The sequence below is a fragment of the Sciurus carolinensis genome, chromosome 18 (assembly GCF_902686445.1).
Source record: "Sciurus carolinensis chromosome 18, mSciCar1.2, whole genome shotgun sequence".
NCBI classification, from domain to species: domain Eukaryota; kingdom Metazoa; phylum Chordata; class Mammalia; order Rodentia; family Sciuridae; genus Sciurus; species Sciurus carolinensis.
In genome coordinates this window covers 16,121,086-16,193,174 of record NC_062230.1, presented here as the reverse complement: position 1 = coordinate 16,193,174, position 72,089 = coordinate 16,121,086, and the positions used below count along the sequence as shown (strand labels likewise).

The 72,089-nt window shown below is 36.9% G+C and overlaps 1 protein-coding gene and 1 pseudogene across 1 annotated transcript; one reads left to right on the top strand and one right to left on the bottom strand.

Annotated features, from left to right (window-relative positions):
- The first annotated feature begins 12,722 nt into the window (after positions 1 to 12,722).
- Positions 12,723 to 66,324, top strand: LOC124970681 (zinc finger protein 665-like). Its single transcript, XM_047534179.1, is given in 5 exon segments — positions 12,723 to 12,839; positions 59,781 to 59,907; positions 62,742 to 62,953; positions 63,422 to 65,978; positions 65,981 to 66,324. Coding segments are annotated over 5 exon segments (3,282 nt in total). The 5' UTR covers positions 12,723 to 12,797.
- LOC124970263 (spindle and kinetochore-associated protein 1-like) lies at positions 25,451 to 26,221 on the bottom strand (annotated as a pseudogene).
- Positions 66,325 to 72,089: the final 5,765 nt, after the last annotated feature.

Genomic DNA, 72,089 nt, shown 5'->3' with positions numbered 1-72,089 from the left:
CCCACTCTGTTCCCAATATTTGGTGATTCTAACTCCATGTGTGCTATGCATGCACACTATGTGTGCATGTCGCAGAACCATAACATACTTGTTGAAAATTAGCTACCTTTTTAAAGAAAGTTTCATGAATGAATTTCATTGGAACTTTGGGGTGTTTTCTCTTCTCCTCATAACCACTTTGCTCCCAAGATTTGGTGTTCCCAACACTCGGATCCTCTTGCTAACACAAAGTTTAAAATGTCCTTTAACAGAGCTTTCCATTTCCAGGCAGACAATAGCTGCATTCTAAGTGAAAGGCAATTTTTTTTCCTGAGAAATTTTCACTAATGGATTTCAATGAAACTTTGGATATTTTCTTTCTTCATCATCCCAAGCTTACTCCCAAGATTTGGTGTTCCTATTTCGCACGGTTCATTTGCTAGCACTATAACAACAAATTCTGATCTGTGCTTTCCATATGCAGCCAAAAAATAGCTGCACTCTAAGTGACTGTTGTGAAAAAGCTATTTGGGCGGATTTCAATGGAATGTTAAGTATTTTCTCTTCTCATCTTTCTCCCTCTGCTCCCAATGATTGGTGATTCTATCTCCAAGTGTGCAATTCACACACACCCTGTTTATGTGTTGCGGACCCATAACATGCATTTTGAAAATAGCTGTAATTTAAGTACCTTTACTGAGAAAGTTTCACCAATGGATCTCAAAGACTTTGGGTATTTTCTCTTCTCCTCATACCCTCTTTTTCCTAATATTTGGTGATCCAAACAGGTACTGTGCTCCTCCCATAAGATTAAGATTACAATTTCCTGAACTGAGCTTTCTATATGCAGGTGAAAAATAGCTGCACACCAAGTGACAGTTCTGAAAAAGTTTCACCGATTGATTTCAATGAAACTTTGGGGGTTTTAACTGCTTCTCATTCCCACCTGGCTTCCCATGTTTAGTGTTCCTATTATGCAGAGTTCATGTGCTAGCACCATAGCTTAAAAAATGTCTGACCTGTGATTTCCATATTCAAGCAGAGAATGGCTTCATACTAAATGACTGTTCTGAAAAAGTTTCACTAATGGATTTCAATGAAACTTTGGGGATTTTCTTTTCTCATGATTCCCACTCTGCTCTCAACATTTGGTGATTCTACCTGCAAGTGGACTATGCAAGGACATTATGTTTACGTATTGCAGAACTGTCAGGTGCATGATGAACATAGCTGCAATTGAAGGACATTTTCTGAGAAAGTTTCACGAATGGATTTCAATGAAACTTTGGGTATTTTCACTACTCATCATGCCCACTCTGCCCCCAAGATTTGGTTATCCATACACGCAGCAGGGTGCTCTCACTACCACTACAAGATTACCATTGCCTGAACAGAGTTTTCCATTTGCAGGCAGACAATAACTGCATTCTAAGTGATGTTTATGGGAAAGTTTCACAAATGGATTCAATGAAACTTTGGGTATTTTCACTGCTCTTCATACCCACTTTTCTCCCAAAGTTTGGTGTTCCTCCTATGCAGGGTTCATGTGCTAGCTTCATAGTTTAAAAAATGCCTGAACCGTGCTTTCCAGAGGCCAGCTGAGTATATGTGCACACTAAGCGACTATTTGGAAAAAGTTTCACTAATGGATTTCAATATAACTTTGTGGATTTTCTCTCCTCATTATTCCCACTCTGCTCGCCTTTGGTGATTCTACCTCCACTTGTGGTATGGAAGCACACTATGTATGTGTTACAGAACCATAACATGTTTGTTGAATATAGCTGCAATTTAAGTACCTTTTCTGAGAAAGTTTTATGAATGGATTTCAATGAAACTGTGAATATTTTCTCTTCTCCTCCTACCCTCTTCCCTCCCAAGATTTGGTGATCCAAACAGGTACTGTACTCCTTCCATAAGCATAAGATTACAATTTCCTGAACTGAGCTTTCTATATACGGGTGAAAAATAGCTGCACACCAAGTGACTGTTCTGAAAAAGTTTTACCAATGGATTTCAGTGAAACTTTGGGGATTTTCTGTTCTCATCATTCCCACTCTGCTCCCAACATTTGGTGATTCCATGTCCATTTGTGCTATGCAAGCACACTATGTTTATGCATTGCAGAACCATGATGTCCATGTTGAAAATAGCTGCAACCTAAGTACCTTTTCTGAGAATAAATTTCAATGAAACTTTGAGGATTTTCTCTACTCCTCACAACCACTTTACCCCCAATATTTGGTGATCCAAACAATCTGGGTCTCCTCCTACAACAACAAGTTTACAATTCCTGAACTGTGTTTTCCATATGCAGACAAAAAATAGCTGTATTCTATGTGACTTTTCTGAGAAAGTTGCACTAATGGTTTTCAATGAAATGTTGAGTATTTTCACTGCTAATCATACCCACTTTGTCCCCAAGGTTTGGTGTTCCTATCATGCAGGGTTCATGTGCTAGCACTATAACTTAACAAATCCCTGAACTGTGCTTTCCATATGCAGACAAAGAATAGGTGCACTCTAAGTGTCTGTTCTGAAAAAATTTCACTAATGGATTTCAATAAAACTTTGAGTATTTTCACTGCTCATCATTCCCACTTTGCTCCTAAGGTCTGGAGTTCCTTACATGCAGCACTATAACTTCACAAATTCCTGAATTGTGCTTTCCGTATGCAGGCGGAGAATAGCTGCGCTTTACATGAGTTTTCTGAGTAAGTTTAACTGATAGATTTCAATGGAACTTTAAGTATTTTCTCACCTCATTACTCCCACTCTGGTCCCAACGTTTGGTAATTCTATCTCCAAGAGTGCTAAGCAATCACACTATGTTTGTCTGTTGGAGAACTATGACGTGCATGTTGAAAATAGCTGCAATTTAAGTACCTTTTCTGAGAAAGTTTCATGAATGGATTTCAATGAAACTTTGGGTGTTTTATCTTGTCCTCATACCCACTTTGCTCACAAAATTTGATGATCCAAATATGCAGGGTGCTCTTGCTACTACTATAAGATTGCCATTCCCTGAACAGAGCTTTCCTTTTGCATGCAGACAATAGCTGCGTTCTAAGTGAAATGCAGCTATTTTTTTTTTTTCTGAGACAGTTTCACTAATGGATTTCAATGAAACTTTGGGTATTTTCTTTACTCATCATCCCAACTTTGCTCCCAAGTTTTTATGTTCTTATCGTGCAGGTTCCATGTGCTAGCACTGTAACAACAAATCCTAAACTGCACTTTCCATATGCAGCTGAAAAATAGCTGTACTCTACATGACTGTTGTGAAAGGTTTTTGGATGGATTTCAATGGAACTTTAAGTACTTTCTCTTCTCATCATTCTCACTGTGCTCCTAACGATTTGTGATTCTATCTCCAAGTGTGCAAAGCACACACACTATATTTATGTGTTGCAGACCTATGACCTGGATGTTGAAAATAGCTGCAATTTAAGTACCTTTTATGAGAAAGTTTCACCAATGGATCTCAATGAAACTTTGGGAATTTTCTCTTCTCCTCATTCCCAATTTACTCCCAAGATTTGGTGATCCAAAAAGGCAGTGCACTCCTCCTACAAGAATAAGATTACAATTTCCTGAACTGAACTTTCCACATGCAGACAGACAATAGCTGTATTCTGAGTGACTTTATGAGAAAGTTTCACTAAGGGATTTCAATGAAACTTTGCATATTTTCACTACTTGTCATACTCAGTTTGCCTCTGAAGTTTGGTATTCCTCTCTTGCAGGGTTCATGTTCTAGCATCAGATGTTTGCAAATACCTGAACTGTGCTTTCCATAGGCAGGCAGAGAATACATGCGCTCTAAGTGACTGTTCTGAAACAGTTTCACTACTGGATTTTAATGAAATTTTGGATGGTTTTAGTTCTCATCATTCCTATTCTACTCCCAAAATTTCGGTGATTGTACCTCCAAGTGTGCAATGCAAGTACACTATGTTTGCGTGTTGCAGAACCATAAAGTGCATGTTGAAAATAGCTGCAATTTAAGTATGTTTTATGATAAACTGTCAAGAATGGATTTCAATGAAACTTTGGGTATTTTCTCTACACCTCATACACACTTTCCTCCCGAGGTTTGGCGTTCCTATCATGCAGCACACATGTTCTAGCACTATAACTTAACAAATTCATGAACTGTGCTTTCTATATGCAGGAGAATAGTTGCACTCTAAGTGACCATTGTGAACAAGTTTCACATTTGGATTTCAATGAAGGTTGGGGATTTTCTCTTCTCATCATTCCCACTCTGCTCCCAGAGTTTGGTGATCCTACCATTCAGGGTAGTCTTGCTAGGAGATTGAGTTTATGAATTCCTGAACTGTACTTTCAATATGCAGGTGAAGAATAGCTGCTCATTCAGTGACTTTTCTGAAAAAGTTTCACAAATGGATTTCAATGAACCTTGGTGTATTTACTCTACTCATTATTCACAATTTGATCCCAATGTTTGGTGATCTTACCTTCAGGCTGCTCTTGCTACCACACTATATTTATGGGTTGTAGTATGGTAATATTCGTAGTAAAGAACTTTTTCATAGTCATTTATGTTTAATGTTTTCACTAGTGCATTATATTCATACATAATGGAGGATTCATTTTTATATAATCACACATGCATGGAACATAATTTGCTCCATTTTGGTCCCCAGTATTTTTTTCTCCCCTTCCTCACCCTGTTCCCCTGCATGAGACACTTTATCCTTTAAGTTACTTTCATTCGATAAGACACATTCTTTCACATTTTATAACTTAACACTAAAACTCAATAGGCTTATGGTGTCCCAAAAATGTCTGGAAGAATAACCAAACATTAATCTTTTTATATTGTAATATTATAAAGAAATTGCATAGGCTGCATTATTTTTAATAATCCATAAACATTTTCATTCTTCCAGCCACTGTAACAAAAATACTAAAAATGGAAATTGTAAAAATAACATAAAATGAATTATACTAGTTTTTAACAATCTCATGCCCTCTTTGGCTCCAGTCAGAAGATATATAAAAGGAGATGGTCTGTTGGAAACTGGGACTATTGGTGTGGTTCTTACACTAATCTGGGGAAATTGCCCATATTGCCAACACCTTCTAAACCAGGACTGCTCTTTGAATTGTATTTATAAGATATTTGTGAGAATGACAACTGCCAAAACCTGTCTTGGTAAGTACTTCTTTTTTGTCCTCCTTGAAGAGTAACTTTTGAGGAACTTCATACTGCACATTTTCAAAGAGTGTCACATAAGAATACAAAAATATTTTCCTCCCCTCATCCTAGAAATAAGGGCATGAGATTTCCTTTGAAATCATCACATTTGGGAGTTTACCACCAGCATCCAAAATGAACAAAAAAGGGGAAACAAAAGCATTTACTATATATTTCAGAGTTCTTTGGTTAGGGTTCTCCCTATGTGGTATTAATATTTCTTCTTTTTCAATTCATATTACCAAAATAGTAAAATTTTTTAAAAAGGAAGGAAAAAGAATAACACAGGAAAAATATATAAACTTAGTGGTTGCTGAAACTGGGGAGGTTGCACTGTGGTACACTGTGCAGGCATTTCTGGAATTGCAGCTTGCTGGAAATGCGGGGAAAATATTCTGACATTTTCATTTTGCAATTGTTAGTTTCTCTAATAATAACAGTAAACATTCTAATGTCCAAATCTTGGTTAGTCTTCCCTTTATTGCTTGGATGTTTCTTTGGTATTGGTAAAATTGTGGGTGTGCTTTTGTTTTACTTTTGAATGATCATTAATTCTTTAGGTCACCCTGCAGGTAGTGCAGGTGCCTGGGGAGCCGGATGTCAGTCAGTACTGCTCTGCTCAGTGGCTGGAGCAGGATTCTCCTTTGGTGTTTCACCTGCCTCTGTCTCTCTCCCATCTTGTGAAGGAACATTTGGAGGACGGGGACGACACCTATAGTTCCAGGGACGCCGGTATCCATGGCGAGCAGATGACTGGTTTGGAGCATTGGATGCTTGTTGATTCTCTTTATCTTCAGCCTCTCCAACAGCTGGGGCAGGTCGTGGGCGAGGAGGTCCCCTAATGTACTTTGGGCGATAAGGTGGATTTCTACGAACTGGTCCCTGAAGCTGTGTTCCCTTTGGGACTCCATCCTTCCTCTCTCCAATCTCACCAGTCTGCATTCTTTTGGGGTGAGGAAAGACCCATGAGCGACGGTCAAAGGTCTGTCCCGTGTGGTAAGGCGGGAACCACCGCTGCCTCCAGAACTGAGGGTGACACTGGGGCGGCGCATCTGACTCAGGGCCGCAGAGAACTGTGTGTGGGTTAGCGGCAGCGGGGCCAAATCTTTCACCGCTGCCTCTTAATATGGTACATGTCCATATCCTTGCTTTATGTATCTCTTTTCCTGAAAGCCTGTCTTTAGCAGGTAAATAATTTATGCTACCAGCTGAATTGTGTTCCAGCCTATTTTGAAGTTCTAAATACTCAGTGCCTCAGACTAATGCTATTTAAATACATGGTTCCTTTATGAAGACATAATTAATGTTGATGTAGTTAATTGGAATGAGGTCTAACCAATAAACTTTTTCTCCGTGTAAGATTGATAAGAAGTACAAAGAGAAGCATTGGAAAATGGCAACTATGCATGTAAAAATCTCCTTAGAGCATAAACAAGTGTTTCCATATTGGTGTGCAAGCATTTTAGTGGGATATAGTCTCCACAAGAATTGAATATTGAGGGTTAAAAAGCACAAATCCCTGTTCATTTCCTGTTTATTTCTAAAATATATTTAGAACACCTTCTTCCAGTGACTACTAGGCAGCCTGGATTCTAAAAAGCTTGCATCAGAAATTTAGGGTACTAAGTATAAGACCTGCAACCTAAGCACAGCTTTTAGAATGGCTACTATCAAAAAATGAATATCTAGTACTCCAATTATATAGATAAGGAAGAAAGAAACACTTTCATACTATGCTATAATACAAATCTAGTACAACCATTCTTTAAATAGCCTGAAATCTCTTTTAAGATTAATGGTAGAACTATCATGACATAGTAATGATAATTCTGGGTATATATTCAAATTAAATGGAATAAATTTGTTAATAAATTGTTCATTCTCAGCTTCATTGTAGCAGTGTTCACAGTAGCCAAGATAAAGAAAGAATTGAAGTTCCTTTTGGATGAAGGCTACACCAGGATACTCCTCCCAGCTACAGGGCACTCAGCTACTTCCCTGAGAGACTAGACTCCCTAGATTTTCACTGCTCTCTACAGGATAAAACCCAGAATTCAATAGACACTCCAAGAGATCTTAAACATGCCAGGGGTCATGTTTAACTGTCCCAATGTCAGACAGTTCTAAAACAAAGGACTAGGAAAATATCAGAGGAGGGAATGAGAAACCAACATAAACTCTACAAGAGGTAATTCTTAGCCCAAAGACAGTCTCACAAGGTGTCTGGTCCAGAAAGACAAAGGGAGGATGTGAGCACTAACAACTCTTCAAAGTCAAGTGATTTTTCTCTCATGCTATGTGCTTATAAGTAGAAAACAAATCTTTTACTAATTTTTGTTGTGGTAGTGGAGATTTTACACAGAGACGTGTTAAGCCAGGATTACATACCCAGCAGGGCCTTCCTCCCTGTTTTTCTTTCTTTCTTTCTTTTTTTTTTTTTTTTTTTTTTTTTTTTTTTTTTTTTTTTTTTTTTTGAGACAGTTGCTAAGTTGCTGAAGGTCTAAAGAAGTTCCTTAGGCTGACCTTGAAATTGCAATCTTCCTGCCTTAGTCTTCGGAGTCTCTGGGATTGCAGGCATGTGCCAGTGCACCCAGATAGAAAATGAACTATTTAAAATTTTTATCCAATTCCTGGTGAAACAATTAAAAAGTGCTGCTCACAGTAGAAATGTAGTATGGGAAACAAATAACTGATAACATTGTGGAGAGGGGAGGTTGTCATTGGCATTGTGGGAAAGAAGCTGGAATTTTAGAAATTAGTTCACAGATGTATAAAGGCTGAGTCTGGGAAACAGGGTTCTGGTTTTGACATTTTGCTTCTTCCCATACATTTATAAAATTCATGAGGATTCAGATACCTTTAATCGCAGTAATTCAGGAAAGTGAGGTCCAATTCCATTCCAAATATCAGATAGCAAGCAGAAGAAGATGAAGTTTCAGGATATAGTGTCCCATGTCTTCAGATCAGTCTACATATTTCATTCTATTGTTTAAATGCATTAAAAGCAAACTTCTTAATTTACAGTGTGACTTTAGACCTAATGATAAAGTCATGTTATTTCTTCTGTGACCAAAAGTCCTACAATTAAACATAAGGATAGATTTAATACATCAGGTTTCGCCACAGTTTTTTAAATAGGTGAACATGGTGTTAGAGGCATGGAATAGAGAATTTCTTTATTGGGGACATAGCGTAAAAGGAGAGAAATGAGAAGCATATAATTAGTTGCAGAACCTTAAGTCACCAGATAATTGGAATCTAGAATTCTGACAAGAAAGACTCAACATTTTTTATCTGTACATGCAGCTGACATGTGTGACTATGGTGAAAATGTTATTAGAAGCTTTTTAAATAAAATCAATATGAATGTCAGATAATGGTTAAACATGTTTTATCTAAGAACAAATGATAACTTTACAAAACTTCTCTTAATCACACTATTTTAGCAATTTCAAAAGAAAACTTAAGTGAGTTGTGTTTTTGCACTAAGTAACTGTTTCTACTACAAACACTAAAAGTGTTTACTTCCAGGTTGGTAATGAAAAACTTTCCATTACTTCATATGACTCATGAAAACAGGGTTTCAGACATTGGTGCCAGCATGTCTTTATGCTCCATGAAAATTTTGCAAGCTCTCTTCCTAGGCTCAAATAACAATTATATCTGGGTGACCCATCAAACTTAAACATAAAAACCTTAATTTTAAAAACTGCTACTAAATATCTGAGTGTGTTTGTAATGCTGAAGCAAGAGGATTTAAAGTTTCAGGCCAGCCTTAGCAACTGAGTGAGACCCTGTCTCTAAAGGAAAACACAAAAATGGCTGCAGATATGGCTCAGTGGTAAAGTGCCCTTGGGTTCAATTCCTGTTACCAATTAAAAAAAAAAAGAAAAAAAGACTGGGAATGTAGTTTTAGTGCTAGAATGCTTTTGTGTTCAAACCCCAGTGCTGAAAAAAAAAAATCAAACTTTACTAAATGTAGATAAAATACTAACATTTGATTTATTATGTAGACTTTCATTCAGCTATAACCTCATCTTAATTTTACATAGATATTATACCACTCAGCCTGAAATAGACATAGGAGGCACTAGTATGCTGACATTATGAGTAGAAAGTTTTAATTAAATCAAGTCTGGCATTTACAAATTGGGTAGAAATAATAGAAATTCATAGTAGACTCAACTAAAATAGATGATAGACACTCAATTAAAATAGATAATAGGATTTTAATATAAATCAATACCATACCTTCAAGGATTGAATCTTAGTATAAAAGAGCCATTTTTTTAAAAAGGTGATTGTTTGATATCCTAATGTTTCCTGTTTGTAATTCTGGGAATAATGAATGGCACATCATGGCAGATTATGACAATTGTAATACTGTATCTCATTTATTATATCCCCTTATACGCAATACTCAGCATTATAAATACTGGTGATTCTTTTGATGAATAAATGAGTACATATTTCTCTGTCATAGATGTACTGCCTATTTCAACAACCACACCTCAGTTTGCTTTTAATTCAAGAAGATATAATATACCCCTTAGAGAGGACATATGGAGTATCCTACAAAGTTTTGCCACCACACATGATATTTGCATCAACATTTCATCAGAAGTACAGATATGACATCTTCCTGTAAGTAAATAATTTTGTAACATTCATTAAGAACATGCAAGTCTAAAATTTTGCTGTGCATGGAGACTGAGGCAGGGTGATAATAATTTTAGACCTTTCTGTGAAGTTTAGTGGGATCCTGTCTTCAAATAAAAAAATTATAGATGCCTGAGGATGTGACTTAGTGGTAGAATGGCCATGAGTTCAATCCTCAATCCTTTTTCCAGTGGAAAAAAGAATAAAAGAAAGGAAAGTTTAAATAAAATCAGTGATATTAACTAAGATCTCTGTCGCATCTCATCAAATGTAATTGAAGTATTAATAATGATTCAATAAATCTGTCAGGCTCTTTATAGACCCAAGATATTGGGTTTAACTAAAAGACATGATGGTTTCTTCAATTTCTTTTCAAATGCCACTCCAAAGGACATGGACATTTGAATGTGTCTCTGTCTTCTCCCCAAACTTGTCTCTAAATTTAAGGTGACTGTACTATCATACTTCATATCAAATAGAAAAACACTTTCATCACTCTTTCTTTTATTTCAAACTTTAGTATTTATGAAGTTCTTTAACAACACCCCCCACCTATATAACTTGTTTTTTATTTTGCCCCAACCCAAAACACCTAGAGCCCAGATGCAGTTCACATACTCCCTCCCCTGACTCATTAACCATAGATTTTTCTGTAGTTCAGGTATCTATACATTTAAGGCCTCCTTGAGCCTAAATTTCACAATCCAAAATTTATTCCAGATATTCAAGTTAATAGAGATGAATAATCATTCTGGAATCTCTCTCTCTTTCTCTCTGATTCCATATAAGAAAATAAAATTAATGATGTGTGCAGTGACACATGCCTGTAATTCAACAGACTCAAGAGGCTGAGTCAGGAGGATTACAAGTTCAAAACCAGCCTCAGCAACTTAGTGAGACCCTAAGCAACTTAGTGGGACCCTGTCTCTAAATAAATATAAAAAGGGTGTCTGTGGCTCAGTGATTAAGCACCCCTGGTTAATTCGTCATACCAAAAATAAAAATAAATTTAGTACTCTAGGGACATTTCCACCAGCAGCATGTACTACCAAAAAGGGAGAGAGTAAACCTCACTTAGTAAATCACAATTGGAGATAATAAATCACCATACAGCTGGTTATGGCAAAATCAATCTCCACTTGGTGATAAAATATGGTAGAATAAAATCAAAACTAAACAAATGTCATTCACTGAAATTAAATAGCACTATCTTGCTTTTATAACTATCATAATTTGCAAGTCATTGTTTCAATCTATGTGCTCCTGGTGGCAGCAAATAAGAAGAATTTTCACATCAGTTTTAGGTCTGATTGTATTCCATGGAGCAGTTTGGTGAGAAAATGAGAGGTGAGAGTCAGGTAAGGCTTGTGTGAAAGTCAAGGGTGTGGGTGGCTCTCTCTGGTTGAGATGAGAAAGCATGAGGTGTTGCCCACAGATACTTACAATGGGTGAACGCTTGGGCACCAGGACATTGACTGCTGGGCAGGCATTGACACACCTGTGACTCATAGATGCCACATTGTCTTTTGGTTACAACCTGTCCCACCTATTGGATCCCCCATTTTAGCAGGGTAGCAAATACTCAGGGTCATAAATAACAGACCACTTAAATCTCATGGTCAATTGCTTTTCAGAGCCAGTAGAGGCACAGGGTCTCCAGAATCACTGAGGTTTCGGATAAACAATCCCTTTTTATTTTTTATCTTTTTTAAATCCATAATTACTATATAATATAATCATTTTGTTCAAATTAATACAGGTGTGTCTTACATTGTTTTCCATTCTTCCTTGTAATTTTTTCACTACAGTTTGTATATGGACATAATTATCTATTAACATATTATAATTATCTATTAACATATTATATTAATTTTGAGATTGTTCTATCAGTGAATATATGCTGCAGTCATAAAATCTCTTTCCAGTTTGAGGTATTACAAATCCTTCTGTGTTGAAGAAAGCATGGAACTTTATGTTCTTTTGAGAGATATTCCCTGGTGGTATCCTGTAAAGGTGCATTAGTGAATCACTTCATATCTGGTTTAAAAATTCCCACTTGCTCTCTACTCTCCTACACTTTCTTGTATGGGTTTATTTTTATTTTATTTTTATTTTTAGCACAGTGAAGACTTCATTTTACTGTGCTTTCCAGAAGCACAAAGCTTATCACCATGCCAATGATGTAGTTATGTATGTATATATTTCATTAGTAATTTTGTATTTGTTACACAATGATAATATTCTGAATACATTGGGTTAGTAAATTAATTTTATCTTTTTACCTTAATTTTAATGTGATTATTAGAAAATTTAAAATTACCTCTGTGCTTCACAATTTGTAAATTGGACTTGGCTGTCTGAGGGAATTGTTTCCCAGTTCAAAGCTCAAAATGCATTCTCATAAAATATGAAAGTAGAGAAGTTGGATAAAATTTTAAATTATTTTTATTATTTCTGTTCATGAATAATATATACACATATACAATTCATAAGTTGATGTGACCATGTATATAAAATCAAATTCAAGAGTCCTCCTGCAGGATTAGATGCAACTACTGCAAGGGAACCCTGCCTTAAAATAGCTTCAACCTTAAAACAGCCTCTTGGTTCAGTTCCCAGCACCTCAAAGGAAAAAATATGCTACAGTCAACTATCTGTCATTCAGACCTCATTCATTTCTGGGTTGGATTCTGTCTAGTGTCACTCACACTGTAGGTTCAGCAGGCTCCGACTCAGGGGGCAGAGTCTGAAGCATGGTCCAATCAGGGGCGCTTGGGTGAGAACAGTCCAATCAAAGACACGTCCCGTGAAGACGGGGCGGGCTTCCCTGCTAGGCTCCTCTGTCTTTGGAGTCCGCCATTCTTGGGATCCGTGTCCAATCGGCCTCACCTGTTCTCCAGAGTTCCAGGTTGCTCTGCCATTCAAGTGCTGGAAAATGTCTAGGGAGTACACCAGGCACCCTGAAAGCCAGCAAATGGTGAGTGTGTGGCGGTCCTCTTGCGATGGGGGAGGCAGGCTGTTTAACTGGCGGGAACTACCATGGTGCTATCTCCAAATGGTGCCTGCGGGCTCTTACGTAGTCTTTAGGTTCTGAGGCCTTTAACCCTAAGTTCCTTCCTGTTGTTACAGGGCTGGGACCTTCTGGGAAATGTGAGACTGGAGAGAAAAAGTCAATATAATACAATTGGGTCCGATCGGAAGGTGGGGGACTGGTGGGGAACAGTTTTCCCTTCTCCTTCCAAAGCCGTTCCCCTTCCTGCTCCAACCTGTTGCTAAGGTAACCTGCCTTGGGAATTGTTCCTCCCCGCAGGAAGTAATGAGTTGTTAATGGATACCTCCTGGGCTGTTCCTGCCTGGATCCCTCCCGGTTGCCGGTTCGCTTCCCACCTTTTGGCTCACCCTGGCCCCTGGGTGGGGCTTTCTGTAGCATGAAGGCCCACCATCAAGTCAGAAAGATTTTAGATATGACCCAGGTATACTTCTATAGAAGGGATGGAAAGTGGGGGGAAAGGGACACTTCTAAAAGAAACTATCCTCTGGGAAAGAAGAGGACTGGTATATTCATCCTGCACTCCAGTATTATTGGATATCTCAGGGAATTTTTCAGTCTCGCCCAGGTCCACCACTGGACTTTGTGTGTGTGTGTGTGTGTGTGTGTGTGTGCGTGTTCGGGGGGGTTGGGGAGTGTTTACTGGGGATTGAACCAGGGCCACTTAACCACTGAGCCACATTGTAACCCTTTCTAAAAAATATTTTATTTAAAGACAAGGTCTTGCTAAGTTGTTTAATGCCTCACTAAGTTGCTGAGGTTGCCTTTGAACTTACGATTTTCCTGTCCCGGCCTCCCAAGTCACAGGAATTACAGGCATGTGTGTAACTGTGCTTAGCCCCACCTCTTGAATTTTGACTGGCAGCAAGATGATGACTTTCAAGTCCTTACTGCCATAAAAACTTCAGGTTACTTTTGGCCCATGCTGACTGGTTTTATTTGGAACTTGCTTTTACAAATTTTATGATTGGGGAAATAATTCATATCTCCCTGAGTTCAGGGATCTTGTTTGTGTGAGAGTCACAAAAGTCCCTTCCCCTTCAGAGTAACCTGTGTGTGTTTTTTGTTGTTGTTGTTGTGTTTGTTTGTTTGTTTTTTCCTTGTCTGCATTTTGGGCCTGCATTTCTTCTGCAGATAACAGGTAGTTTACTGAGGAATGTAACATATCCTGTTGACTTAAAGTAAATAGAACTGCTGGTAAACCCCTTTATCAAAAGTTAAAACGTGGGAATTAGCACAGTGGGATACTTTAATAGAATTATTCCTTTAACCTTTTGTTCCCACTACTGAAGTCTCTCTGTCCTCTATCAAGTTGCTTCCTTACCTTGGCTGTCATGAATAGAGCTATATTGAATATGGAAATGCAGTAATTTCTTTGATCTAGTGATTTCAGTTGATTTGAATGTAGGCCCCACATTACTATTATTGTATTATATGGTAGGTTTTTGTTTGTTTGTTTGTTTTTGTTTTTTTTTTTTTTTTTTTTTTTTGCGGTACTGGGGATCGAACTCAGGGACTTGTGCTTGCAAGGCAAGCACTCTATCAGCTGAGCTATCTCCCCAGTCCCATATGGTAGGTTTTTAAAAGATTTTTTAAGAGCCTTCATTCTACTTGTTGAAGTGACTATACAGTTTCCATTTTTTCCATATTTATATACTCTAGACAACTAGGTTTTTTGGGAGTTTTTTTTGGTTTTTTTGTTTGTTTGTTTGTTTGTTTGAGATTTTGACTATTGTCATTCTCACAGCAGTACATAGGCTGCAGGGTATATGTTCTTTGGTGCATTAAATCCCTGATTCAAGATTGTTAGGTTTTAGACTGTCAAATAGTCACTGTAAGAGTGTGATGTAAAATAGTTCTGGGAATAGTGACCTGTTGTTTAATCCTTCCTACAATATTGACTGTAGCCCATGGAAGTGCTTGTTTGTGACCTAGGAAATTTTCATATGCCCAGTCATATCCATAAGACTTGGGCATTTAGGAAGTAGTTCCTTGTATGGAAGATGATAAAACTGAGACATGGAAAAAGCCCTGCAGTAATTGGTAGGCATGGAGTTATTACAGGCATTAGATAGTGGAGTGGGCTAAGAAATGTTGAACTTTCACTCAGACGGCCAGAAATCTACTCTTTCCCTTATTAATTCCAAAATGCAGGATAGATAGAAGATGAACTGTCAGCAGTAGTATTTCAGAGAATACTCTGAAAAATTCCTAATAGAGAAACCCAGAGATATACTTTCAGTATCATAGAAGGCTGGTGTTTTTTTTTTTTTTTTTTTTCCCATGGTCTTGAAATCTGTGTGTATCTAGTCCCTTTCTATCTCATCAATAGGAAATTTAATATGCAAACTCAAGAGACTTTAGAGATGGAGATACACACACACACACACACACACACACACACACACACATATCTTCCTCTCCTTAGGGTGACACTAAATGTTGGGGGATTCTGTACCGATATGTGGTACATTTTCCAGTGTAGTACCATGTCCAAGCTTACCCGAGATTTCTTATTTCATAGTTTCTTAGTTGTCCAATGCATGTCTTTCATTAATGACTTTGTCTTAGAGGGACTTGAAATATGAGCAAATATTTATTCAGGGTATTCATGGATGTAGGGAGATTCAGGAGCCTCCTATTCTGTGACTGCAACGTAATTCCCCTTTAATATCTTCCTTGGATTGTGGTGTTGGGATTTGAATCTGTTGCCTTGCATATTCTGCACAAACACTCTACCAGTGAATTGTGCCCTTAGCCTCAACATCAGCCTTTAGATTGGGTTGTATCATCTTTTCACTTTTTTCCTTTGGTAGTTCTGGGAATTAAACCCAGAAGGATAGCTCATCCTTTTTAAATTTTATTTTATTGGTTTTTAATTTTTTTTTTTTTCTTTTGTGGTGCTGGGGACATAGGACCTTGTGCATGCAAGGCAAGCACTCTGCCAACTGAGCTATATCCCCAGCCCTTAAATTTTATTTTGCTGAAGATTTCAATAAGTTTCAATAAGTTTCAACTTGTGCTCCTCCTTACTCAGCCTCCCAAGTATCTTGCATCACTAACGTGCACCACCATAGCCACCCTATAATTCTCTTCCTTATACGACCATGTGAATGTTTTCTATTTTTATTTAATATCTAAGTATTTATTGCCTCTGAAAATATTTTTTTAATTTTATATAATTTTATTATAGTGTTAGAATTGTTTTGTTTTTATTACTCTCTTTAATCTCTTACTATGCCTAATTTGCAAAATAAATGTTATCATAGGTATATAACAAAATATATAGGGTTCTGTTCTATCTGTGGGACTTTGTCTTGTAATGTGTCCCCTGAAGATAAGCTAGGACTAGTATATCCCGGAACGGTTATGCCCAATTTTTTGCTAAGCTTTGGGTGAGGTAAACTGTAGAAGGCTTGGAAGTCAGGTTGTTGTGAGTATCTTATTGAAGAAAGAGAGAGGGAAAAGAGAGAGAGAGAAAGATCCTAGTTCTAATCTAGTGCCTACTAACAAGTAAACTCTCAATAAACCTTCCATGACTGAATGGAAAGGTTTCATGACTGAGGGAACTGGGCTTCATGGAGGGCAGATGTGTTCATCCTACCCCTTACTCCACACAGACAGAAGCAATTAGGTTTGTATAATCAGTTTCTTGCATAAGCAGGTTGACATGGAAAAGGAGGGAAATGCAGGAATTCTGAGAACACAGGTTGCTGCCTTGGCTCACAAGCAGGCCACATTGAGGAAATCTGATTTGCTGCCTCCCTCAACACACTGGGTTCAATAGTAACTGCCCCAGACTTATTGATTGTCCAGTGGCAGCTATGAAGGGGGCCTAGAAGGCTTGGTGTAGAGGAAGCAGAAAAATCACTCAGCAGATCTGGGTAATAAGACAGCTGTAAGCACAAGCTGTGGTCAGAGACTGTGTCTCCTAGCTGACAGGTCTGCTATTTTCTACCATGTTAGCTCAAGGCTACCGCTTAATTACCACATTATAATCTTTTCAGCTATGTCTGGGACCTACAGTCTATACTCAAACCAGTGTCTTCTCCTTTGTCATGTTCTTATTGGTGAAAGAGATCTCTCTGGACAGGATGATTTGGGTAAACACTGGAAGGGCAAAGTGCTGGACTGCAGACACAAAACCAGAAGGAAAAATTGAGTGTGGCAGTGTCGTGTGTGCAAGCTTGTAGTGTGCACGACAAGTCTGCACAGCAGGTTTGGGGTTAGTCAGCATGAACCACATAAGGAGGTTCTGAGGTCTATGTGCATGGGAGTGGATAGAAGATTGATGAAGGCTGCTCAACTGGTGTGTGTTTCCCTGTGACCGCCATGTTCCCTCAGAGATACTATTTTTGGTGAGTGGGTTTGATGGTACTACCTAAGCAAGGTTTGCACCTTGTACACCTGTGTAGGTGCATGCTGAGGCTGCAGTGTGAGTGCTGACTACTGACATTGAACATTGGGAAGCTGCACAATGATTCCATGTGGCAGGGCCTGCCACCCTCTGTGCAGAACAAGGGCCCCGATTCCAATCCTGAGCCCATCACCCCAGGTTTGGAGGTGGGGCAACTGAACTGCTAGAGGCCTTGTGTAGGGGTCCAGAGTGAGGTAAAAAATTAGGCATATGAAAAACCTAGGGAGAGGATCTGCTGCCTTCTTGTGTCCTGACAGCTGCAGCTGGTACTCTCTTAGGTGCTGAGAATTTGAGTCAGCCTATGGCCATTGATGTTGTGGAGCAGATAGCAGATGACAAAGGCAAGCTGGCCCCCATGAGTGTGTCAAGATTACAACTCGGGCCCCTCCTGTTTCTCTGGAAAGGAACCTATCTTACCCTGCTTGGCACCTCTACTCACCTAATTTCATGCCTTCTCTATTCCTCCTGTGCCTCTGCTTCACAGGTAACCCTGGGCAGGGATGGAGTGGGGGTTACCCAGGTGTCCTGCTCCTTGTTCTCCTCCACTTTAGGACTCATAAACCACAGCGAGTCAGCAGCCTGTGCAATCAGCAAGTTTATGAATGGGGTATTGTCTGACCAGATAAGTGTTCACTGGCTTTTCTCTTCTGGACTATTTCTAGTTAGCCTAGTCAATGTAGTCTTTCCCTAAATCTCCATTGTGTCCTTGCTCTGCTCTGGTTTCTTACTGGCCTGGTACAGGGACCGGTCTGGTACTCTAAGGTAGTAAGATCCTGAAGGGCATTTTCACGGAGTAGAATGAATTATTGAGGACAAATATATGAGGAAATTTCATACAATTTTTGAGAAGAAAATCTATTCAAGATTGCTTAGGATCTGCAAATATGTTCCAAATGAAACATGGAAGCCAATGTAAACCTCTCATTGGAGGTAATGTGGGGCTAGATTACCAAATTTACCAAAATACTCCATCTCCTCTTTTCCATTGGCTACATACTTGCCATTCACATCAGTGCTATTGATGGCCCCCAATGCATGGCTCACTGCAGAGGCAGGGCTAAGGGTCAGCAAAGCTCCAGTCTCTGGCTTACACCAGGGGACAAGGGACCAAGTTTAACCCTTGCTCCACCTTCACATCAGTTGCCTCTGAAAATATTTTTTACATGATATGAAGAAAGGTATACTAGCATTTGTTTTTGGCCAAGATAACACATTGTCCTCATAACTTTTTTTTAAAAAGAATGTTATATTTCTACTTCCCTACAGTGTATTCTCTCTTGTTATCATTGCCTAAATCATAAAGGTCTTTTTGATGGTAAGCTTTTTTTAAAATTTTCTCCTTTGTTCTGCAGGTTTTTTTGTTCATCTCATAATGAGGTCTACATCAATTGCTATAATTTTATTATATACATCCATATGTGGCCTAATGATGTTTTTTGGTCATTTATGAACTTTATGTACAAAAATGGCTATAGCATGCAATCTAGGTGTGTTGTAATTTATACTATCTTGGTGTTGAAATAGTCTTAAGATATATGCAAAATGGCAGATTCATCTTACAGTGTATTTCCCAAAATTTATCCTGATCTTTGAAGCATTGCTATATATACATATGTGTATTACAATTATATAGTATTGAATTGATTTATGATTTTTACATGTCAAATTTATCAGACTTTTTATTTAGTTTGTCTTTTAAAAGCACCAACATCTGTCATTGCTGATACTCTGTGTTATGTTCTTTTTCAATATCTTTGAATTTTCCTCTGTTGCTTAGGATTGTCTTTCCTGTACTCTACTTTTATAAAATTTGCCTTTTTTCAAACTACTGAGACTGATGATTAGTTAATGAATTCTTAATTTACCTGTTTAAGATTCTGTTTCTTTTTAACATCAACAATAGATTCATCCCATTTTTTACAGCTTTATCGAAGTATAATACATATATAATAACATTTATAAATTCAATATGTATTTTTTATCTTTTAAAAAATGTATGCATCCATAAATATGATTCAAATGTCCATTACCCCAAAGTGTTTGCTGGTACCCTTTTAAAATTCCTCCTTTTTGTTCTTTCTCAACATCTTTTATTTAATAAATATAATCTTACTGAGCAAAATCAAAACAGAAGAAGCATCAAAGTTAAATAAATCAATAAATTATCACAAAACTGACATACTATGTAACTACTACCTATATCAAGATGTAGAATATTAATGAATCCCCAGACAACCACAGTCCTACCATTTGAGGACATGTATATATACATTTCATCCCATCTTTATAAGATTGTAAAGTATGAGTACTTATTTTTCATTCAGAAATGAGAAAAATGATATTCCTCAAGCTAAGTGTGCTGCTCACTCTTAATAACTATTTATCTAAAGATCCTGTAGATTCAGTGACTGACATTCAGCTCAGCTTTGTCCCCTGATAAGTTTTGCTCCAACTATGAATGTCACTACTTCCTGACTAAATATTATACAAGAAATAAATTAAAAATGTACTATAAATCATGAAAAACAATAATTTCAGCAGCAGTGTTAACATAATATAAATAGAAGAGATAATTACCTCCTGGGATTTATCAAATAAAATTGGTGTCACAAGTAAATTCTCACATTGGATCAAATGCAAATTTATTGTAAAGTACAGTGTCACTTCTAGACCAGTAAGATTAAAGTCAACCACAGGAATTGGGGAATCTGTTTGGAAAAGAAACATGAAATATTCAAATGCGGATGTGTCTCAGGTGAAACATGATTCACAGTTGAAGGTGTAATGGCTTAGTGAGTTCAGTATATCAAGCCCTGTGGCAGGAGGAGGTGGAAGGTTCAATGTCTGAATATTGAATGTATAGTATTCTAAGTAATATTAAAAATCATAGGCAGTGTCAATTCCGTGGACCTTGATGGGATTTGCTTATAATTGAAATAGAACATGATGTAAAATAATATGAGGAACCATTAAACTTTGTAAAGATAATTTTCATTTTGTTTATTTTTTGTTCCAAATTTTCAATGTTTTTCGGTGTGTATGGTTTATAATATAAAGGTGCATATATTTTCATCAGCCAAATTCCAAAAATATCTGAAAACCTCATGTTACTCTTCTCATCTTAACCTATAAAATGTCTTCACCAAGTTTCCAGTTATTTATTATCTAGTTATCACACACATCTCATCTTAGAAGAGATTGTATTGTCTTACTGAACCTCATTTCTCTCTGTACCTATGTGTGTTTGTGTTTAATGTTCTCTTGTGTATCCTATTCTGCAGTTGCCCAGCATGCCATGGCCCCAGGCCTGGAATTAAAAAATCTCAGTAAAATTCAACAGTAGACATTTTGCAAATAGAATTGATTGGATAGAATTAGCAGGAATAAAACTGACAATGAGGTGCTGACAGGAGACTCAGGTACTTGATAGTGCAGTAACAACTAGGACAATTCAGATTAAAATAAACAAATGCACAAAATAATCCCTCCACCCAATAGAATAAACTTTCTAATCCCTTCATTCCAGAACTCTTTTTTTAAATCACCATCTGCACAGCTCCCTCAATGCGTCTCCTCTAAAAAGCTAAACCCTTCTCAACTCTCCCTTAAATCCCCCATGAGGCTCTGGGGATCCTAAACTGGAAGCTGGGAAACCCTCAGAGGCTATGCACTACCTTCTTACTGACTCTCCACCTGACTTTGGGTTCTTGGGCTCTTTTCTATCTGCTTCATCCCCATTCTCTCTTTTTTTCTATTACATTTTAGTATGTGGCACTTAGCTGGAGTTTGGAGATATGCAGAAGATCACTTGAGAAAGAATAGAGGGGTTGCCACCAAGATAAGAAACAATGGTGGTGGATCCGAGGTCAGAATTATCATCTACCATTCCACATTTGGAGGAGTCATTTGTCTAAGGGTCTTTGACTTCCACCCTGTGTATTCCAATTGCAAATGCATGATATCCTGTGAGTACCTGATTTTCCTTCTTTATCAAACTCTATCCTGCCTCCACTGAGCCCTTTTTGGACTAGGACTTAGTCTTCATCTATGAAGATCAGAACAAAATACCAATGTTTCCAACAACTCAAGAGATCTGTTACCTCTCTGTATGTGACACCAGCACTCATTGAGATGTCTATTGGGGCAAACTGAAGTCTGTATAGAAACATTTTTCCCATAAACACCTGAGGGTAGGGCTCTTGTGTCCCTTCCATTTATGGGGTAGAAGGAGCCTAACTTTCAAAAGCAGTGGTTAACTAACCCAGATAGGTTTCAGTTAGACCAGCCCAAATCGGGGATTTGTAAGTTTTTTTTTACTTCCTTGACATTATTGAGCTTCTAATCACCTTCACTTTTGTCCATTTTCTTCTCTTTCTTTTTTTCTTCTCTCTTTTTCTCTCTCATCAGGGGTTGAACCCAAGAGTGCTTAAGCACTGAGCCACATCCCCAACCCCTTTCATTAATTTTTAAGCTTTAAGACATGGTCTTGCTAAATTGCTTATGGCCTCCCTAAATTGCTGAGGCTCGCTTTGTACTCACAGTAATCCTGCTTCAGCTTCCTGGGCCATTACAGGTGTGCACCACCATGCCCAGCTCTTTTTTCTTAAAAAAACCAGTTATAGTTTTTTTAGAAATTTCAGTTGTGTTTACATGACTCTTTTTTACTGTAATAATACATTACTGATTAGAATCTTTCCTTACCAGTTTACTGAAAGGCTGACTTTGTCCTTCATAGGGGATTATTTCACCACTGGTTCAATGGCTGGTGAAAGGACTTCTCCCTTACTTTCAGAGTATGGCTATTTCCTCTTATGGATTGGGTCTATGCTAAGTGTGTTGAAACCATCATGCTACACTCTGTGATGAATCCCCGCATTTCCAAACCACTTGCAGTTTGGCATGGCCACAGTAATCATAACCAGTAAGTCACTTGCAAGCAAAGCATAGGAGTCTCAGTGTCCAACGAATGTCACAGTCCTGTAAAAGATGGTGACATCACCAACAGCCTAGGTCTTCGAGATCCTCTGGAAAACCATGTACCTTGAGCTGACATTCCTGAGAAGGTGTGTGAAAAACAAATACTCTGAAGTCATTGATACAAAGTCATTTTTTATTTAAAAACATTTTGACTGCTGGGGATCAAACTCAGGACTTCATGAATGCTAGGCAAGTTCTTTACTGCTAAAATATGCCCACCACATAGGTCATTTCTTTTGATGGATGTCAGTCAAATCAGGTGAGCCTTGAAATTGCCATGTCTTTCCTGCCCACATGAAATAACATTTACACATGTTGCCTTAAAATGAAAATTGGGCTACAGAGAGGTGAAACGATAGAAATCTGCAGGTCAGTCTTGGAAATGGTGGAAAAACACATGCACACGTGTACAGAGAAGTAAGAAGTGCATATGGTAGGTGGTAAATTCAGTGCCCTTGCCCTGCATGCATTATAGGTGGAAGATTATTAGCATGTGAAAAAAGGTAAAGAGGGCTAAGTGTGGTGGTGCACCATGACTTGGGAGGCTCAGGCAGGAGCTTCACAAGTTCAAAGCCAGTTTCACAAATTAGTGAGGCTCTATCTTTAAATAAAGTATAAAAAATTGTTGGGGATGTGGGTCAGTGGCTAAATACACCTGGGTTCAATTCCTAGTACAAAAGAAGAAAAAAGAAGAAGTAATAATTAGGGTGACCCAGGTTTTTACAAAACTGGGAAATGTTAAAATGGTTTATTCAACAATAAAATTAAGGTTCTCTGTCTAGACATGACCCTGTACTCTGCTCTTCATCTGAATTTGACTGTTTCATATGGGTTTGGTCATGTCTGATTTTTCTTTTCTCCAAATTTCAGAGGCAGTGTCTTCTATGGTCCCTTTCCTATCTCAACTTGTGACACTTTTACCACCTGCTCCATTCTATAGACCTGGGGACTTCCCTCCCTTATTCTTCTGTTCAATGAGCTGATTTTTCTCACTTGTATGTTGGAAGACAAGCTCAGAGGAGAATCTTACATCTCTTGTGATAATGTATACCAGACCTTGTGGGAGTACCATCATGTTCTATGTGAGGAAGACTTTCTCTCTCTTTAGTTTTGAGGACTACATCAACATAGACAAGAGAATAATTGGTGACCACAAGCTAAGGAATACCAGCAACTTCACAATTGAGAAGATACTGGGAGTGATTCTTAGAGTCTGTGGAGGTGGTGTGGCCCCAGCAACATTTTTATGTTATTCTAGTCTGTCTTTCTGTGTCTGTCTCTGTCTCTGTCTCTGTCTCTGTCTCTCTCTCTCTCTCTCTCTGTCTCTCTTTGTCTCTCTCTCTCATGCACACACACACATACTTAAGATTTAGATATGTCATGTGTAACTGTGAGAATAATTTATTTTATTCCATTAATTTTGTAATGATTTCTTTAAGCAGTGATAGGAAACCAGACTTTCTCACAACTTTCATCTTCTATATGATCGAATTTGCATTATGAGTTAACATTAAATGGCAGCTGTCAACACAGTGTACAACCCTACTGAAAAACATGCTCTAATGACCTGTTAGAAACAGTTTGATCAGATAGCTTGTTCATTCTGATTGATGTGTTAATGTGTTGTGATTTTGTTCTGAACATCAGCTTCCTTGGAATGTGAGTTCTGTGATGTTCCTTGGAAAAATTTCCTTCAAACTGCACATGAAGATGTTCTTGTTTTAATGTACTTTTGATAATCTCTGCCTTAATTTTTTTTCTAAAGCTAAGTGGGATATATTTTATCATTTTCATCTAAAATTCTTGATTTACATAGGAGCATTACTTCTGCCATCATTTTCCCGATTAATCTTATGTTCGATGTGGAGATTACCTGATCTCGTCACAACATTCTCAGGATTCTACCCCATCTTTTCAGGCACATCTTTTGGGTTCCTGTGGAAAAGCAAGTTTGGGAACTTTATGTCTGCAGATTTAAGAGTTTTCAAATCTTACTGACCCACCCTCACATTTATTAAACAGAATAGTTCAAAAATGGTCTATTAATTTTGCCAGTTTCATGGATTTCAGGGAGCAATCAAAGGTTTATAACCTATGTCTCCTGTAGTACTTTATATGAGCAATTGCCAGGTTTGTTTTCTGCTTTCTGATGTGCTAAGGAAAAAAAAAATCATCATTTATTTACAGTTTATTCAATTTATTTTTCTTGTTTAATGTGTACTAGCATCTTTTTGTCATTTCTCTATATCTACACACTTAACTCAGAAATTAATTACCATTTTTTTATGTTTATTATAAAGAGTATTATAATGGATACAGTAAGTAGCGAGTTGAAGAGGTACATAGGGTGACTTCCAGAAGGGCCTCAAACACAGGAGCTTCTGTCCTTGCACAGGTAGGATACCACACCTTTCTGGCACATCAGTGTGTTCACCTACCTGGAAGCTCTCCAGAGCTCACAGTTTAAAAATTTTTATGACTTCATCACGTTGGCATGATTGATTACTAACACTAACTCCAACCTTTCTCCTCTCCCTGGGGATAGCTGGAGTTGCTAAAATTTGCAACCATCTAGTCCTTGTGACCAGGCCCCATCCACAGCTATCCAGGAGCCCACCAAGAATTGTCTTGTTAGAACAAAAGTAAATGCTTCTATTGCTTGGAAATTCAAAGAGATTTAAAAGTTCTTGTCAGGACCTGGGGCCAAGGACCAGTGAGAACAAAAGGTGTATCCCTATCACTCAGGACATTACAAGGGTTTTAGGAGCTCTGAACAAGAAACTGAGGATGAAGAACAAAGGACATGTGGAAATCACCATAATCAGATGGATAAGCCACCTCCAAATCCACTTTGAAGAAGTCACCTGGAGACTGAAAGCCTTTGATGAATTTAGACATTAGTGACCTTTAGTTTCAAAGGGCCTGTACATCCTTGACCTCATCTTCTTGATTTTTTTCTTGCAATATCACATCTATCCCATTTCATTGGGTTCTAGCACAAAACTAGACATGAGCAATTTTAGAAACAAATAGAAATGAAAAGCTAAAGAAATTACGTGTAAGAAAATTACAGGACTATCCTTTATACCCTGCTATTGGTAAATCCAAAGCCTCAAGTTTTGACATAACTGGTAAGTTCTCACCCTCAGACCTCTGACATCCTCTGGCAGTGTTGAAAATATTCAGGATCACACGAAATCTCTTGTCAGCTTTCAAAGTCGTGAATTCCTTTATGTCAGCTTCCATGATAAAATAACGTCCTTTAGTGTCCTTTGCTTCTTCATTAATAAATCTGTGATAGAGATTTCTGGTCACAGAATTCATAGATGTTTTTGATGTACAATCTTGTACTTACTAACTACTGCTTTGTTGATTTCCTTAATAACATCATTGATACGACAATAGGTCAAGTAGAATTTCATGTACACAGGAATACCATTAAACTCATCAGTAGTTATAAATGTTTCTTTAACACTTCTTTGTTCTTTGCAGGACTTCTTTGTGGGTACAGATTCCTCAACTTTAGTTCTTCAGAGTCAATATCTGACTCTTTAACCAAGCTCTGGGAGGAGGCAAATGGGAAGGAATATTTTCTTTGAGATGTACCACATCTTTATTATCTTCTTCAAGAGATTCATATAATTCTTTATGTGAAGTGTTGGTTTATCCCTGATGCTGAATTTCCAATTCAAATTTATTTAGAAGTTCATTTACTACAGTGATCTCATCTCCTACTTTATTTAGTGTTTAAGTTCAAGGTAGGTTCCTGGCCAAGGCTACTTAATGACAGAGGGATTTTTTTGTTTTGTTTTGTTTTTCTTTTTTTTGTTGGTTTTTGTGTTTTGTTTTGTTTTTTAATATTGCCAATATTTTCGCTAACATAAAAGCATAATTGTTCCAGATCTGAGGAAGCCATCCTTTAAGCCTCTGCCAAAGTAATGCTTCCGACCCCAACACCAGCCTCCAACTTCAGGCTGGTAGGGGGCCAAAGAGCCCTCTGACAGCTGGGTAGCCAGCTGTAGATACTCCAGTCTTGTTGGGAAATCTGGGTCAATTGTGGGAAACAGCTCAGGGCAAGGAATACAAACAACCCCCCAGGCCCAGCACAGGCGCATATCTAATTACCATTTTTAGGAAGACTTTTTCTCTACTATAATTTGGAATTCATTTTATGACTAGATTATTGTTGCTCTCCCTGCTCTAGTTTCTTGTATTTTCTGTGGTTGTATGCTTTTATCTATATTTTAAACCCAGGCTCATTTTCTTAATCTACTTTACTACTACTCTGTTTTCTTCTATTTAATGTATTCCACTGTATTCATTTTTTTTCAGATATTAGAGCATTAATGTGTGGTTTGAGTAGAATAGGCCAAGTTGCGTATTCATTAAGACTGTATTTTTAGAGCTAACTTCTAGAATTTATGTATATCATTCCTTGACCACTGTGTAGTCTAACAATTGGGACCTTATTAAAAACATGCCTGAAATCAGATACACCCTTCATATTTATATTTTATTTTGCTGTTCAACAGATATTTATTTGTTGTGGACTTTATGTCATTAACACCAGGCTTCATGGGACAGGCTAGTGAACTAAAATAAATATTTCCTGGTCTCAGGAGAATGCATTTCCTTGGTTACTTAAACCATGTATCATCTTTCCATAATTCACACTCTGTTATCACCTTAAAATCGATACCAGAATTTTCACTAAAAAGTATGTGTAGATCAGGTTTTTTTTAAGATAAGGGCATCATGTTGATTTTATAACTAAAAAGTAAATGAGATCTTAATTCAATAATTTTGTGTAATCACATTGTATGTGGAATTGTCATTCTGGCAAAATTAAAGATGCTGGAATTTTTAAAAATATTTTTAGTTGTCAATGGATCTTTTATTTTATTTATTTATATGTGGTGCTGAGTATTGAATCCAGGGCCTCACACATGCCAGGCAAGTGCTACACCACTGAGCCACAACACCAGCCCCTGAAATTTTTTAACTCTTATTTGTTTGGTACTGGGGATTGAACCCAGAATCACTTAGCCGCTAAGCAACCTCCCCAGTCCTGTGAAATATTTTATTTAGAGATAGGGTCTTGTTAAGTTGCTTGTGGTCTTACTATGTTGTTGAGGCTAGCTAACTCATGATCCTGCCTCAGCCTCCTGAGTATTGGAATTACAGGCGTCCACTATCACACGCAGTGATGATGCTGGATTTTAAAAGAGCAGAATTGGAAACAAAATAACAAATATAAAGTGATTGTCTAAATTGGATCTTTATGGTAGGTATATTTAGGTAATAATCGTAAAGTCGATGTATAAATAACACGTCAGGAGTATTTATTTCAGGTTCTTTATTCCTCAGTGTCTGGTCTCTGTGTTAGTGAATGTCATGTGACAACCTTCTCACAACCTTCTTCTTGTCAGTTTTATATACTGAGACTTTGCACAGTTGCTTCTGTATGAAAAGGTGGATATGAGATTTAAGACTCTTTTTTCTAAGGATGAATGCTGGTTCAATTACTAATTTTTTGTTTATTTTATTGAGAAAACACCAAGGTACTATCCACAATGATTGAATGATTTAACATTCTTACCAAAGATGTAAAGAGTTTTCAATTTTCCATAGCCTTGACCTGTACTTTTCCTGTTTTATCCCATTTTTAGGGATTTTAAAATAAGTTTTGATAATTTTTTTATTCATCAGACAAAACACAATGATATTTGGATACATAAAACCCATAGTTATTTGTTACTCATGACTCTAAACAATAGAATACTGCTATTAAAATCATACAGGGGGTTCACGAGGCACAGTAAAAAAAAATTATATAGCTGCAGGGGTCAGTGTATACATGTTAGATGGTATGAGATCATCTAAACCTCAGGACTCACTTTTGATTGAATATTTGAATAAGTCGGGGGAGCAGATATGGGTTGTATAGATTTTCCCCTGTGGTTTGGACTCTTTTCCTGGGTTGATTTGGGGCAGTACATGGTGGCACTGGAATGTGACAACCTAAAAAATAGAAGGCATTTGGGTGTGGACTTAATAACTTCTCCAGTAGGGAAACTGACAGGTCTCTAGCTCAGGCTAAAATACTGGGTTATTAACCCCCAAGCCACATCCCCCAGACATTTTTTTTTTTTTTAATGTTTTATTTTGAGGCAGCATCTTAGTAAGTTGGTCAGGACCTTGCTAGGTTGCTGAAGCTGGCTTTGAACTTGCAGTCCTCCTGCCTCAGCCTCCCAGTTCGCTGGGACAACAGGCAAGTGAAATTTATGCATTTTTTTGTACATATTCTTGTAGCATGTCTAAGACTCTACGGCCAAAATCTAAAGTTACAAAGATTTGTTTTCTTCTAAATTCTTATATTTTTGCTCTTATTTTGAATTATAAGATTCCATTAGAGTTAATTTTGTATATAATCTCTTGTAGAATCCATTATCACTCTTTTCCATGTGACTATGCAATTATCTCATCCTTACTTATAAAAAGAATATTTCTTCCCTGTTGAATTATTCTGACAACCTTGTCAAAAATAAATTGACCAGAGTTTTGTAGTTTATTTCATGAATTTCAGTTATCTTCTCTGAATCTCTTTCTAGGTATTATTCTGTTAAACACTGAAGGTTCACATATGTTTAATGTGATAATGTGTGAAGATCACTAAAATATACAACAGGTCATAATTGATAGTTTTAAGTTAATGCTATTAGAAAGAAATGGGTTTAACTAGTAAGAAGAAGCTAAGTAGATTTTTTTAAATTTTAAAACAATGTTTCTATTACATATGGTGAAAAATAGAAATCTACTTTTTTTTTTTTTTTCCAAAAAATGATTCAGAGTAAATTCATCAAGTATTTGTTGGACATCAGTACAGTTATGATACTGGAAAAGCATCACATCTTTATTATATTTGTTTTTCTCTGATACATCATAAAATAATAATTGTCTCATTTATCTCTAAACCTTATTTGTTTGAACTCCACCACAGAGAAAACAAACAGGATCTTGCAAATGCCAGGGAAGAACTCTACCACTTAACTGCACCCACAGCCCCATGAAACTTATTGTTCAACCATGTCCATAAGCAAAAAAAAAAAAAAAAAATCAATTAAAAAATGCAACTTGCAATAATACACATTCACTACTATTTATATATATATATATATATACACACACACACACAAATATATATATGCTCATACATACACATATATGTATATAATATACACATATATACACATGTATACTGTATATTATACAATGTTACAATGTGGTGTGATGTACTAATGGATTTCATGCACTTTATATTACATAGTATAATATGTAATATATATGATAGGATTATGTATATATATATACACACACACACACACACACACACACACACACACATATATTTAACCATGTGAATTGCATGTATTTTAGTTTTATTTTTTTGGTACTAGGGATTGAGTCCAGGGATGTCTTACCACTGAGCTATATCCCAAACCCTTTTTATTTTTTTATTTTTAGACAGGGTCTCACTAAGTTGCTGAGGCTGTCTTGGAACTTGTAATCCTCTGTCTCTGCCTCCTGAGTTGCTGGGATTACAAGCATGAACCACCACCACCAGCTATATTTTTTATTTATTTATTTATTTATTTATTTATTTATTTTCACAATACTGGGGCTCAAAACCATGGGCAATCTATCACTGAGCTACACTCGCAGCCCTTTTTTTTTATTTTTGTAGAGGCAGGGATTGAAACCATGGCTCACACATTCAAGGCAGGTACTCTACCACTGAGCTACATTCCCCACCTTTCCATTTTACTTTTTGTTCTGAGCCATGGTCTCACTAATTTGCAGAGGTTGGCCTCGAATTTATGATTCTCCTGGCTATACTTCCAGAGGCACCGGGATTACAGTTATACATTTTAAAGATGCCCCAAACAAAGTTTAAAAGGATGAACTAAAATAAGTGAAAATCTAGAGTCTATAAGTGTGTAGGACTGAGTTCAGAAACCACAAAACACAACACAACTAGTTGCTCAGTACTCAGTGTAGATCCTTTCTCCACTAATAATTCAGTTTCTTCATTGGGAAATACCTTGTTCATCTACAGCTAAAACACAAGAATACAATGACAGTCTCCAAAAAGTCTTCAAGTGGAGAATACATAGAATACAGAAAGGCAACCAGGCAGTAAATAAACAAAATTAACTATGGAGAACATAGTTGAAGACAGCACCTAAGCATGTTAGATACCAAGACAAAATCATACACACAATGAAAGCCTTGAAATTAATTTTGATTTTATAATCATTCTCCAAAGGTCATTAGTATCCTGATACACTTTAAAAAGACAAGTTAACTTGGTCACAATAGCACTCAATCTCATTAAATAAGTGTCTGTATTTGACCACAAGGCATTCAGCAAAGCACAGGTTCCTTCCACTGGGAGTCTGAGGTTCCACTCCCCTTTCTTTAGGTGTGAAGTCTTATTTCCCACTTCCTCTTTTCCCTCTTGGGGTTTCAAAATACTAATCATCTCACCGACCCTGCTTTTTCTTGTGAATCCAGCTACTACGAGGGGAAAATGCCAAACCTTCATATTTTGGACAGCATTCCTATAAAATTGATTGGAATTCATTAAATAAGATAGAATTTTCCTCCTTAATCTATCAGAGTAGTTATCTCTGCAAAAAAGAAAAAAGACTTTTCTTGAGAAAAGTTGTTTTTGGCTAGTGTGGAGCAAGAAGAAGTTAAAATATTTAAACAGAACAAGTTCTTCCAAGTTTCTAGAAGTTTTTTCTCACTTATAAATCTAAGAGATGTCCTCAAACTGTAATTATTCATTTTGATATAATCATTCTATTTGCTTTTTAAAATTCTCAATTTACTAGTAAAAATTAGTAAAATTAAATAATATACAGAAACCAAGTGAATATCCAATTGTTTGAATGTGGATTTATGTTTTTCTCTTAAATAAAAAAGAAGGAAGATCATGGCTAACTGCCAGATATTCTGAATAATATTTTATTTCATCTTAAAGAACTCAAAACATAAATGGCCAGTGTGGACATTTACTAAAGTTCTATTATCCTCAACAAAATAAAAACAACCTTATCTTTTGCTTTTTTACATTCTTCTACTTTTTATTTTCTTTTCCAAAAACTTTAAATCCTAAGTCAAAGGAAAACTTACCAGTGTGAGCAACATATTTATCATTTTCAAATTTCCAAATCTGAGTCACCAGGGATGTTACCAACCTGATTTCTGGGTAAATCATTATTTTTGAAGAGTCTGCCAGTATTTCATCCAGTGATTCATTAGATGGATATGCATAAGAAAATATATGCATAATGTAAATAGTTTCTCTCTCTTCTGAACTATCATAATCATGCCACCTGGAGAGACAGAAAATGCCTGGTATTGATTGTGAGAAAGAAGTAAAAGCCAAATGGAAACATAGAAACTTAGAACAATGGAAACAGCTTTGTGCAAATTTTTCTTTTGGTGACCCACATATTTTATCATCTACTTTTAGGCTGAGGTATATAGTATTTGAGAACTTTCCAATCCAGTGCAGTCAGCAAGGAGGGGCTGGGCTTGTGCTTGGCCTATTCCTCCCCCACCACCACTTTATTCATTCCACTCTAGACTTTTCTTGTACTATCAGATATCCCAGGTTGTTGTGCTGTGTAGGTGCTGAAGATCCTTAGGGAGCAGGCCTGGCTCCCCAGTGCCAGGAAATGGTGAGTGCGAAGTGACATCTCTTGAGCCTGGAGAGGAAGGCTTTTGAAACCAAGGGGACTAACTGTGGCAGAAACAGGAACTGGTGGGGACCCCATGCAGTCTCTGCAGTCTACAAACCACCTGGCAGCATACCCGTCAGTCCCACTGGCCAGGCAAGTGGGGAGAATGTCAGCCATGGAGACCCTGTGCAGCCTGCCCAGTCCCCTCAGGGCATCCTCAGCTCCAGTCTCAAGTCCTGTCTGGCAGTTGTGTGCTGGCAGCCCAGGATATTCCCAGAATGTGTGGTGATTGGCAACTGGGCTGAACCTCAGAATCACCTCTCCATGTGCAGTCTTCCTGCAGGAGAGGTGCTATGGGGGTATGGTAGCCTCACTTTATCCTTCCTCCTAAGCTTTGCTTGCTGGCTTTTTCTTTTTCTTTTTTTCTTTTTTGGTACTGGAGATTGAACATTAGGGTGCTCTACCACTGAGTTTTCATCTTGGTAATTTTATTTTATATTTTGAGACAGGGTCTATCTGAGTTCCTGAGACTGGTCTTGGTATGGTTTGATTTATATAGACCTTTCTATTTCACTTAAGGATATAATTTTTACATACATATGAATTCATGTATAGATTTTGTTTATATTATAATTTCTAGATCATTGTAATATTGTATATTCCTAATATACATGTATCGGGTAGTAATAGCTACTTCTTTTGCTCTTATAATTCAAAGGTTCTTGGCTAATTTCACATGTATAGATCTTTGGTGATGAATTTTAGAACTTTATACTTTGATTCCTTCTTTCACTAAAAATAATGCCTGCTGAATTCTTCTAGTAGCACATTGTAGTTACACATAATATTGGTGTTCACTCTGACATAATCATACATGCATGGAATAGCATTTGCTATATTTCATTTATTTTTTCTTTTTCTTTTTTTTTTTTTTTTTTGGTTGGTGATGCTGGAGATTGAACCCAGGGCCTTGTACATACAAGGCAAGCACTCTACCGACTGAACTATATCCCCAGCTCCCATTTCCTTTTATTTCCTAGTACTTCCTCTTTTCCTCTTCTCAGTCAACCATTGCCCTTTCTTCTCCTGATCTTCCTTCAATTTATTTATGTTTTTCTTAAAAAATTACTACCTCATAGATACACAAAGGTGAAATTAGCTGAGATATATTTGTGTATGTACATAGAAGTTTTGATGAGAAAATATTATGGATGAGTTTTATTACACATGGGGTGTGTAACTGAAATTTTTATGTTCATTTGTGGTTTTTATTTTTACACAAATTCTAGCTATTTTATTTTTAAAATGTATATATGTGCAATACCACATGAATGTGATAAATATATATGAAATATATGAGTGTCATATATATGAAAGTTAAGTACTTCTATGGAAGTTTTATATATGTATGGCTATATATATATATATATGCATACATATACATATAAATATATATATGAACTTTTATGGTGTTTTATACTATTTTTTAAACTAGATATAATATGACCAAAAATGTAAATGGCCCCTAGTAACCATTTTTCACACTGTTTACTTTTTATCTCTTTCAAAATATACATCCTCTTGAATCATCCCCCTGGGTTTCAAGTGTTTAGATAAATACTGCTGCATTCTTACATGTTATCATGGTTACATGTACTGCAATTTTAGTAAGTATGTGTTTCTGGTGGAGGGTGTATCTTGTATCCTCAATAGTAAAACAGTTCCCACAAATAGATAATAACAACTTAAATTCCTCCTTCAATTCATAGGAATTCATTTGTTTCATATCTTCATCAATACTGTTTGATTTTGTTAGTGATGGGATTTTATTTTATATTTCTCTGATTTCTAAATGTGTGGTTTTTTTAAAATTATTAAACACTTAGATTCTCTTAAATAAATTGACAGTTCAGATCTCTTGCCTGCTGTTCTTTTGTGGTTTCTGGCTTCAAATATAAGAAAATACTTGCACAGAGGCAGGAGAAAGTTAGATTTCAGGGAAAAAATGGTCTTTCTTTCAGTTATTAAAATTTTTTATTTGTCCTTTTTTTGCCCCTGAGTATGTATTTTTAGATTTCTTTTCTATTTTTGAAGGTTATTTCAAATGGAATTCTAGGGCTTACTTTCAGAAGTTCTGACAGGAAAATCTCTCTTTAGAAAAATGAATATATTTTCTCAAAATCATTTGGAAAATGAATTGTTGATAACATTTACTAAAACATTAGTTCCCCTTCCTTAAGATTTTTGACAGTCAACCATGCATTTTATTTTCTGGATTTGGGGATTTCATTCTTTTTTAAAAAAATATTTAATTTTTAATTTTTTACAGACTGCATTTTGATTCATTGTACACAAATGGGATACATCCTTCATTTCTGTGGTTGAATATGATGTAGATTCACACCATTCATGTAATCATACATGTACATAGGGTAATGATGTCTGTCTCATTCTATGATTTTTTTCATATCCCCCCTCCCTCTCATATGAAATAAGTTTTGGCAAATCCTAAAAGTAGTCACATATGATTTATTGTTTACTGAATGATATCTTGTAGAATTAGAAGCAAAATGACATTTATTTTCTGAAATAGTCACATCATTTTTTATTTGCATATTTTTTCTTTTCAATTTTTCTTCTCAGCCATTTAGATTTTTTTTCCTTCCCTGAGTCATACTTAGATTACAATCTGTGATGTGTTTTTTGTTCACCTTTTAGTCCCAAGCACTTGCCCCTCTAAAGAATCTGGGTTGATATAGTTCTGTTTCAGAAGACTCCCCTTAACATAAAAGAAGAAAAAACAGTTGTGTTGCTTCAAAGACTCCTCAGATGTCTTCAAAACGGTGAGGAAATAATATTTCTCCACACTCACATCCCCTTATCAGGAGCAAACCAGATTTCAGGAGCTTCGAAAGAATTTATATAGTTGTAAATGTGTGTAGTTCTCTGCATGCTGCTGGGTTTGCCATTTGACATAGAGAAACCTGTTTTTCCTCCTCTTAACAATATTAGAGGACCCAGTTGAATAATGCTCTTCACGGTGGTTATTAAGACAAGTAGGTACTGTGGCTTTATACTTAACAACACAACTGGAAGATACCTTGCAGATACTCTTTAACCATTATCTGCCACTCATATGTCAATTTTCTTTCAAAAACTTGTAATCACCATTTCACCATAGGCACCCAGGTCATCCACATGCCCAGAAACCAAGGTTGAATCTTCCTTGTTTGAATTTCAGATTCCAATTGTGTTGATTCAAGGTGCTACAACTAATTATATGCTTCTCATTTCTCTACTTTCATTCTGTGTCCCCAGTAAAGGAGTTCTCTGTTCCATGCCTCTATAGCCCATGTCCACCTATATTTAGAAAACTATATAGAAATCTGGATCATTTGCTGATTTGTAAAGGACGGTTAAGTTACTTCTGACTGTTGTTTGTTCTTGTTATAGACCAAACCAGTACTTCTCTGGGTCCTGAAATGGGAGCTGCATGACCACTCAGATGTATGAGAAAGTTTTCTTTCTGCTAAAATGTGTGATATTTGGTTATGTATATAAAGACAAATCCTTCATTTTTTAATAAGTCCTAAAATAATAAGAAAAGTTGTATGCATCGTGTAGTCTAGTAGAGGTGTTTGGACTTTCAAATGAGACACAGTTGGTATTAATTCCTATCCCTGCTGCTTATTAATTGTGCTGCTTTGGTTAGAGAAGAATAAATATATAGCCTGGTCATTAGGTTGAAATTGAAAACTAAAATATTTGCTTTAATGCATTCAAACAATAGATTCAAAGCTGTGGCTAGATCTGAAGATGTGGGGCCCTACATCATATGACTTTGTCTTCTTTTGCTTGCTGTCTTGTATCTGGAATGGAAAGGACCATGGCTAACATTTAGTGCGAAAATGTCTACTTCTGGAAGCTTTCTGGTTGGGGTTTCCTGCTCTCACTCAGGGCACTGTCTCTCCTGTTCTTTGGACCTTAAGAAATATTGGTGAGGAATTTTATCCCTTTCCTCTAGCATGAAAAGGAGGGGTCAGGACCTTCCTCTCCCTGGGTTCAGGGAAGAGAGAGCTCTCAAATTTGGGATGTGAGTCTATGAACTGAGATATGCTAGAGGTTTGAGATAGAGTTAGTTTTGAGGGTGTAGCTATAAAAATGCATATACTGCTTTATAAATATTTTATTGCTCACACAATGGTAATATCCTGGATATATTGGGCTATGCTATTAAAATCTATTACATATATATATATATATATACATACACACACACACACACACACACACACATATATAAAATACTACTAATGAAATATATAATAAATATATTTTACATGTATATTTATATGTAAAATAAATATATATATTTAATCATTAGTAGTATATTGGTCACATAATGATAATATTCTGGATATATTTGCTTATATTATTTTAATCAATTTCACCTGTTTCTTTTACTGTTTTAATGTGAACACTAGAAAAATTTATATTACCCTTGTGCTTCACATATTATTTTTATTAGACATTGCTGACTTAGGGGCTTGCTTCCCAGTACAAACATTCTACTTATAAGATCAGAAAACAAATTTTAAAAAGAATTTTACATTAATTGTCATTATGATTTTTCCATCCATGAATGATGTATAGACATATATAATGCATAAACTGATATTACCTTATATACAGAATTAAATGCAAATGTCCCATGACTAGGCTAGATCCCCTTCTGTAAGAAAACTTACCTTAAAATAGGTGCATCCTGAGGCTCTGGGCTTCAATTTCCAGATATTTAAAAAAGAAAGCCAGGAACTTGTCATTTTGGCCTCATTCATTCCTGAATTGGATATCATCTCCTGTCACTGAGAAAGGTTTGCTAGGCTTAGACTCAGGGTGCAGGCCCTGAAGCCCTATCCAATCAAAAGCACTTGGTGAGAAATGTCCAGACCAATGCACAGTCAGCGAAGAGGGGACAAGTTTCTGCAATCTGGCAAGGCCCTGTTCTCCAGAGCCCACCATTTTTGGAATGGAACTCTAGACTGTTCTCCTATGCTCAGGAGTCTGAGGTTGCTCTGGGAAGATTCTGAAAATCCTTGGTGAGCAAACATGGCTTCTAAGACCAAGAAATGTGAGTGTGCAGTGGCATCTTCAGCATGGGGAGGGAGACCATTGAATTCTGGACTGGCTGAAGGGGAAATAGGAGCTGGAGGGGAATCCAAGCAGTCTCTGGAGTCTGCAGCCCTGAGTCCTTCTCCTGGCAGTATCCCCTCCTTCCCCCCTGGTCAGCCCTGTAGGGAGCACGTCATCAGTGGAGACCCTGTGCAGTCTCTGCTCCTTTCCCTCAGGACTTCTTCAGAGGCTGCCTCAAATCTTATCTGGCAGGTTCATTCTGGAAGACCAGCATTTTCCCAGATGCTGTGGTGATTGATAGTTATAGTATATATAGTAAACATTTTTCACTTACCAAATTCACCAGGGCTCCATCAATTTTGTTTTTAAAAGCACCAGTATTTGACATTGATGATTCTGTGGTATGTTTAATTTTTGTTAAATTATGCTGTTTTGCTTAGGAATTTATTTTGTCTGCTCTTGTTTTTATAAAATTTGCCTTCCACAATTTGGGGACTGATGATTAGCTAATAAATTCTTAGTCTTGTTTTTAGTTTAGTGATTTAAGATGGTGTTTTTCCTTTTTAATCTCAGCTTTAGATTCATCCCATATTTTTACAGTCTTAGGGAGACTTGATTGATATATCTGTATGTAGCTAATGTACATACTCTTTTGGGTGGGTTCTGGGGATTGAACCCAGAGCTTGCTTCACAAGCACTCTACCATCTGAGCTATATCACCAGCCCCTCTAATGTACATACTTTTATCTTTTGATATATGTATACATACTTGAAACCAGTACCACAGTCAATGAAATTAACATTTCCATTACTACTGTGTTTCCTAAGTGCTTTTCTGCTATTCCTCAAAACCTTTTATTTAATAAATAAGATCTCGTTGAGCAAAATAAAGACAGGAAAAATGTTAAAATTAGTCTTTGAATTACCCTAAAGATAACACATTGTGTATCTACTGCCTATATCAAGAAACAGAAAATTAATAATGCCCTGACAACCCCTTCATTCCTTCTTCCTTTTGCTGTCACCTCTATTCTCCCTAGGGATAACTACAATTTTATTTTTCAACCTGTACTTTAACACATTATTTTTATTATATCAAGTACACACCTTAATGTTATCTATAACTGAAAAAAAAAAGAAAAAAGTATTATTTTAAAATAAAACAAGCAAATTCTAGAATCTGTCTGTACTAATTAATACAAAAAGGGGAGAGGAATTGAGCAGCGTGGGGCTTGTCTTACGTCTGACCTCATCCCAGCCAAGTCCTCTCTGATAGGAGGGGATGTGAGGTAGATCAAGGGATGAAGAAGGAGAGGACTGGGGCAGAATGTGAGGCTGAGGGCTGCTAGGAGAGGCTACCAGAGTACAACTGGGAAGAGGGGAGAAAAGATCAGCCAAGAGGAGAATAACAGGGGACCAGCTGGAGGATCAGATGGAGTAGGCCAGAAGGTGTAAGAATGGCAGAGTGAGGTTGGAGTGTCTTCATCTGAACAGGGGAAATGCTAAGGCTGGAGCGAAAACAGAGGTGGCATCTTGGTGCTGTTCCTAGAGTGAGAAGTAGATGAAGTGTTCACACCCTAGTTATTTCCCATCCTCATTTCCCAAGGGGCTTCCCATCCCAAGTCAATTGGAAGGGTTTTCCTACTATCATCCCAATTTCTGTGTTCTCCCAAGTGGTGTTTACTTTATCTTCTTTCTCATGTTCCTCATCTTCTGTATTCCATTCCTTCTGTCCATCCTCAGCAGTTCATTTATCCTTTTCAGCCTCATTTTCATATTCTTCTACCACTTCTTTATTTTGCTATTTTCAGCTTGTCTTACCCTCTACTTTCTTCTTCTTATCCTTCAGATCCTTAGCACTAAAGTAGACCACTGCCTCATACTATTCTCTAACATGGAGCTGCAGAAACGTGTAGCTAGACTTGTGCCCAAACTGAAGGGTTCTGGACTACAGAGTGTGGTGACAGCTGGAACTTTGCACAGTAGTAAAGGCAGCAATGGTAGGGACCAGTTAGAGCGTTTTCAAAGAATCTTCTGTTGCACTTCTGTCTAGTGGTTGAATTAGTGGTTCATAGGGTATGTGTCAATAGATGGCACCACACCATTCTCCAAATTGGAAAGTGGCTTTACCATTTTCCATAGCAACAGTCAGGTTTGACAATTCTAATCACTTAACATCTCTGTGATTCTGTTTTTATTTTTGGCTTGTTTATTTTCTTCTTGGCAAGTATAAAATAGTTTCTGCTGACTTGAATTTTAACTTCCTTAAATACCATTGCTTTGGAATCATATTCATATATGTAGTTGTCATTTGAATGTTTGCTCCTTTTAAAAATGTTTTTTGGAATCTCTCATTTGTGTTTCATTCTCTTGGGATATCTTTTTGCCCAAATGAATCTATAGTACCTTATATATTCTTCATCATAAGCCCTTCAGTAGAAATGTGCAATAAAAACATCTCCCACTATAGATCTAACCTTTAAGCCATGGAGATGTCCTGACTTAAAATGACAAAAATATGATTAGCTAAGATAAAGCCCTAGAGATTTACAAGGCAGAATCATGGAAAGGAGGGAGTAACACAATCAGATAACTAGAGTGCATATGAACTCCCAGAAATTTTAGAAACATACCAGGGCCCGCATTCACTCTGATGGGATGACCAGAAACATGCACAAAGGCTGAAAACAATAGTAATTGGGGCAATCAAGGCTATATTCAATTGGGAAAAATTACAGGGGTCTAGTCAAAAACATAGGTAAGACCTGCTATCTGAATATGGCTAAGTCCTCTGATGTGCTTCTGGATTTGATACTTTCCAAAAAGCTTATTCAGGTTTGGTAATATCTGAATTTTTAAAATTCTTTTAGAGTGAGTGTCCTATGCAGCTATCTCCCTACCTCACTGTGTTTTGTGCATCTTTCTCCTGACCTGTTTCAGTTTACAGACCCAGAGTTCCAAGTTATTTTTCTTTTTCCTGTACTTAGAGCTGCATTTTCTGAAATTTTGACAAATACTATGTGCAAAAACAAGCTTATTGAGGGATCTGCCATCTTCTGTGCTAGAGAAACTAGACTATAAAGTTTGAGTGTAGCTGCTCATATACCATCATGTTTTATACAAGGTGGATTTGTCTCTTGTCTTGCTTTTGAGGGCAAGTTGCTCTGAGTTTACCTATTGTTTGCATTGAGCCGATCCAGAAGCCATCTTGGGAGTGTACAACATGGCCACACCAATGGGAACTGGAAACCCAGATCCATGAGTTTATGGCTAGGTCCACATATATTTATTAGCCTACCAAAGACTTAACTGAGCCTAAACAGACCCATGGGAAATCAGAAACTGAGGGCATTTTGCCTGTGGGAACACAAGCTGGAAAGACTGGAGAGAATCAGGATCTTCCTAACTCTGTGAGTTCCACAGCCCACAAGGGTCAGGAATTTGGAAAGATGTATGTGAATGCATTTGGCTTTTAACTTGCTTGAATGCCCCATCCTGGCAACTGCTCAGTCTCTGGAGCACATGCAGGCCAGCACCCACCAGTTCCCAACACCAGCCTGGAAACCTGGTGCCCTCCCTGGTCTGGCATCCACCTGGTCCTCAGAGACCACTGGGGCTGGCACTGGTCCAGCACACACCCAGTCAAACACTCAGCATATCACTCATACCACTGGCTTTAGCACCAATCCAACACACACCCAGACTCTTGGCTCCATGGACCCCAGTCCCCCAGCTCCCAGACCACACCAAGCCACCACTTTGCCTACTAAGCCTGAAATTTTGCTGCTGGTCTATATAACCCAGCCTTCCAAGATGCAATTTCTCTGCCAGGCCTACCCAGCCCATTGCCTATCTCTGATCTGACTGCCCAGGCCAGCTAGGTCTGCCCAGCATAACCAGCCAGTTCACCAGAAACTGTAGCCCAGCCTGCCTAGCCCACCCTGACTAACCCACCCTTTGCAGCCAGGCCCATCCGACACAGCCAACCATTTCATCACCTGACCCACTCAGCTTGCTGCTTTGCCCTCTGGCCCACCTGGCTTAGGCTGACTAGGCCAGTCCCAACAAGCTGCTACACCACCTGGCTCAGCCAGCTACTTCATTGCCTGGCCATGGCCCTTCCCACCCAGCCAGCTACTTTATCATTTGGCCTACCCAGCCTGTCACAGATTGATATCTACCAGGCTCTAGAAGTACCTTGATTCAACACTTCCAGCAACTTGCCACACAATAAAGCAACTGGAACCTCACTAAATGTAAGTCCCTGCAATGGGAAAATCTACTCTTATGAGAACTCTTCTCATATAACCCAGTGGGAAACAACCCAGAGAGTGGAATGGACATCTCTTCACATCCCACCCCATGCCAATCTCCAATAAGGGAAGTTAGGATGTCTTAAATCCTAAACATCAACTCAGAGAGCAAAACAGTAAAAAGGAAGAACTCAATAACCCATACTCCCATGCTCAGTTCATAACTTCAAGAAGCAATAGAAATAAAATCAGTTGAGCACAGACAGCAAATACATATGCTCACTGGCTATTGTGCATCATACTGGAAATGACTCCTTAATTTCCTAACTTTTCACCAAGATTTTTCACCTTTTTTTTTTTTTCTGTTGAGCCTGGCTTTGATCCTCCTGCCTTAGCCTGATGGGCCACTGGGATTACAGGTGTGCACCACCATGCCCAGCTTTCTTCTATATGTTCTTAATTATATTTTTCTTTCCCTTACCCATTAGCAACACATCCTAATTTACCAATGTATCTGCCCTATTCACCCTTTGAAATTGCAAATCCTTTTCTAATCTATCTGTGGGTGACTGAGCATGTCGAAAAAACTTCCTAGGCCCCTTGAGCAAGAAGAATTCCCCATTGTTCTTTTCTCAAGAGAATTTTCACTTTTATTCCCTTGAACCTGAAATGGGTGTGATCTTGCCAGCTCCTGAGATGCCCTCAAGCTATCTTTCTGATTGTCTCTGGGCAGTCTTTAGCATTTCTTTACTGGCAATAATGTCTTTAACAACTGCAATTTCCTTGACCCCAGTTTTACTCCTGCCTTTCAATTTCAAGTGTTTCAAATATTTCTGTTATGCTTTCTGCTCCTGAATCTCACAATAAACTTGACTAAAAGCTACCAGCAATACCCATGCCACTTCCTGGATGCTGTGCTGCCTTGATATTTCTTCCACCAGATTAAGAAGTTCATTACATTTTTTTTCTAAATGGCAATTTTATTCTATGTGCCTAGAAACATAAAAAGAGAAATACGACAAATTAAACTTTGCTTTCAATGAATCTGTTCTTAAATTTTTCTTTTCTGAAAACTTTTAATTGGTTTATTGTGCACATGCTCCAAAAGCTTTTGAACTAGTTAGTCACAGCAGCAACAACCCTACTTCTTGGTACCAATTTCTGTTTTCGTCAACTTTTTCACTGTTGTGATTAACACATCTGACCAGAAAAATTTTAGGCAAGAAAACTTTATTTGAAGACTTATGGGCTGGGGAGATAGCTCAGTCGGTAGAGTTCTTGCCTTGCAAACACAAGGCCCTGGGTTCGATCTCCAGCACTGCAAAAAAAAAAAAAAGAAGAAGAAGAAGACTTCTGGTTTCAGAGCCCTTAGTCCACAGAAGGCTGGTTCCAGTCCTAGGGACTTGAGGTGAGGCAGAACATCATGGGGGAAGAATATGGCAGAGGGAGGTATCTCATGTGGTGATCAGGAAGCAGAGAAAAAGAGACTTCACTGGCCAGATACAAATATATACCCCTAAACCACACCCCAATTCCCACCTTCTCCAGCCACACCCTACCACTTCAGTTACCACTCAGTTAATCTCTATTAGGGGATTAATTCACTGATTGGGTTAAGACTCTTACAACCCAGTCATTTCTACTCTGAACCTTCTTGCACTATCTCACAAGTGAGCTTTTGGGGCACACCTCACAACCAAAGCATGACACCCCCAAATCTGTGAGATACTAGAGGGACACTATAAACTCCTAAGGTAGAAACTCTACAGCTCCAGATCCATCCAGATAGATGGGTAGATATACAATATTAAAAAAAGCAAGAGAAAAAATCATCCCAAACCATAAAGAATAACTTAACAAACTCCATAAACACCACACTGGAGGAAAAGAAGAGTTGGAATTCAGCAAGTTCATGGTTAAACTGGTCTATGAGGTAAATGATGAATTAGGAAATGAAATCAGAGAGAAAAATACAAGAAGTGAAAGATAACTTCAATAAGGACATAGATATCCTGAAATAGAATTAAACAAAAATCCTTGAAGTAAGTCAATAAACCAAATTTAAAAATCAGTGGAAAACATCACCAACAGACTAGAACACTTGGAATATAGATTTTAAGTCCTCTAATACAATATATAATCTTGAAAATAAACATGAGTGTACAGAAAAGATGTTAAGAGACCATGAGCAGAAATTTCAAGAAATACGGGATAACATGAAAAGGCCAAATTTAAGATTCATTAGGATAGATGAAGGCTCTGAAATAAAAATGAAAGGAATGCACAATCTTTGCATTTAAATAATATCGGAAAATTTTCCAAATCTTAATAATGAAATTGAAAATCAAATACAGAAAGCATATAGGACTCCAAATTTACAAAATTACATCACACCCATTCAAATACTGAAAATATCTACCATGCAAAGTAAGGCTAGAATTTCAAAAGCAGCTAGAAAACAAATGACTGGTCACATTTACAGGTAAAAAAAAATCCAGATCTCAGGCAATTTTTCAAACAAGAACTTAGAAGCTAGGAGGTCTTGAAATAATATATACCAAGATATGAAAGAAAGTGGATGCCAACCAGGAATTCTATACCTAGCAAAATTAAGCTTCAGAAAAATGATAAAATAAAAATTTTCCACAATAAACAAAAGTTAAAAAAATTCACAACTACAAAATGGCACTACAAAACATCCTCAATAATATATTTTATGAAGAAGTGGAGAATAAGAACAAGTAGAGAATAAGAACAAAAACAAAGAGAGGGAGAAACAATACTAGAAGGATATACAATCAAAGGAGAATTTAAATCAATTTGAAAATTAGAAGTAACACCTGGAAGACAGAACCTCAGACATTGAGACAAATTATTTAATCTTGAAAACAAAGTTGGCCAAACAGAGAAGATGGTAAGAAATCATGAACAGAATCTACAAGAATTATGGGATATCATGAAAAGGCCAAATTTAAGAATTATTGGGATTGAGGAAGGCTTAGAGAAACAAACCAAAGGAATGAACAATCTATTCAATGAAATAATATCAGAAAATTTCCCAAATCTGAAGAATGAAATGGAAAACCAAGTACAAGAGGCTTATAGAACTCCAAATATACAAAATTACAACAGACCCACACCAAGGCACATTATAATGAAAATACCTGACATACAAAAGAAAGACAGAATTTTAAGACCGCGAGAGAAAAGAATCAAATTACATTCAGAGGGAAACCAATAAGAATATCAGCAGATTTTTCAATCCAGACCCTAAAAGCTAGAAGGGCCTGGAACAACATTTACCAAGCCCTGAAAGAAAATGGATGCCAACCAAGAATCTTATACCCAGCAAAACTTACCTTCAAATTTGACGATGAAATAAGATCCTTCCATGATAAACAAAAGCTAAAGAAATTTACAAAAAGAAAGCCAGCATTACAGAACATTCTCAGCAAAATATTCCATGAGGAAGAGATGAAAAACAGCGATGCAAATCAGCAACAGGAGGCGCTAGCCTAAAGGAATAGCCAAATAAAGGAGAAACCAAATGATGTGAAAAAACAAATATGAGTCAAATGACTGGGAATACAAAACATATCACAATAATAACCCTGAATGTTAATGGCCTGAACTCATCAATCAAAAGACATAGACTGGCAAATTGGATTAAGAAGAAAAATCCAACAATATGCTGCCTGCAAGAGACTCATCTCATAGAAAGAGACACCCATAGACTAAAGGTGAAAGGATGGGGAAAAACATACCATGCTCACGGACACAGCAAAAAAGCTGGAGTATCCATCCTCATTTCAGATAATGTGGACTTCAAGCCAAAACTAGTCCGAAGGGATAAAGAAGGACATTACATGCTGCTTAAGGGAAGCATAAATCAGCAAGACATAACAATCATAAATATCTATGCCCCAAACAGTGGCTCATCCACGTACGTCAAACAAATACTTCTCAATTCCAGAAATCAAATAGACCACAACACAATAATACTAGGCGATTTTAACACACCTCTCTCACCACTGGATAGATTGTCCAAACAAAAATTGAATAAAGAAACCATAGGTCTCAATAACACAATCAACAATTTAGACTTAACCGACATATATAGAATATACCATCCAACAAAGAATGAATACACTTTCTTCTCAGCAGCACATGGATCCTTCTCTAAAATAGACCATATTTTATGCCACAAAGCTACTGTTAGCAAATACAAGAAGATAGAGATACTACCTTGTACTCTATCAGATCATAATGGATTGAAATTAGAAGTAAATGACAGGATAAAAAACAGAAACTTCTTCAATACCTGGAGATTAAATAATACACTATTATATGATGAATGGATAACAGAAGACATCAGGAGGGAAATTAAAAAATTCTTAGAAATAAACGAGAACAAAGACACATCATATCAAAATCTCTGGGACACTATGAAAGCAGTACTTAGAGGAAGATTTATTTCATGGGGTGCATTCAAAAAAAGAAGTAGAAATCAACAAATAAATGACTTAACACTACAGCTCAAAGCCCTAGAAAAAGAAGAGCAGACCAATACCAAAAGTAGTAGAAGACAGGAAATAGTTAAAATCAGAGCTGAAATCAACAAAATTGAAACAAAAGAAACAATTGGAAAAATTAACAAAATAAATAGTTGATTCTTTGAAAAAATAAAATTGATAAACCCTTAGCCACACTAACAAAGAGAAAGAGGGAGAAAACTCAAATTACTAAAATTCGGAATGAACAAGGAAACATCACAACAGACACGAGTGAAATACAAAACATAATTAGAAGCTATTTTGAAAATCTATACTCCAACAAAACAGAAAACCTCGAAGACATCAACAAGTTTCTAGAGACATATGAATTACCTAAACTGAACGAGGAGGACATACACAACTTAAATAAACCAATTTCAAGCAATGAAATAGAAGAGGTCATCAAAAGCCTACCAACAAAGAAAAGTCTGGGACCAGATGGGTTCTCAGCCGATTTCTACAAAACCTTTAAAGAAGAGCTCATTCCAATACTTCTCAAAGTATTCCATGAAATAGAAGAGGAGGGAACCCTCCCAAACTCATTCTATGAAGCCAATATCACCCTGATACCTAAACCATACAGAGACACATCGAGGAAAGAAAATTTCAGACCAATATCCTTAATGAACATCGATGCAAAAATTCTCAACAAAATTTTATCAAATCGCATACAAATATATATTAAAAAGAAAGTGCACCACGATCAAGTGGGTTTTATCCCAGGGATGCAAGGTTGGTTCAACATTCAGAAATCAATAAATGTCATTCACCATATCTACAGACTTAAAGTTAAGAATCACATGATTATTTCAATACATGCAGAAAAAGCATTCAATAAAATACAGCATCCCTTCATGCTCAAAACACTAGCAAAAATTGGGGTAGTGGGAACATTCCTTAACATTATAAAGGCCATCTACGCTAAGCCCATGGCTAATATCATTCTAAATGGTGAAAAACTGAAAGCGTTCCCCCTAAAAACTGGAACAAGGCAGGGATGCCCTCTTTCACCACTTCTATTCAACATCGTCCTTGAAACTCTAGACAGAGCAATTAGACAAACCAAAGAAATTAAAGGGATACGAATTGGAAAAGAAAACTCAAACTATCCTTGTTCACTGATGACATGATTATATATTTAGAGGAACCTGGAAATTCCACCAGAAAACTTTTAGAACTCATACGTGAATTCAGTAAAGTAGCAGGTTACAAGATCAATGCTCATAAATCCAATGCATTTTTATACATAAGTGATGAATCTTCAGAAAGAGAAATTAGGAAAACTACCCCATTCACAATTAGCATCGAAAAAAATAAAATACTTGGGAATCAATCTCACAAAAGAGGTGAAAGACCTCTACAATGAGAACTACAGAACACTAAAGAAAGAAATTAAAGAAAACCTTAGAAGATGGAAAGATCTCCCATGTTCCTGGATAGGCAGAATTAATATTGTCAAAATGGTCATACTACCAAAAGTGCTATACAGATTCAATGCAATTCCAATTAAAATCCAAATGATGTACCTTGCAGAAATAGAGCAAGCAATTATGAAATTCATCTGGAAGAATAAAAAACCTAGAATAGTTAAAGCAATCCTCAGTAGCAAGAGCGAAGCAGGGAGTATTGCAATACCAGATCTTCAACTCTACTACAAAGCAATAGTAACAAAAACAGCATGGTATTGGTACCAAAATAGACAGGTAGATCAATGGTACAGAATAGAGGACATGGACACAAACCCAAATAAATACAATTTTCTCATACTAGACAAAGGGTCCAAAAATATGCAATGGAGAAAAGATAGCCTCTTCAACAAATGGTGCTGGGAAAACTGGAAAACCATATGCAACAGAATGAAATTAAACCCCTATCTCTCACCCTACACAAAACTCAACTCAAAATGGATCAAGGACCTCAGAATCAGACCAGAGACACTGCATCTTATAGAAGAAAATGTAGGTCCAAATCTTCAACTTGTTGGCTTAGGATCAGACTTCCTTAACAGGACTCCCATAGCACAAGAAATAAAAGCAAGAATCAACAACTGGGATAGATTCAAACTAAAAAGCTTTCTCTCAGCAAAGGAAACTATCAGTAATGTGAAGAGTGAGCCTACAGAGTGGGAGAAAATCTTTGCCAACCATACTTCAGGTGGAGCGCTAATTTCCAGAATCTACAAAGAACTCAAAAAACTCTACACCAAGAATACAAATAATCCAATTGACAAATGGGCTAAGGAAATGAACAGACACTTCACAGAAGATGATGTACAAACAATCAACAGATATATGAAAAAATGTTCAACATCCCTAGTAATAAGGGAAATGCAAATCAAAACTACCCTAAAATTTCATCTCACCCCAATTAGAATGGCGATTATCAAGAACACAAGCAGCAATAGGTGTTGGTGAGGATGTGGTGAAAAAGGAACACTCATACATTGCTGGTGGGGTTGCAAATTAGTGCAGCCACTCTGGAAAGCAGTATGGAGATTCCTCAGAAAGCTTGGAATGGAACCACCATTTGACCCAGCTCTCCCACTCCTTGGCCTATACCCAAAGGACTTAAAATCAGCATATTACAGAGATACAGCCACATCAATGTTCATTGCTGCTCAATTCACCATAGCCAGATTGTGGAACCAACCTAGATGCCCTTCAGTTGATGAATGGATAAAGAAACTGTGGCATATATATACAATGGAATATTACTCCACAATGAAGAATGATAAAATTATGGCAGTTGCAGGCAAATGGATGAAATTGGAGAATATCATGCTGCTAAGTGAGATAAGCCAATCTCAAAAAACTAAAGGACGAATGATCTCGCTGATAAGCGGATGAGGACATATAATGGGGGGTGGGAGGGGTTAGCATTAGGTTTAGGGTTAGGGATAAGGAGTGTGGTAATAATGAAGGAAAGAAGGACTGTATAGAGGGAAAAGAGGGGTGGGAGGGGTGGGGGGAAGGGAAAAAAATGAATCAAACATCATTGCCCTATGTAAACGTATGATTACACAAATGGTATGCCTTGACTCCATGTACAAATAGAGAAACAACATGTATCCCATTTGTATACAATAATAAGAAAAAAAAAGAAAATTAGAAGTAAACAGTTTTTGTCAGTCTTTTGGTGCTGAGGTTAAAAGATCTGATCAGAAAAATTGGGGAGGAGGAAATTTGGGGGGGTTTCACGGTTTCAGATTTCTCAGTCCATGAACAGCAGGCTCCATTGCTTGGGGCTTGAGGTGAGGCTAAACATCATGGCAGAGTGTGTTGGAGAGGGAAGCAACTCACATGATGATCAGGATAAAGAGACTCCACTCATCAAATACAAATATATAGCCCCAAACCATGCCCTCAATATCCCACCCCTGATACCAATTTCTGTATTAGACTGAGTTCATTAGGGGAACAGAATCAACAGGAAGCATGATTATAAAAAGGGGATTTATTAGAGTGGCTTACATGATCAGAAGCTGGATCATCCACACTGGCCGTTTGCAAGCTGGAGAGCTGGAGGAAGCAATAACTGAACAGTCCAAGCGGCTGAAGACTCAGAACAATAGGAATCAACAGTGCTACCCAAGTCTGATATTGAAGGCTTCTGAAAACTCTCTGGAGATTCAATGGCAGAGTCCAATTTTGGAAGAGTGAAGGAGAGAGAGTCTAAAATTCTCAGGTGATCACAGCAGCAATTAAGAACCCATTCAAGAAGAATCAAACTTACATCTGCTGCTGCTTCCTTGTTCTTCCAACTTCAATTCCATCCAAACCACATTCCTATTGGATGTGCTGCCAACATATTGGGATGGTCTTCACTTCAGTTTGCTGTGCCACATGCCAATCATTCCTAGACACACCCTCTTTGACACACCCAAAAGTCTCTTAATCTTTGGCACCTCTTAATCCAAGCAAGCTGACAATTCAAATTAACCATTACATAAACCAAAATGACAGGAAATAAAAAGCAGCTTTCCATAATAACACTAAATGCAAACAGTCTAATCTCAATAATCAAAAGACATAGTCTTGAAGATTGAATCAAAAAACAAGACCCAACAATATGCTCTGTCCAAGAAATTTGCCTCATAGACAAAGACATCCACAGACTGAAGGGGAAAGTATCCATCATTTACACAGAACTTGGAAACAAGCATGGGAGTCTATTTTTACATCAGATAAAATGAACTTCAAACCAAAGTTAAATTGACAAAGAAGGTCATTTCATACTGCTTAAGGGAATCATACACAAGCAGTTATAAATATTTATGCCTCGAATAATGGAGCATCTGCATATATCAAACCCTTCTCAATTTCAAAATTCAAATAAACCAAAACAATAATATTGGGTGACTTTAACATACCTCTCATCATTGAGTTCATCCTCCAGGAAAAAATAACAAAGAAGCTATAGAACTAAAATAATACAATTAATAATTTAGATTGAACAGACATATATAGAATATTTTATCCATCAATGACTGAATACATTTTCCTTACAAGAAGAACACATGAATCCTTCCCTATGATAGACCATGTATTAGGCAATAAAGCAACTCTTGGAAGACACACACACCAAAAAAATAAAAAGAAAGAAAGAGAAAATACCTTGCCAACTAGCAGACATTAATGGAATGAAATTAGAAAGTAATGATAAAATAAAACATAGGTACTACTCTAACACCTAGATACTAAATAATACACTATTGAGTGAGCAAAGGATAGCTGAAGAAATGAGGGAGGAAATTTTAAAAATAATTAGACATAAATAAGAATAACCACACAACATAGGAAAATCTCTGGGACATCATGAAGGTAGTTCTAAGAGGAAAGTTAATTGCATTAAACTTGTTTATTAAGAGAATAGAAAGTCAAATAAATAACCTAATATTACATCTTAAAGCCCTAGAAAAGAAGAACTACGGCCTAGAGGTATAGCTCAGTTGGTAGAGTGCTTATGTACCATGCACAAGGCCCTGTGTTCAATCCCCAACACCACCAACAAAGAAAAGTCAACAAATCAAAAAGTTGACTCTGAAAAAATAAATAAAATTGATAGTCCTTAGCACTGTAATGAAGAGAAGGAGAGAAAACTCAAATTACTAAAATGTGTGATGAAAACAAAATATCATGGTGGGCACTACTGAAACCCATGATAATCAAACTGTTTTGAAATTCTATATTAAAACAGAAAATCCTGGTGGCATTGACAAATTTCTAGGGACCTATGACTTACCCAAATTGAATCATGAGGACATAGAAATTTTAAACAGATAATTTCAAGACATGAAATTGAAGACACCATCAAAAGACTACCAAAAATGAAAAGCTCAGGATCAAGCAGATTCTCAGTTGAGTTCTTCCAGACCTTCAATGAAGAAATAACACCAATCATCCTCAAATTATAGCATACAATGGAAAGGAGGAAACCCTTCCAAACTAATTCTATGAAGCAGAAATGATTCTGATACCAAAATCAGACAAAGACATATGAAGAATGAAAACTTGGACTGGGGATATAGCTCAGTTGGTAGAGTGCTTGCAAAGCAAGCACAAGGCCTGGGTTCAATTCCCAGTACTGCCAAAAAAAAAGAACAAAAACTTCAGACCAATGTCCCTGATGAACATAGATGCAAAACATTGTTAAAAAAAATACTGGCAAATTGTATACAAAAACATATTAAAAGAATAGTGCACCATGATCAAGTGGTGGTCCATCCCAGAGATTCAAAGTGGGTTCAACATTACAGAAATTACATAATTCATCACAAGAATAGACTTTTTTTCTTTTCCTTTTTCAATGTTTTATTTGTTCCTTTTAGTTATACATGACAGTAGAATGTATTTTGACATGGGGTATAACTTCCCATTTTTGTGGTTATACAGGATATGGAGTTACACTGGTCATATATTCATAAATGCACATAGGAAAATCATGTCCAATTCATTGTACTGTCTTTCCCCTTTCTATCCTCTCTGCCTTCTCCCCTCTCCTCCTATCCAATCTGATGACCCTCCACTCCTCCCACCCGCCTAATGTGCATATCTGAGAGAACATTCAGGCTTTCACTTTTTGGTATTGGCTTATTTCAATTAACATGACATTCTCCAGGTCCATACATTTACTGGCAAATGCCATAATTTTATTCTTCTTTGTGACTTAGTAATATTTCATTGTGTATATGTACCACATTTTCTTTATCCTTCAACCATTGAAGACCACCTAGGTTGGTTCCATACCTTGGCTTTTGTAAATTGAGCTGTGATAAATATTGATGTGATTGTGTTACTATAGTATGCCTATTTAAGTATTGGGTTTGTGTTAAGAAGTGGCTCAAATGGAGGTCCATTCAGTTTTCTGAGGAATCTCCATACTGCTTTCCAGAGTGGTTGCACCAATTTGCAGTACCACTAGCAAATATATGAGTGTAATTTTTTCCCCACATCCTCACCAACATTGTTACTTGTATTCTTGATAATTGCCATTCTGACTGGAGTGAGGTGGAATCTCAATGTAGTTTTAATTTGCATTTCCCTAGTTTCTAGAGATGTTGAACATTTTTTCATGTATTTGTGACCTATCTTTGAAGTGTATGTTCAGTTTCTTTACCCATTTATCGATTCGGTTATTACTTTTTGGTGTTAAATTTCTTGAGTTCTTTATACCTGGATGTTAATGCTCTATTTGAGGTGTAGGTGGTAAAGATTTTTTCCTATTTTGTAGGTTCTCTCTTCATGTTCTTGATTGTTTCCTTTGCTGTGAAGAAGCTTTTCAGTTTGATATTATCCCATTTATTGGTTATTTATTTTACTTCTGTTCCCTAGGAGTCTTATTGAGGAATTTGGTTCTCAAGCCAACATGATAGAGACTGAGCCTACTTTTTCCTCTAGTAGTTACAGGGTTTTTAGTCTAATGCTGAGGTCCTTGATCTACTTCAAGTTATGTGCAGGGTGAAAGATGGGGCTTTAATTTCATTTTACTGCACATGGATTTCCAGTTTTCCCAGCACCATGTGTTAAAGAGGCTATCTTCTCTCCATGTGTGTTTAATGGAACTTTTGTGTACTACGAGAGAACTGTATTTATGAGGGTTTGTCGCTTTGTCTTCTATTCTGTACCATTGGTCTTCATGTCTGTTTTTGCTCCAATACCATGTCATTTTTACTACTATAGCTCTCTAGTATAAGGTCTGATATTGTGAAGACACCTGCTTCAGTTTCTTGCTTACAATTGCTTTGGCTATTCTGGGCTTCTTATAATTCCAAGTCAAATTCATGACTGCTTTTTCTATTTCCATGAAAAATGTCATTGGAATTTTTGCACTAAATATATATAGAACTTTTGGTATTATAGCCATTTTGACAATGGTAATTCTGTCTATCCAAGAACATAGGAGATATTTCCAACTTCTAAGGTTTTCTTCAATTTTTTGTAGTGTTCTGTAGTTTTCATTGTTAAGGTCTATCACGTCTTGTGTTAGATTGAGTCCCACCTCTTTTGTTAGATTGATTCCCAAGTATTTTATATATTTTTGAGGCTGTTCTGAATGGGATAATTTTCCTGATTTTTCTTTCAGTTGATTCACCACTAATAAATAGGTGCACAATTGATTTATGGGTGTTAATTTTGTATTCTGCTAGTTTGATGAACTCATTTATCAGTTCTAGAAGTTTTCTGGTGGAGTTTTTGTGTCTTCAAAATACAGAATCATGTCATCAGCAAATAGGGATAGTTTGAGTTCTTTTCCTTTTTGTGTTCCTTTACTTTATTCTAATTTCTCTGGCTAGAGCTTCTAGGATATGTTAAATAGGAGTGATGAAATAGGGCATTTCTCTCTAGTTTCAGTTTTTAAAGGGAATGCTTTCAATTTTTCAATTTGGAAGGATGTTGGATTTAACATACAGCTCTTACAATGTTGAGGTATGTTCCTACTATCCCTAGTTTTTGTAGTGTTTTGAACATGAATGATACTGTTTTTACAAATGCTTTTTCTGCATCAGTTGAGATGATCATATGATTCTTATCTTTAAGTTCACATATATCGATTTCCATTTGTGGAACCAGCCTTGCATCCCTGGGATGAACCTCACTTAATTGTAGTGTACGATCATGTTATTTTTTATTTCTTGGAAGTTCTGTTTATGGTCTCTTAACACCTTTTCTCCATGGTCAACTTTATTTTTAAGATTATACATTTTGCGGTCATTGCCTGTAGGTGATGCTTTTCATGAATTTTTAACTTGGTTTATTGATTGCTTCATTTTGAGGACTTCTACTTGATTTTTTTCAGAATCTCTATCTTTATTGAAGTGATCTTTCATTTTCTATACTTTTTCTTTTTTTTTAACTCCTTTCCTTATCCTTTACCTTACAGATCAGTTCTACTATGTGCATTCTAAACTCCTTCTCCTACATTTCTTCCAGTATGGTGTCAATGACTTCTCTTTTTGAATTATCTTGGAGTGTTTGGGGTGATTTGTTCCTATATGCAGATCATGGATATGGGAGAATGATAGTTGACTATTGTAAGCTTAATCAGGAGGTGACTCCAATTGCAGCTGCTGTAGCAGATGTGGTTTCTTTCTTGAGCAGATTAATTCATCTTCTGGTACCTGATATGCAGTTATTGATCTGGCAAAAGCTTCTCCATCCCTGTGCATAAGGACCACCAGAAACAATTTGCTTTCAGCTGGCAAGGCCAGCAATATACCTTCACTGTCCTCCTCAGGGGTACGTCACCTGTCCAGCACAGTGTCACAGCTTAGTTCTCAAAGATCTTGATCGCTTCCTCTTCCATGAGGATTACACTGGTCCGTTATATCAACAATATTATGTTGATTGGATCAACTGAGCAGGACGTAGCAATCACTCTGAACTTGCAAGTGGAACGTTTGTATATCAGAGCATGGGGGAAAAATCCCACTAAAATTCAAGGGCCTTCAACTTCAGTAAAGTTTCTAGGAGTCTAGAGGTGTGGGGCCTGCCAAATATCCCTTCTAAGGTAAAGGATAAGTTGTTGCATCTGGCCCTTCCTACAAATAAGAAAAAAGCACAATGCCCGGTGGGCCTATTTGGATTTTGGAGGCAGCACAATCCTCACATGGGTATGTTACTTTGGCCCATCTACCAAGTGACTAGAAAAGCTTCTTCTTTTGAGTGAGGTCCAAAACAGGAAAAAATCTCTGCAACAGGTCCAGGCTGCTATGCAGACTGCGCTGCCACTTGGGTGATATGACTCAGCAGACCCATTGGTACTTCAGGTGTCAATGGCATATAGGGACATTGTCTATAGCCTTTGACAGGCCCCCATAGGTGAATCACAGAGCAGGCCATTGGGATTTTGGAGCAACACCCTGCAGTCATCATCAGACAATTACTCTCCCTTGAGAAACAGCTTTCAGCCTGGTACTGAGCCGTAGGGGAAACTGAACACCTGACCATAGGCCATCAGGTTACTATGATCTGAGCTGCCCATCATGGAAATGCACAACAGCACACTATCATCAAATGGAAGTGGTACATATGTGATTAGGCATGGGTGGAACCTGAAGGCACAAATAGGTTGCTTAAAGAAGTGACCCAAATACCCATGGTTCCTCCTCATACTGCAGTACTTCTGTCCCTCAGCATGAACCTATGGGTTCATGGGATGTACATTATGATCAATTAACAGAGGAAGAGAAGACTAGGACCTGATTTACAGACAGTTCTGTAGATACCACCCTGAAATGAACAGCTACAGCACTACTGCCCCTTTCTGGAACAGCCCTGAAGGACAGTGGTGAAGGGAAATCTTCACAATGGGCAGAACATAAGGCAGTGCAACTGGTTGTACATTTTGTCTGGAAGGAACAATGGCCAGATGTATGACTGTTTACTGATTCATGGGCCATGGCCAATGGTTTGGCTGGCAGGTCAGAGAACTGATAAGAACATAACTGGAAAATTGGTGACAAGGATATTTGGGAAGGAGATATGCAGATAGACCTCTCTGAATGGGCAAAGGATGTGAAGATATTTGTGTCTCAAGTAAATGCCCACTAAAAGGTGACCTCAACAAAAGAGGAATTTAATAATCACATAGATAGGATGACCTTATCTGTGGATAACAGTCAAATTCTTTCTCCAGCTACCCCTTTCATTTCCCAGTTGACTCACGAACAAAGTGGTCATGGTGGCAGGGATGGCTCAGCAGCATGAACTTTCACTCACCAAGGCTGATTTGGCTACAGCCTCTGCTGAGTACCTAATTTGCCAGTAGCAGAGACTGACTGTAAGCCCCAGAATGGCAACATACCTCAGGGAGATCAGCCAGCAACCTTGTGGCAGGTTGATTATATTGGACAAACTTCCATCATGGAGGGGCAGCTGTCCCTCTTATTCTATATATGGATTTGCCTTCCCTGCACATAGCGCTTCAACCAAAACTATCATCTGTGAACTTACAGAATACCTTATTCATCATCATGGTATTCTGCACAGCCTTGCTTCAGACCAAGGAACTCACCTCACAGCCAAAGTGAGTTAATGGGCTCATGTTCATGGGTTGATCTTTCCCACCATCAAATAACTGGCTTGATAGTATGATGGAATGAACTTTTGAAGATGCAGTTACAATGGGCAATACCTTGCAGGACTGGGGCAAGGTTCTCCAGAAAGCTATACTCTAAATCAGTGTCTAATATATGGTACCGTCTCTCCTATTGCTAGAATTCATGGGTCCAGGAATCAAGGGGTGGAGACAGGAATGGTACCATACACTATTACCCCTAGTAACCCACTAGGAACATTTTCCCTTCTTACTCCTGTACCCTTATGCTATGCTGACCTAGAAGTCTTAGTTTCAAAATGGGGAATGCTTCTGATGGTAGACACAACAATGATTTCGTTAAAATGGAAGTTAAGACTCCCCCCTGGCCACTTTGGGCTCTTCATACCTCTGAGTCACAGTCTAAAAGAGGAGTTACAGTGTCGGTGGGGGTGATTGATCCAGATTACCAAGGGAACAAGGACAATTACTCTACAATAGAGGTAAGGAAGTGTACTTCTGTAGTGCAGGAGATCCCTTAGGTCTTCTCGTGGTATTACCCTGTCCTGTGTGTGTGTGTGTTTAATATTTTTAGTTGTCAGTGGGCCTTTATTTATTTATATGCGGTGCTGAGAATTGAACCCAGTGCCTCACACATGCCAGACAAGTGCTCTACCACTGAACCACAACCTCAGCCCCCGCCCTGTGCTGTTATTAAGGTCAGTGGGAAACTACAACAAGCCAATTCAGGCCAGACTACAAATATCTCAGACCCTTCTGGAATGAAGATGTGGTTCACACCTCCAGGTAAAGGACCAAGACCTGCTGAAGTGCTTGCTGATGGTAGAGGGAATGCAGAATGGGTAGTAGAAGAAGGTAGTCATGAATACCAACTGTGGCCATGTGAGCAGTTATGGAAATGAGGATCGTAATTTCCATTGATATTTCTTCCCTATTCTGTTAAGAATATATGTGTGCATACTTACACATGCATTAAGAGGAAATGTTTGTTACTCTCTTGATATTCATCATGTAATGTAATATTGATTGACTTAACATCAGTACTTAAAGAAATGTTTTTATTTTTCCCTCTATTCCAGGGAAAGAACTAGTGCATTTCTGGTTGTACTAAGGAGAGTTATGTTAGGCATAATTGTGACCTTGTCCTGTGTTTATTTGGAGTTTAATTATGATATAAAATGTCAGGTTTGGATATCAAGTTAGCCAGGGGTAAACTTGTAATTGTTGATTTAAGTTGTTAACTTGAGTGAATTAAGAGATACCAAAGATTAAGAGGATTCTAGATGTGTGAGTGAGTGTATCTCTGGGAATGATTGGCATGTGGGATAGAAAACTGAAGTGGAGACCCTCCCTAATGTGGGCTCTCATTTTCATTTATAGGCTTTATTGTATTGGCTTTATTGTTGGAAGTCCTAAAGCAGACCACAGTCCTGTAGGATTTTACTTTATTCTATCTCCTGTTCAATACACCTCATAACTTCCTTGCATTTTCAGTAAGAGAAACAACACTTGTATTTTTCCAAGTGTCTAAAAATTATAAAATACAGCTCATAACAACTTAGGAATAAGAGGAAGAAATCAAAGAATGTACAAGGATCAAAAGCTGTAGTTTCTACTTTATTTCCTTTATTATCCTTAAATGTGTCTCCGTAGTGTCTTTAAAAAAAAAATCCACAATCTAAAAATGTTCATCATCTCTAGTGATTAGAGAAATACAAATCAAAACTACTCTAAGATTTTATCTCACTCCAGTCAGAATGGCAATTATCAAGAATATAAGAAGATATACAATTGATCAACAACTATATGAGAAAATATGCAACATCTCTAGCAATTAGAGAAATGCAAATCAAAACTATTCTAAGATTTTATCTCCAATCAGAATGGAAATTGTCAAGAATACAAGCAACAATAAGTGCTAGTGAGGATGTGGGGGAAAACGTACATGCATAATTTGCTGGTGGGACTGCAGATTGGTGCAACCACTATGAAAAGGGGAATGGAGAGTCCTCAGAAAACTTGGAATAAAGCCACCATTTGGCCCAGCTCTCCCACTCCTCAGTTTACACCCAAAGGACTTAAAATCAACATACTACAGTGATGCAGCCACATCAATGTTTCTAGCAGCTCAATTCACAATAACCAAATTATGGAACCAACCTAGATGCCCTTCAATGCCTAGAGCATGGATAAAGGAAATGTGGTACATATACTCATGGAATATTACTCAGCCTTAAAGAAGAGTGAAATTATGGCATTTGCAGGTAAATGGATGGAGTTGGATAATATCATGCTAAGCAAAATAAGCCTAACCCAAAACACCAAAGGCTAAATGTTTTCTTTGATAAATGGATGCTAACCCATTATGAGGAGGGGGAGAATGAAGGAATTTTGAATTGTGCAGGAGAAGTGACAGGAGGAGAGGGATGTGGAGATGGAAAGGACAGTGGAATGAGATGGATATTATAATCCTGTATATGGGTACGATTACACTATTGGTGTGACTCCTCACTATGTTCAGCAAGAGGAAAGAGGAATGTGTCAAAATACATTCTACTGTCATGTATAATTAATTAGAACAAATTTTTTAAAGCCACAATCTGAAATTGATTTATAAATTTTCAAAAATTTAATATTTTTATGTGAAAATTTGTTTTTTACATATAAGATTTGACATTTTATCTATGTGTATATAAATCCCACTAAATATTTGAACTCAAATTTATCAATGAATGTCTCCTTAGAGGTCGACCTCATTGCAATTCAAAAGTTTCTCTTGTACCAATGTTATTGGAATCACAAGAGAACTCATATGTATTCAGAAATCCAGGCCCCATTGCTGAACTACTCAATCAAAGTCTGCCTTTTAGTAAATCTCTGATTCATCCTTGTACAACTAAAATTTGAGAATTTTCCTTAATTGCCATGATTTTTCACCTGACAATCATGCAATTTATTTTAAAATATAAAAAGCAATTAAATGTATGTTCTCTTATTGATTCTTTAATTTTACATTTTATTTCATAAAAGTGGAGTTTATCCACTCTTTTGACCTTATTTTGTTCTCTTTCCTCAGATAATAGAGAATATCACAATGTTTAAAAGTATGCTATTGAATAATTCACTTACCTACATGCAAGCCATTTCTACTCTCATTTCAACTTCCATCAAATTAAATCTCTATGATAGATCATTTGCTCAATGTGCTGTGTATTTGCCTATTCTTATTTCAGGATTCATTTACATTCAGGGATATAGCCATTGATTTCTCTGAGGAGGAATGGGAATGTCTTGAGCCTGCTCAGCGCAATTTATATAGAGATGTGATGTTAGAGAACTACAGAAACCTGGTCTTCCTGGGTAAGCATGACTTCCCTTCATCATTCCTAATTAATTATCAATATTTAATTTCCTTCCCCTGCAGAGTATATTTTGGGAGTTTCTGCTTTGAATTAGTGGATTCAAATTCTTGGTTTCAAGAAAAATGGGCAATTTTTTTTGGTACAGACAAGAAAATATTAATGACATTCCTTTTAGTCTTTAATGGGTGCGATGTGAATCCTTCACTTTAGATACATGGCACTTAGAGTAATTCTGTGATGTAAAATATTGGGGCCTACACATAGAATTCTGCCATATGAGTATTCTTTTTAATGACATTTCAGTTAACATAATGTACTTTAGATTTATCCTTATAAATTTTGCAAAATTTCTTACTTTTGACTTGAAAAATATTCTATAGTTTTTATATTCCAAATCACCTTTTCCACTCATTTCAAGGATATTTGGTTTGCATCTCCATGATGAATCTGTTGTATAATATTGTAACAAACATTGGTGTGCAAATATTTCTTAATTTGCAATATATGTGAGGGCTTAGTACCATTGGCAGAATTGTGTATGCTTATCTGTATAACTTGCTATTGCATTAAAAATTAAATTCTGTGGCTTATGATGTGATTTTAAGTCATGAAACAGCATTCTTTCAATTTTGTTTTTGTTTTGAATATTTTTTGGGTATTCATACAATTTAGAGATTCTATAATATTTCTAGAATTGCTTTATCTGTTTCTGCAAAAAAATTAACTCTGGGAGTTTTATAGATGCTGCCTGAAGTCTCCAGATAACTTTGATTAGTACAAATGTCTTCTAATTTTATCTTTCAGTTCTTGAACAAGATCATGTTCAAGTGCTCAGTTAATTGCCACATATTTATGGATTTTTGAATATTACTTCTACTTATAATTTCTAATTTTATTCCATGATATTTCAGAACATAATTTTAATATTTTTCATATTGGTTAACTAAGAGTTAAGAGTTTTGTTTCCTAAGAGTTGGTCTATTTAGTATAGTATTCCATTTGCTATTGAGAATATTGAGTATATAAGTCTAATTGGTTTAAAATATTTTTCAAAGTCTTTTGTTTCATGATTATGATTTTATTTGACTTTCTTTTACTTTACAGTAAATAGGGATTGATGTCTCCTAGTATTGCAGTGTTGCTTTCTATTTTGATATTCAGTTCTCTCAGTCTTAGCTTTTTGTATTTGAGAAATATGCTGTTAGTTGCAAGTGTATCTACTCTTATCCACAGAAAAGTTTCTTTTATCTTTATATAATATTCTACTTTGCCTCTTTTCAAAATATTTTTTATTTATAAAATCTCATATAACTTTGTTTTAAAGCCATATTTTTCTTTTTCTTTGTTGTACTATTTTTAATTGATTTTTTTTTTCATTTAAAAACCAGCCAACCATAGATTATAGAGTCATTTTGTAAACAGTGTGGAAATTTTGAAATAAATGATAAGCACAGAGCTACATGGTTATAATCCGCTAATTGGAGGCTTTCATGTTTGAAGCAAGTCATAGCAATTTAGCAACAGCATATCTCAAAATTAACAACTTTAAAAAAACTTGTCTTGCAGTTCCATGATACAGCAGCTTGGGGCTGCTGGGGTTTTTAAAAAATTAAAAGCACAGCGATCCAGTGATCCAGAAGTGCAAGTACTTAATGCGTATCAACAGGACATTAAATCCACATGTTGAAGAGAGAGTTCTGCTATTGCATTCAGGGCAAGCATTTTTAACATCAGTGAAGATATGGACTCAACCTATGTGCCCAACAATGGTTGAATGAATAAAAATATGGTCTTTATACACAATTAATACTTAGCCATAAAAAAGAAATATCTTGACATTTAAAGTCACAGTGAATATATGTGCAGGACTTTGCATTAAGTGAAATAAGGCAGATACAGAAAGTGAGTTGCAGGAACATCTGACTCATGTGGAATACAGAAATGCAGAGAGTAAAGTTGTGGTCACCAGGTATTGTATTTGTGGAGTGTTGCCATATTGTTGGTCAAAGTCTAAAGTTTTATTTTAGTGGGCAGAAGAAGGTCAAGAGTTCTGTCATACCACGTGTGAGTACAGTGTATCGATGAATGTTAACAAAATGAATGCAATACTTTCTAAGCACAAAACTGATAATTATATGAAAATATGCATGTGTTAATTCGCTAGATTTATTCATTTCATCATGTGTATATATTTTAAAATATCATGCTGTACTTACATAAAGTTTAATATGTCAGTGAAACAAATCAGAAATAACACATTTAAAAATAAAAAGCAAGTCATTTGTCTTGACTACTATGTGTTGGCTTCATCCCAGCAATACGGAAATAGGTTGTGCAAGGTATTTATTGCATCTCAATCTTGTTTTCATGGTACCTCCAGGTCTCAATGTAATAGTAGATAGAAACCAGTATTCAGACAGACCCCAAGAAAATCATAAGTGTTTACATTTGTTTCATATTTCCCTTATTCCACTTAGAGAGAAGGGAGTTAGAAGCCTTTTTCTTTTTTAATAATTTCTCAATGCTATATTATGGTCATGGAAAGGTTATGGTTGATAAAAGTAATACACTTTCCTTCCCACTACTATATTTCTCTTCTTAGTAATGTACTCATCTTGAATACTATGATCTCTGAAATGGTTTGCATAGCTCTCAGAAAGTAATTTTGTCTGTACATTTTTATTTATATATTTTGAGAGTAATGATGCCTTTAGATTTACTCTTCTGCTACCCTGCTGATGTCCTGACATTGATATAATTGCACATGTGATGTTTACAAAACATTCATTCCAGTCTAGTAGGTAAAATAATTATTATTTTCATATATTTCAGCCATTACTTCTCACCATACCCAAGAATTTTCACCAGAGGAGGCCATAAAACATTTATTTCAACATGTGATAAAGGAAAAGAATGGAAATTATGACCTTGACTATTCACAAATAAGGAAAATATGGGAAACTGTTTGTGAGAATAAAAGTAACAAATTATGTAATAAGGAACAAGACCTATTAGCCATGACTTTTCCTAATAAAAATTTCTCTGTCAACAGACATCAAGAACATTTAATATCTCAGAAAATAATTCAACTTATGCCTGTTACTTTTCAGGAGCTATATAGATTTTTAAGAATAAATTCACAGCAATTCTTGAAGCATTTATTTTTACTTAATGAAAATGTGGAACATTTGAAAAAACACCTAGTCCATGCTTCAATTTTTAATTTGACCACTTTCAAAGGTAGTATTGAGTTAAACTTCCAGTCAAACGTTTTCATAGACAAGAGATTTAAAACTGAAGGACAAGTTTCTAAAAGTGATCATTTTAAGAGTACCTTTACAAAATGTCCATTATTCTGCAACAAACAAATAATTTCTCCTTGTGCCCAAACATGCAAATTTAAAAACTGTGAGAAAGTCCATATTTGCCCATTATTGCTTAATAAGAATTTAAATATAGATTTCTGGAAAGTATGCTGCATACATAGTGAAACAAATAACACTTTTATCCAGGTCACTACCCTAAATAATTACCAGTGTGTTTATATTGGTGATGTAAAATATGAATATAGAGAAATTTATAAAAACTTTAGCTTTGATTGCAATACCAGAAAAAATCAGTATACTCAGTTTTCAAAGAACCTTTACAAAGGTGAAAAAAGGGGAAAAGTCTTACTTCAATGCTCAGAATTTATTGGTAATACAAATATTCATAGGCAAGACAAGTCTCACAAATATAAGTTATGTGAAAGAGCTCTTAATCAAATTGCAAACCTCACCCAATACAAGAGAATTCCTACTGAAAAAGAGTCATATAGGTTCAAAGAATGTATCAAGGCATTTGATTGTTCAACGCTTTCTAAACAGCACCAATATTATTTCAGAGATAAGCCCTACAAATTTAAAGAATGTGACAAAGCTTTTAATCAAATGTCACCCCCTGTTAAACACCAGACAACTCATACTGCAGAGAAGCCCTGTAAATGTAAAGAATGTGTCAAAGCCATTAACCATTTCTCAACCCTTTTTGAACACCCAAGAGGGCATAACAATGATAAAACCTACAAATATAAAGAATGTGATGAAGTTGTTAATCAAAGCTCACTTGATACTCAATATCAGAGAATTCATCCTGGAGAAAGAGACTACAATTGTAAAGAATGTGAAAAATCCTTAAAGAATTCTTCACCTACTCAATACTGCAGGAGTCATACTGAAGAGAAGTCCTATGAATGTAAAGAATGCAACAAAAATTTTAATAAGATTCAAAACCTTACTTGCCACCAGAGAATTCATACTGGAAAGAAACTCGACAAGTGTGAAGAATGTGACAAAACGTATTATCAAAGGTCACATCTTATTGACCACCAGAGAAGTCATACTGGGGAGAAGCCATACAAATGTGAAGAATGTGGCAAAGCTTTTTATCGAAGATCTCACCTTATTAGCCACCAGAGAATTCACGCTGGGGAGAAGCCCTACAAATGTGAAGAATGTGGTAGAGCTTTTTATCAAAGATCACACCTTGTTTCCCACCAGAGAATTCACACTGGAGAGAAGCCTTACAAATGTGAAGAATGTGGCAAAGCATTTTGTCGAAGATCACACCTTGTTGGCCACAAGAGAATTCATACTGGAGAGAAGCCCTACAATTGTGAAGAATGTGGCAGAGCTTTTAGTGAAAGAAAATCACTTGCTCAACACCAGAGTATTCACACTGGAGAGAAACCCTACAAATGTGAAAATGGTGACAAAACTTTTATTGAAAAATCACATCTTATCGATAACCACGGTATTCATACTGGGGAGAAGCCCTACAAATGTGAAGAATGTGGCAAAGTTTTTTCTAAAAGTTCAAACCTTATTTGCCACCAGAGAATTCACAGTGCAGAGAAGTCCTACAAATGTGAAGAATGTGGCAAAGGTTTTAGTGGAAGAAAATCCCTTACACAGCACAAGAGTATTCACACTGGAGAAAAACACTACACATGTGAAGTGTGTGACAAAGCTTTTATTAGAAGATCACACCTTATTAATCACCACAGTATTCATACTGGAGAGAAGCCCTACAAATGTGATGAATGTGACAAAGCTTTTTGTCGACGATCTCACCTTATTTGCCACCAGAGAATTCATACTGGAGAGAAGCCCTACAAATGTGAAGAATGTGGCAAAGCTTTTTATCAAAGATCACACCTTATTACCCACCAAAGAAGTCATACTGGAGAGAAACCTTACAAATGTGAAGAATGTGGCAGAGCTTTTTCTCAAAGATCACACCTTGTTTCCCACCTGAGAATTCATACTGGAGAGAAGCCTTACAAATGTTCAGAATGTGGCAAAGTTTTCACCCAAAGATCAAACCTTACTGGCCACCTGAGAATTCATACTGTAGAGAAGCCCCACAAATGTGAAGAATGTGGTAGAGCTTTTTATCAAAGATCACACCTTGTTTCCCACCAGAGAATTCACACTGGAGAGAAGCCTTACAAATGTGAAGAATGTGGCAAAGCATTTTGTCGAAGATCACACCTTGTTGGCCACAAGAGAATTCATACTGGAGAGAAGCCCTACAAATGTGAAGAATGTGGCAGAGCTTTTAGTGAAAGAAAATCACTTGCTCAACACCAGAGTATTCATACTGGAGAGAAACCCTACAAATGTGAAAACTGTGACAAAGCTTTTATTCAAAAATCTCATCTTATTGATCACCACGGTATTCATACTGGGGAGAAGCCCTACAAATGTGAAGAATGTGGCAAAGCTTTTTATCGAAGATCACACCTCATTTGTCACCAGAGAATTCATACTGGAGAGAAGCCCTACAAATGTGAAGAATGTGACAAAGCTTTTTATCAAAGATCACACCTCATTTGCCACCAGAGAATTCATACTGGGGAGAAGCCCTACAAATGTGAAGAATGTGGCAAAGCTTTTTATCGAAGATCACATCTTATTGGCCACCAGAGAATTCATACTGGAAAGAAGCCCTACAAATGTTAGGAATGTGGCAAAGTTTTTAACAAAAGAGTATCACTTAGTCAACACCAGGGTATTCGTACTGGAGAAAAACTTACAAATGTGAAAAATGTGACAAAGCTTTTATTGAAAAGTCACACCTTAGTGATCACCACATTATTCATACTGGGGAGAAGCCCTACAAATGTGAAGAATGTGGCAAAGTTTTTTCTCAAAGATCAGATCTTGTTTGCCTCCAGAGAATTCCTACTGCAGAGAAACCTTCCAAATGTGAAGAATGTGGTAAAACTTTTTACTAAAGGTCACACCTTATTTGCTGCAAGAGTATTCATACAGGAGAGAGGCCCTACAAATTGAAGAATGTCATTGAAACTTTTCTTCAAGGAGCATGCTTTATTGATCACCACGGTATTCATGATGGAGTCCTACAAATGTGAAAAACATGGCAAAGCTTTTAATCAAATATTAAAGGTTTCTTAATATTGAATAATTCATACTTAAGAGAAGCTCTATCAAAGAGAACATTGTGCCAATTCCTTCAGGGATGGTTCAACTCTTATTCCACACATAGGAATCATAACAGAGAAATTATACAAATGTAAAAAGGACCAGTCTCTAACAGTTGTTCACAGCTTACTCAGCAACTGAGAATGTATATTTGTGAAAGAATACACATGAAAAATTGTTGGCAAATTCCTTAGCTATTGCTCAAACATTACTAAAGACTGGAGAGTTCATAGTGTGAAAATATATTTAATGCGTTCAAACCTGTATTTAAATTTTCAACTTTTTTTGGCATCAGAAACCTAATACCTCTAGTGAAGGTGGCACCGCATTTGTCCAAAATATATGCCTTAGATAGCAGCAAAATATTTACAATAAATAAACAACCTCAATAAATATTTTAAAATCATAATAAAGTTCTTCATCTTCTATCTTGATGCATATGAGGATTAGTAAGAAAAAATCATTTTAATATAGAAAATGGGTAATTGCCTTTAATTTTACATAAAGTATATTAAACATCATTAGCTGTTGTGGTATAATGAAATTCTGAAAATAGCCTAGTGCAGATACCTCATTTAAAAGGATATAAATTTCTTATACACCAAAGATTACTTAATATTCTCCCTTTTGAAAACTAGAGAAAACATAATTTTCACATAGTTGATTATATAAGAATTCTATTTTTGAGATTTATTTTTTGTACTGTGAATTGAATTCAGGGGCACTTAACATACACATACACAGATCTCTTTTTATTTGTTTTAGGATCTCACTAAGATTCTTAGGGTCTCAAGTTATTGAGGCTGGCTTTGAACTTGTGAAACTCCTTCAAAATCACAGGAATTACTGGCATGGGCTGCCATATCCAGCTAACAGTGCTTTTTATAACCTATATTTACATTTTGTTTGCAGCCTTTTTAAGACTATAAGTCAATGGTTGTTAATAGGTTAACACTGTAATGTATTAATCATGTCATTATGTCATAGATATTACAGTATTCCACTTTATTAAAGGTTCTATGCAACAGTAAGACATACTATTGGATAAATCATGCTGTAACATCTCCATTAACTATTTTAAACATTCTAATCAAACTTTAGTATTTGAGGGATATTATTTGCATTAGTTGTATCTTTATACATTTTTTCTGTTTGGAATTATGAAGAAATTAAATAATAGGCAGGATAAGGGGATATGAGTATGAGCCCCAGATATCCATATCTTGAATTACATCATTTACATTTACCTCATAGAGTGACAACAGAGTGCCCTGAAATTCTGAAGAGTCCTAAAATCCCACTTGGGGGATTATAAAAACCCCAGGGACTAGGGACCTACAGTGCATATTCTGTGAGTACCATATCATTCTTTTTAAAATAACTGATGTGTAACCAAATCAGTCTGGAGTAGTTTTGAGACTTTCTGGATTGACCCTGATTCATCTGACAACACAAGACCAAGTGATCTGAAGGGCCAAGTCTCCCTCCCCAAGGACAAAAGGAACCACGGAGTCACTATGCTCTTAGCTGGGGCAATGCTATGATCTTCATCCATGGAGGAAAGTAAACCATATTTCCATATAATTTAATGTATGATAAAGCACATTTTTTTAGTGATGCTGGGGTAATGTGTCTTAATGTCTGAATGTAATGACATTTCTTTACTAAAAATTCACATCACACCATAATAAATTTACATACTGGCACCAAATTATGGAGTCATTTCTTTGAAAGAGATTTTCAATTCTGTCCTCATTTGATGCAAATAAGCTTTGCTATATGTAAAAATTGCATTTGTGTTTGTGGGGCTTTTTGGTTTTATATTATTTTGGTCTTGTTGGGTTGAAATTTAGAGCATCACACATACTAGGTCAGTGGTCCATTACTGAGCTATGTGCTCAGCCTGGACACAACTATTCCAATTCAATTCCCAGCAAGAAGTGGACCCACTGAGTTTGGTAACCAAGACAATCAGGTAAGCTCATGATTGCCTGGATAGAACCTAGATCCTCTGACAACACAATGAGATTCCCAAGACCAGCATGATGGGAGGGGTTAGGTCTCATTCACTAGGGACAATAAGGAACAATTGGGGCTACTCGTTCTTCATACCAGGAAAGAAAAATTTTCTCCCCATCTAAAAATAAGGAGGGAGCAAGGAATCACCTGCATTTGGACACCTGGAACAATCAGAGCTCACTCCATTAGGAAATAAATACACCAATATTCAGAATTACTTATTCTTCCCTTGTGCACTTCAAGAAGAGAGTATCCCGGACCGATTGTCATGTCTCTCTGATACACTCATAAAGTTTGGTGTATAACTCCCCAAGCCAAGTACAGTTGAGGGATTATGAGGTAAAGGTAGACCTGCTTATGGACCCTTAGCACATTAGCAAAGCAGCACTTCCAACTGTTGTCATTATGTGTTTTGCCTTATTCTGGGATTTGGGGCTGGCATTCTGGCTAAAATAGTGTTGATTCTTGAAAATATTTTGCTCAGCAAAAGAAGTCAGGCAAAAGTCAAATACTGCCTATTCAAAGTAAATGATATATATGGAATAGGTAAATTTATGCATAGAAAAAAATATAGTGGTGGTTATCAGGAACTGCAAAGAGAGATTGGGAGTTAGTGTTTAGAGTTTACTGCGTTTCTATTTAGGGTGACTAAAATGTTCTAGGTGGTTATAATTGTGCAATGATGTGAATGCACTTAATGTAATTTATTATACTTAATATGATTAAAACAAAAAAATGGCTAAAATGGCAGTACTAGGCACGTCAGCATACACCTTTAATCCCAGTGACTTGGAAGTCTGAGGCAGGACCATCTCAAGTCAAGTTCAGCCTAGGTGACTTATAAGTACCCCATCTTAAAATTAAAAAAAGAAAAAAGTTAAAAAGGGATGGGAATAAAACTCAGTGGTAGAGTGTTCCATGGTTAAATTCCCAGTATACCCCTCTCACTCTTTCTCTCTCTCTCTCTCTCTCTCTCTCTCTCTCTCTCTCTCTCTCTCTCTCCTCACACACACACACACACACACACACACACACACACACACACACACACTGTGCTTCAAGGGCAAGTTTTTAAATTTGTATTCGCAATACTGGCAAACAATCACTGGGCCTTGTTTATGTTTTGCAAGCACTGTATCACTGATTTATGTTCACTTTCATTTTTGAATTGATGTCTTGCTAAATTTCTGAGACTGACCTTGAACTTCCATTTCTCCCATCTCAGCACCTGAGTAGCTATGACTACATGAATGAACCACCTTGCCTAGTACTAAATTGTATACTTAAAATGGTGAATACTTTTTATATAAATTATATGTCAGTTTAAAACAGAAAGAAATCATGGTTGTTTGTTGGGAGGGGACTGTGTGGTATTACTTCCAATGCTTCCATTATGATTCATTCTGTCATTTGACAATATAGGTATTTGTGCTTTTTTCAGTTTCTTTGTTGTTATTTTTACTTTGTCTATTTGAAACAATTGTGAAGTGAACATGGATAAATGTTAATTCAGGTAAACTTCCGTGCCCCTGTGCTTCCCCAGACATGCCATATCTCAGTGGACTGAGGTGGAGCGTGCAACTTAATGATACCAAGAGATGGTGAGTGCATGGGGCTTCTTCCCTCTGCCTCAGGTACTTTCTCAGTTACACAAAGGAACCTGCAAGAACTTTATGTTTGTATTCTCCTATTATTTAGTCAGCTCTCACTACAATTAGAAATTAAATATCCCTGTATTAACCTGAAGCATCAACTCAAAGTGCAGGGATTTAAAAAGTAGATCAGCAGTCAGCAAACTCAGATCACTGTCTTTTTACTAGATGCACATGTGCAATATGATAATAGGGAAAACCTAGCATTCATGCACACATTAAGCTGTATTTTTATCAAAATAGTCCCCTCTAGGGCTGAGGGTGTAGCTCAGTGGAAGAGCACTTGCCTTGCATGTGAAAGACCCTCAGTTTGATTCCCCATATGCTCCCCCTAAACTGGAAAGCATAAGGGTTATGACGTTCCTCTCAGAGATGACTCATTTTCTGTCCCTCACACTTGATAGTGCTTTCTGTACTAATAAACTTGCTCTAATTTAACTAATTTTGTCTTCTCTGAAATTCTCTTCTGCAAAAATACAAGATCTAAGAATACAATGCAACCCCCAGATTCCTGGAACCATAGCCAACAACAATACCAGTTCCTCATTTATTTATTCATATTTTTTATTTTAAGGCAGGGTCTTACTTAGATCCCAAGACTGGTCTCAAACTTGAGATTCACCTGAATCAGCCTCCCTGGCCCTGTAGGCTTGTGCCAGCAGACCTGAAGACCTGTTTGGGGTTTTTGGGTTTGGGGTTTGTTTTTGGTTTTTGGTTTTTGGTTTTTTTGCCTTTTAAAAAAAAATTATACCTTCACTATTGATACATGTATATGATACCGGGACCCAAAATACGAAAGCCACAATTCCAATGGTACAGTCTGACTCTTAGTATATGAGGTTATGTAACAGGAGGAGATTCCATGGAGAGGAACATCAACTCAGAAAAAGTGGGGTGCATGGCAGAAAAGAATTTTATCATTCTTCATTTCAGAGATTTGAAAAACTAATAAGGAATGCAGATACACATTCAAGGAAGAATACAGGACATCTCCAGAGGGAGGTAATAATAAATTCTTGGTCTGAGGTGTTGAGAAAGAGAGAGGGACATTTGATTGGGACTAAAATAGAGGTAGGGTCATGGCAGAGTTATGTGATTTCACACCAGTTTTTCTAGATTTGCTCATTGTTCTGAAACATGCTAGTATTTTGTGGGCAAGGATGTTGACCTAGGAGGAATGCTGGGTTATTGGAGTTGCTTGTTTTCAATTTCAAACTTCATGGAAATTCTCGTGTTCTAGTTTTTTATGGGTTTTCTATTTTGAGGATCAGTATATCATTTTTCTTTGTATCTCAAAATTTCTATCTCAACTGGACATGTTCCAAAGTTTTTATGGTCCTCAAGTCTTCCAAGAGCAACTAAGAAATTATCACTTGGTTGGTAAAGCAACTGGCAGTGGTTTGAACATGGAAGTCTTCAGAGAATGCTAATTATTAGATTTCTATTTTCTTTATTTATTTAGTTATATACTCTTATGGTTTCAGCAGTAGCCCACAATTATAGTCCACAAACCAATGATCCAGCCAGTATCACTGGGAAACTTGTTAGAAAGGTGCCTTCTTGAGCTTCACTCTTGAATTTCAGCCTCAGAACCTTTGTGGGTGGGACCCACTCAGTGCATCTTAATGATGCCCTCAAGACACATCTGCTGTGTGCTAAAGACTGACCACCAAGCGTTTCCATATGGACAACCCACTCAGTGGCAAAAAGTATCCCATCTGGACACATTTTAGAAATGTAGAATCCCAGGAAACACTAAACCCACTATATTAGAAGCCTCCTCTACCTTGGTCTCCAGGGAGATTAAGTCTGAGAAACTTTGTTCTATATTACCAAGTCTGCATAATGTGTTGAGGACATCTTCAAAAGGTTAGAAATGGGATAGTTTAAGTGGAGAAATGGTGAAATAATTTCAAAGCACAGCAAACTGCTTAATAAACTGCAGGGTGATGGCAGAGCTCAGAACGCTGCAAGGTAAAAAGAGGGGGTCTTCAGGGAAGACTACAGCATAAGCACTTTGAATT